This window comes from Drosophila persimilis, unplaced genomic scaffold, assembly GCF_003286085.1.
Source record: "Drosophila persimilis strain 14011-0111.01,24,50 unplaced genomic scaffold, DperRS2 tig00000002-arrow-pilon, whole genome shotgun sequence".
Taxonomy (NCBI): Eukaryota; Metazoa; Arthropoda; class Insecta; order Diptera; family Drosophilidae; genus Drosophila; species Drosophila persimilis.
This window is the reverse complement of record NW_020825289.1, coordinates 5,279,824-5,333,530: the sequence shown is the minus strand read 5'-3', so window position 1 is coordinate 5,333,530 and position 53,707 is coordinate 5,279,824. Positions and strand designations below refer to the sequence as shown.

General features: G+C 46.3%; 3 protein-coding genes across 3 annotated transcripts; 2 read left to right on the top strand and 1 right to left on the bottom strand.

Moving 5' to 3' along the window:
- Window positions 1-6,244: 6,244 nt before the first annotated feature.
- Window positions 6,245-8,520, top strand: LOC6590188 (Krueppel-like factor luna). Its single transcript, XM_002015709.2, has 3 exons — window positions 6,245-6,278; window positions 6,894-7,751; window positions 7,829-8,520. The coding sequence occupies exons 1-3, from the start codon at window positions 6,245-6,247 to the stop codon at window positions 7,999-8,001; spliced, it is 1,065 nt and encodes a 354-aa protein (XP_002015745.2). The 3' UTR covers window positions 8,002-8,520.
- Window positions 8,521-18,725: 10,205 nt separating this feature from the next.
- On the bottom strand, window positions 18,726-20,895 carry LOC6590187 (F-box only protein 39). Its single transcript, XM_026985737.1, has 6 exons — window positions 20,584-20,895; window positions 20,390-20,520; window positions 20,085-20,333; window positions 19,687-20,031; window positions 19,190-19,624; window positions 18,726-19,134 (listed from the first exon to the last, which is right to left on the bottom strand). Exons 1-6 carry the CDS (start codon window positions 20,672-20,674, stop codon window positions 18,856-18,858), a joined length of 1,530 nt encoding a protein of 509 aa, XP_026841538.1. The 5' UTR covers window positions 20,675-20,895; the 3' UTR covers window positions 18,726-18,855.
- Window positions 20,896-33,918: 13,023 nt separating this feature from the next.
- LOC6590186 (gram-negative bacteria-binding protein 3) lies at window positions 33,919-34,319 on the top strand. Its single transcript, XM_002015707.2, has one exon. It carries the CDS (start codon window positions 33,919-33,921, stop codon window positions 34,222-34,224), a length of 306 nt encoding a protein of 101 aa, XP_002015743.1. The 3' UTR covers window positions 34,225-34,319.
- Window positions 34,320-53,707: the final 19,388 nt, after the last annotated feature.

The window sequence follows — 53,707 nt, the reverse complement described above, 5'->3', positions numbered from 1 at the left end:
GATATATGTATTCTCTTCAGAGCTGTGTATTTTCCAGCTCTCATCATTTTCCACATTTATACGAGCATAGAGATATATACATAAATACATATGTATATATTGTGTTAAGTGAAACCGGCATTAAGTCCTCTCCTGCCAGCCCCAATCGATTACATATGCGCATCAATAAATCAATGAAATGTTGCATAAAACGATCATTTAATGCCTTCTGCCCCAGCTATGGCAGCACCGTGCCCCCAATCCCCGCCCAATCAGAATTCTTCGACCGTAGCATTTATATGGCAGAGCTATAGGATAGGTGGTGACCATAGAGGAAACCACTTAAACTGCTTTGCCGCTGTTTATCTCGGAAGACGACCGGGCAGACAAAGAAATGCATAAATTATTTCTCACAGGCATTTTAAAGCGCCTGTTAGGCGAGTTGGCCGACTGCCGATGGCCGATTCCCGATGCAGCGGCAGCAGCAGCAGCCGCCTCTGCCTACTTACTGGCCATTTAGAAAGCCTTCGACTGCGACTGTGACTGCGACTGCGACTTCGCCTTCGCAGAGGCCGTGTCCACGCTTTTGTCCATATTTGTACACAATTAGCAATGACACAAAAAAACGACCAAGAGAGAAAGAATCGCAGCAGCAGCAGCAGAGTAGGCACAAAAAATGCAAAAGTAAAGGAAACAAACTTCACACACCATAAATCGATTATCAATGCACACAGATATACGAGTACGAGTACAAACACACACATGGGCATTAAATCAAATTGCGCATTTTACGCCTCGTCGGGCTTGTGCATAAATTTATTTATCGGCTTGTCCATCGACAGTGGCTGCCGTCGCCTTATCGCACACGCATCCACGCCATCGACATATCCCCATCCTTAAGTCCGATCATCATCATCACCATCATCATAGTGAGCGTGATCGTCATCGACATGGACATCGACAACGACAGCGACACGGACATTGCGTATACGCCGTGTGCCCGTACTCGTGCCTGTGCTTGGGCCCGCGCTCTGCTTCTGTCTGCGTCTGTGTCTGTATGTGCATGCATAAAATGTATAACAAAATTGTCATTAGCGTAAAGCATTTGTTAAGCACTCACAGATCAAGCGATAAGTCAGAGTAGGGGCGGGGGACGACGACTCCAGAGCAGGCCAGAGCTTCCCTCTTCCTCGCTGGGACAGGCCCCAGTGCTGACCATCCATCCATCCATCCATCCATCCATCAACGCCATCGTCTTTGGCTGGGAGAGAACACGCGCTGACAATCAATGGCGACAAGCGAAGCTGCCTGAAACGAGTCCGGTTGGGCGATGAGGTGTGGATGAGGTGCGATGCGAAGAGGTGCGGCGTTGTGAGGCATGGTTTGGTCCGGGTCCAACTATTTCACACCTTCGCCTTCGCATTCGCTTGGCTCTTGGTGTTGCCTGGCTCTGAATGGGGATCTGGCTCGCTAGCTCACTGGATCTCTGGCTTTTTTGGATTAGACGACGACGGCGGCGGCATCCGAGACCAAGGCATGGTGTAAAATGCCTGCATGATTGGCATTGCTTTTGTATCTTCGCTCTCTGTGTCTCTGTGTCCATGTCCGTACCTCGTCGTCAGCTTATTGACAATGCGTCAGGCGTTTGCTCCGCTGGCGGTGGTCAGCTTTGATGACTCCAGATACAGCCAGAGCTGGAGCTGGAGCTGAAGCTGGAACTGAAGCTGAGGCTGAGGCTGAAGCCTGGTCTACAGCTGCACTGGTCTAAAAACTAGTTGCGTTGACATACCAATTAACTTGACAAATACATAATTGGTAGTAAAAACAATTAAATGTTGGTCGCTTTTTTGCTCTCTTGATCTGGCTACCGCCTTTTGATCAAGAACTCCATCCGAGGCATGCCCCCAAACACACGACACACGACTCTGATCGACCATTTCGCTGTCAGCTTATGAGTCTCAGAAATTCATTTAAATTTATCTAGTTGTCAGCGTTTTTCTGCCGGCTCTAAGATATTTGCACAATTTGCTCATAAAAAACAAATCAACAAAAAAATAAACACACTCACAGATACAGTGGGTGCGAAGGAGGGACAGCTACACTGAGGGACAGAGACAGGGAGAGGGACCAACGGCAGCCACTAACGAAGCGCCGCCAACGTCTTGGCGATGCTGTTTGCTGATTTTGTTGTGGGCAGCCCTCGCTGAAAATTTATAATACGCTAAAGGAGTGTAAGGCATTACAGAATTCAGAGATTGTTGGGGATAACAAAGAGCGAAGAAATTTTTAGGTTGTCAATAGGAAATTAGGATATTTCCATATTAAGGAAAGTTAATAAACGATAAGTGATTCGATCGATTTTATGGAGGAAATCTATTTCTCCTTTGCTATAGAACAGCTTTAATTGTGGAATGACATAGAATAGTATTATTAATTTAGGGCAATTTTTGACTGATCAGATAACGAAAGGGCATTTCATCTTCGTCATTCCTGACTTCATTTTATTTCTCCTAGTGCCTCCTTTTATTTGGCTCTGTGGCTCTCTTTGGCAGGTGCAGTTTGCATTTGCCGCTGCGGCTGCGGCTTCGGCTGCTGTTGTTGCTCATTAGCTTTTTTCCCTGCTGCCACAAAGTCTACGTCTGTTACCATTTTGGGCTCTCTGGGAAACAGGCGCTGGATTAGCCAGGCACTAGGCAAACAGGCAGGCTGCGGGCAGCAGGCAGAAGGCAGGTATAAGGTAAGGTAAAGTACGCTAAGGCATGGCATGGCAGCCGCCAAAAGGAAAATCGAAATGCCTTGCCGTGGTGTTCGGTGTTCAGTGTGCAGTGTGGGAAAACTTTTATTTCAAGGTTCAAAAGACGCCCGCAGAGTGTGAAAAATGGCTAAAACAAAAAGCTGTGGCCACAGCAATTGCAGAGGGTATATAAAGGGGGATTTTAGCCTGCGGCTGCCCCACGGCGTATGCGCAATGCCATAAATTCAATGCGACTCGCGGTGGCCCATCCGATCCGATCCGATGCGGTCAGCCTCGAAGTTGGTCAAACGATGTGGTGGCCCAGAAAGCCAGCAACGCAACGTTTCATTTTCATGTGTGAAAATTGCAGAATCCCATCCCATCCCATTGGCGGCTGCGAATCCGAGGCCAAAATGCGAGTGCGAAAGCGAAATACGGATACGCCGTACAGCCAGTATTGCCAGTGCTCATGCGCCATGTTGTTTCATAATTATAACTTAAATACGACAGTTTTATATAAAAATCAAAAATCAAATAGTAAATCAAAGTAAGCGAGTGCGCGCGCGCCTGGCAATTAAGTGGCTGCAAACGTAACACACGATGGTGCTGTGTGGTGCTTTGGTGCTTTGGTGGTGCGCTTGGCCAAGCACGTCGCCATCGACAGCGAGAGCGAGAGCTCGGACTGAGACTCAGACCCGGGACCGGGGACCGGAGACCGGAGACCCGGCTAGGCCCGAGTCAAGCTTCAGCCAAGCGAACTGTCAATTATAACCAATCGCACACCAAGTGCACATTAAACCCTATCAACTGTTTCTGTAATTTATTGTTCGGGTGGGTATTTTCTCTTCTCTTCCCTTCTCTCCCTGTCTCTTCTACCTTCTATCCTCACTCGCCCTGTGTTCGGTTTTTCTTGCTTCCACAGTTGCAAGTCTTGCAGTCGCATTTGGTGCGAGATCCGCATTGCATTGCACACACCGCACACACGCTGTTGGACGGTGCAGCACAGTGGGACAAGGGAGGACGGGATTGAAGTTCTAATGAGCTCTCCAGCAATGGCGGCCAGAAGCAGGGGTTCTTAATTAACTATTGTTGTCGTGGGGTCCTATAACATCTGTCCTACCCTTAGGAAAATGGAAGCTCAGAAATCATAGGCAAGCTTCCATTTGTTCTACTCTCTCTTGGAAACCCAGATCGATAAACGAAATCCTTGAAAAGAGGTTCCACTGTGTACCCCCCGCTTGAGCAATGACTTTTCTTGGTCTTGGTACGATCTCGTCTCATCATAATTATCGCTGCGACGGCGAGTGCGAATGCTTGTGGGGCGGCACGTCCCAGTACGCAGCGAGGGTCGGAGGGGTGGAGATCTAGCTATCTGGAGAGGGTTGGAGAGGAGATCCAATCTAGCTAGATATAGAGAGGCAGTCTGGGAGGTAGCCAGCGTAAATCTGGCAGAGTCAAATGAGCAGTTTATGGCCAGATACGATACGAGGCGACGCAACGCGACGACCATTTGAAGACGCGCCAAAGGATCCCGAGATGGAGGAGCCTGTCTATATAGCATCGCCACTCGGGGGCAACATTCACTTTTTTTATTGCACCACTTTGGCAATAGGCACAAGTGTGATTTCGAATCTCTGGGTCGCCTGGTGGTGCACCGCCTGATGGTTGCACCGTTGCCCCACTCCATCGTTTCACAGTTGCCCCACCGATGTTGCTGCTAAATTGGCAGAAATATGAAGTCAGCGTGTGCATTTTGGTAAAAGCGGTGATTACACACACTGAGACATAGGGAAACATTCACTGGGATATATTCGCTGGAGAATGGCCGTTTGAGAGACGAGAAATATATGACAGACAGAGTTGCCACATAATGCGCATTAGCATACAGCATGCAGCATACAGAGCGAGCTGGTGCTAAAGCTGGGCCCATAAGCCACTGTTGCGGCAGCTACCCATCCAGCCTTCCAGCCTACCAGCTACCCTTCCCTTCCCTACCATTTCCAGGGAGGCAGGCGCAATTGCAAATGGGGCACAGCAACAGAAACAGCAACAGAAACAGAAAGACTCAACCTCAACTCCAAAGCACTGCACTGTGGGCTGACGTTGATGGCCAGTTCAATTAAATGCCATCAATTTTAATAACGCGCTCGGACCTGGGCCCGGGCTCGGACTCGGACCTGGTCTGGGCCAAGTTAACGGATCTCAACCTCAAGCCCCTCTTTGGGTCTGTTGCTACCTTGGGCGACCTGAAGCTTGGCTGCTTGGGTGCTGGGTACTGGGTGCTGGGGAAACAAAACGCTCTCTGGCATGGAAATTACAAATGCATCAACAGAGACCTGGTACACATGTGTAGACAGTCGCAACGCACTCGAAGCACTTGAGGCTAAGAAACAAGCGGCGGACCATCGGACCATCGGACCAACGGACCAGTCCCAACCCCAGAAACAGCACTCACTTCACAGCAAGCCAGGGACCCAGAGAGAGGGAGAGATCTCCGGTCAGTTCCGACTGGGTCTTGTGGCCCTCGGTCATATATAGTTGCAGGCTTGACAAAGCACTTAAGCCTGGGTCACTTGTACAGTTCGCTTTTTCCTCGTTTTTCTTTCTTTCGCTGCTTTGTCTTAGCCCCACTGACAAACGAGATCCACACGGGAAAGAAACGTCAAGAAGCGGGCAAAAAGCAAGTGAAAATTGAATGTGCTAACCAGGAAAGCCCGAGAACCCGAGGGGGTATGAGGGGGGGGTTTATAAGAATAAATTATAAATACCTCTCAACTGTAGATTGTGGCTTATAATTTGCAAGATTTCGCACACTTTTAGACACACTGTTACGCACAGTACACACGATGGTCGAGAAGAGCAACTGAATATGAGAGAAAATTGATCATAAATCATAGAAGAATCGTTTTGGGTTGAGGAATATGCACAATGTATCGTTTCTTGTTGTTTTCATGGGAGGATTATCAAATTAACAGAATAGATGAGCAGAAGAGAGCGCAACAATAGAGAGAGCGTCACAAAAAGAAGGAAGGAGCAGCCACGGGTTGAAGGTTAAAGAAAATCAGTTCTAAATGAAGTTCACACAATATTTATTTGCTTAGTCGCAAGGTTAGGCACATTTATAATGATCATGCGTGACTCAAGCCAGCGCACTCAACCATCAATGGGCGTGCCCCACATCGAAATAATCGAAGATGAAGGGGCAAAGAAAATCACATGCAAACTTGGCAACTACGTAAATATTCTGACTAGCAATTTGATCTTCGTAAACCTTCGGGGTAATGAGCGATACAGCTCTGCTGCGACTGTCAATTATCGATTACTTAAGGCCTAGTAAAACAAGCGCTGAGAATCACTTGTGGTTTTCAACAAAAAGTAAGAGAAAAAGTGAAGAAAAATAAGCAAAGGCGGCCCTGCCTCTACCCCCTACCCCCCTGCTGGCCCGGTTGTGCGGCGACCCAAGACAAGTGGCCAAGTGGCCAAGTGGAGCAGCAGCAGTAGCCCAGAAGCGAGAATTGAGCAAACTTTTATATGACTCTAGTGGCCGGGGCACCCTTCGAGGAAGGTACATACATAGCGGACTACTGTCGGTAGCAAGAGTGGTAAAGGTAGGGGTAGAGGAAGGAACGAACGGCTGGCAGTCAGCAGCAGCAGCTGCCGCCGCAATTGATGTTGATGTCGCGGGCGCCAAAATCGACACACTTGTCCCGAGTCTTGGGGCCCGGGTGCCACTGCAACTGGCAGCCGCAACTGGCAGTCGTCGTCTGGTTGAAGTACAGGTTAAATGGATCACGACTGCACGGATTCGCTGTCCGTCGCAGTCTTGGCTGTCTGTCGGCCATAAAATACGCGACATGCAAACGTTTTTGATGCAATGAGGCGGCCAAACGAAATTAGGAAATTGTGTAAAAACTCCTAACTGACAAGGCAAAGTGTTCCACACGGAGAGTCTCTGGGATGCTGTGGCTGTTGCAGTTGCCTGATCCTCTGTGGCTGGCAGTAGGTTGTACGAGTACTCTGCCTATATAGACGGGGCAGCCAGTCAGTCAGTGGTTCATTTACGAGTCTCATTAGGCATTCGCGGCCATAAAGTCGCTCTCCCGCCAGTCGACGACCATTTTGGCCATTTTGTTAACCGAATCTCAATTGGTTTTCTTCCCCCCATTCCATTCCATTGCAGCCAGCACTTCGCATGGGAGCAGCAGCAGCGGCAGTGGCAGCCGCAGCGGCAGCGGCAGCTGTAAATCCTCATCGACCACCAAAGCAGTCCATAGCAGCATCAACTACAGCAATGGAAAGCAGTCTGGATCATCCTCAACCTCCAGCAGCTATGCGGCCGGTGCTTCGGCCGGTGCCTCGTCGTTGGGGGCCTTTGGCCGTCAGCATCAGCAGCCCACTCAGCAACAACTTTATGCCTCCGGTGTGTCCAAGTTGCCATTCTCGCCATTCTTTGCCGCGTCGCCATTCTTCTTCACCTACCGCCGGATTAGCGGCGGTGGTGGCGCCGGCTCCGGAAGCGGCAAGCAGGAGGACAACAACAACAGCTGCAGCTACAACAATGGCAGCAGCGGCGGCAGCAGCAGCAACTCCTCCTCGCTCATGCAGGACTACGACCGCAAGTTCAGCCTGCTGAGCCTCTTCAAGAATCCCTACAAGTTCAGTGACGGCCAAACGGCGAGGAAGACCTCCCCGCCGGGCGGCAGCTCCAGCAAGTCGGCGGTGGCCCCTGCCTGCTCCTCCTCATCCTCCGCCAGCTGGAAGAGCTACGCTGGCTCGGGGTCGCCACACGCTGCCCTTAATCCGGCCTTCGGCGGCATGGCTCTGGGCGCCACGCGCAAGGACAACAGCAGCTTCAGCGGCATCAACTTTGGCGGCGGAGCCTCCTCCTTTGCGCGATCCACTTCCGCCGACGCGACGGCCAACGGCGGCTACAATGATCTCTCCAAGAACCGCAAGGTACACAAATGCGACACCGAAGGCTGCGACAAGGTCTACACCAAAAGCTCGCACCTCAAGGCGCACAAGCGAACGCATACGGGTGAGTAGATGGGGATGCTTTGGGGTGTGCCGAGAGAGAGAGAGTGTCTATTGCTGACGCTGTGAAACATTTTTCAGGTGAGAAGCCGTATGTGTGCACCTGGGAGGGCTGCATCTGGCGCTTCGCCCGCTCCGACGAGCTGACCCGCCACTACCGCAAGCACACGGGCGTGAAGCCCTTCCGGTGTCAGCTCTGCACGAGGAGCTTCAGCCGCTCCGATCATCTGTCGCTGCACATGCGCCGCCACTGAGCAGAAGGGCAGAAGGGCAGAAGGGAATGAGGATTGTGACTGCCGATCTGGCCATACATATATACATATAGTGCATACAAAACATATCTATATAGACGCCGAGAATACTCATCGAAGGTGCTGCTCGCTCTTGACTATTTATATTCACACACGAATCGCTTTCCATTGTTCATTAACTGAGACCAGATTTTACACATTTTCCATATTGCCTAAGTAGCTCAATTTAGTGGTAAGCGGGCTCAAAGCCCAATCTATTTATAGGGTATCCATAGTTCTAGAGCTGAAGAATTTGTAAAATTCATTCACGTATTCACAACCCAGAGACAATTGCCTTCAGAAGCCAAGTTACGAATGGATTTGTAAACCTACTACTCGTACACACATATGAATACTCGTAGAACATATCCATATAATCGTAGTTTCGTACGATCATACAGATTATATATACAGATAGTTTTGGATTGGTGCTAGCAACTTGCGTGTATATATATACATACATATGTAGATCTAGATATACTTGGTAAGGCGAATTTTAACTAATTTTAGATGAAATTTTTTATTGGTTATTAAGTAGAAAATTTTATACTCGTATACCACACAAAACAAAAGAGAAACAAATACAAACAAAAAACAAGCGACACAAAAGAGGCACAAAAACCAGAAGAAGCCAAGCAAAGCAATATATTTATATAAATAGAAATTCTCTCATATATAGGATATACCTACTAAACACATTTTGTACTATACACTATACGCATATGATATGAGAGTTAATGGAGAACAAGGGTGGATAGCTAATGGTGGATTGGTGGGGCAATTCCAGAGAAGGGAGTTCAATTTTTTGTATTTTTGTATGCCTAGCGTTTCAAAGCTATGAGAAATAAGTGTTAGATTCACTTTGATGGGTAAAACGGACTACATTCCTTCAAAGACTATTTTATCAACCACTTTATTTGATGTTTCTTCAACTTTTGTATAATTGTATAATTTCCCCATTTTCCCTCTTTTCCCCTTTGAAGATATACCCTTTCTTTGAATCAAATCCTTTCTATAACATATGCATTTCTTTAAGTACCCGTCTTCGCGAGACTTATGAAACGCACTGTATTCCTTGCTTCCTTCCTAATCCCAACAGCATTCTGCCGCGTCCCAACTGTCATCGTAGATTTAGCTCCACGCACACTCCCAGAAACACACACACACAGACACACACAAAAAGCAAAACAAATTGTATTATTTTTTTAAATAAAAGAAAAGCAAATACGTTTTTTTCGTACCATATGCAGACGTACGGCGGACACTGTGCTCATTACGGGGTCCGTGGCCAAATCCGTTGTGGATTTTCATTTGAATGAAAAATCAATTGAGCTCACAATGGGGCAATGGCTAACCAAGTGGTTAGGCTCCCTCCTCGTCCTCCTCCTCCTCCTCCTCCATCTCCATCTCCTTCACTGATCCGGTGGCGGCTCCCCAAAGATGTGTGGCAAGTTGTCAGCAACTGCTTTGCTGCTGCGGCCTTTGTGTGCGGCGTGGCACGCACTCCCCGGCAATTGTCCAGGGGAGCATTGTCGATGTCGTCGTCGTCGTCGTCGTCGTTTGTCGTTTGTCGTCGACTGTGCAACGTTGCCGCAGAGCATTGCGCGCGTTGTTTGCAATAATAAAGATGACAAATTTCTCGTCATTTGTAATTTCAATGCGAAACGGGCAGGGCAGGGTTGTGCAGCTGAGCTGTAGCTACTGACGGGGTGGAGTGTAGCTGAGGCCAAGACTGGAAGTATGGCTAAAGCTGAAGCTGGCTAATACGCATAACTGGTTGCTCCGGCGACAGCAGGGAGTGAGAGCAATGGAGCTCCAGCTAAGATCGGGATTGGATGACACCTGCAGCGGAAATCAGTGCATGAATAACGCTTTCGGTCATTAAGGCACAATTGTGAAATATTACGTATACGCCATGGCAATTTATAGGTAAATTAATAACCAAATACATATGTATGTACATCCCAACGGACAGTAGCCAAACGGCTGCCGTTCCAAACACTGGCAGTCGGCTGGGGTCTGCGTCTGGGTCTGCCGTCACCGCATTTAGCATAAAGGTTAGACAAATATAACCGACCGGTTTTTTGGGTTAATTAATATGCCTTGGGTCAGGTCAATATTGCGTCGAGGCTGCCACTGCCACTGCCACTGGCACTTTGAGGGGAGGGAGGAGCAGATACTATGATCCGAGAATGGTCCGAGATAATGGTCGATAGCTGTTAGGTTGGGGAGAGGTCAGGTTTAATGACCCAAACGGGATGCAAATGAGTAAAAGTAAATAAAGTGAGAAGTTGCGTTAATTAAGACTGATCGACGCGATGAATGCCCTGCAGGTGCCAGCACCTAAATCTTTTCTTCGTCGAAACGGCGCTTACCTCGATAAAGGCAGAGAAATTGAAACGCAAATGGATTAATGAAAATTCAAGTGAACGCCGACACTCCCTTCGAAGGGGGATCTGCAGAGCTCCAATCAAAGCATCCATTCCATCGATAGGGAGGTATCCACACACATACCACGTATCTACAAAATACATTTGGATAAGCATTCAAAATCACAGCGCAGATCATTAAAAACCAATAAAGTCGCGATCCAATGCTTTGCACCGGACAAAGCTCTGTCCATCAATGAGTCGGATAGATCGGGAGGGGATCTGTGTCCCGCATGGACACACTGGAGAATGGAGGAGCCTTGGGAGGGAACGATGTGTGGCTGCTGCTGTCGGCAGCTGTCCATCACACAGAAGAGTGCTCCCATAACCAAATCGACCAGAGCCCGAGACCGAATCCGAATCTGAGTCCAAATCCGATTCCAAGCTGAAATTGAAGGAGTTCCAAGTCTGAGGATTGCAGTTTTTAGAGTCTGCGGCAAGAGGCACAGCACAGCACACATGGAGTCCGAGTCCACAGCCACAGCCACATCCACATCCACATCGGCATCGACATCCATTTTTAATTTATTGTTATGCCTTTCTGCTGCCTTTTGGCTGCCGCTGCATCTTGCCGCTGTTACTGTTGCTGTTGCAGTTGCAGTTGCAGGCTGCTGCTGGTCGTCAGGTCATGTGCAATTTATGAAACGGCTTTGCATTGGCCGCGGCCTGATTTTTGAGACACATTTGGATGACTGTCGCAACGGAGGCAGCAGAGGCAACTGCGCTGCGGCAACTGCGGGTCTGCCTCTGCGGCCAACTCTGCCTCTGTGGCTTCTGTCCATTTGATTTGTGATCGATTGTGTGTCGTTAGTTTGCGACATGGGGCATGAAATCTTTGACACCTAACGGTAAACAGACGGCACTGTGCCTCAGAGAGAGAGAGGGACCTCGGATCACAGCAGTGGGTGCCCCATCCACAGCCCCTTCATCCTTGTCCTCTGCATCAAATTGGAACGATGGAAGGAGCCGCTCCGCATCGCCTCTCGTCTCGTCGCACTGCAAGTTGTCAGCGGACCAAAGTGTTTGGCAGTTTTGCCATTTATTTTACAGGTGAGTGAGCATAATGGACAGCGGCCCGTCTGTTGCAAGTTGGTCCGTTGCAAGCAGATAGATGGCCTGGCTGCTGCTGCTGCTGCTGCTGCCACTGCTGCCGCGGTACATGCTGTGCGCTCTGGCTCAATTAAAAATGGAATCGTCTATAGAGGAGGTCGCTCGATCGCCCGGTCGCCTCATTTGACAATTGCCGGATCCCAAATAGAGCCAAATAGCCATACGAGAGCCAAATACCCTCCTCTCGATAGCATCCAGCATCCAGCATCTACCATCTCCCGTCCATCTCTAGCATCCATATACCTATAGCATCTCCTATGTGGCTGTCGCTCATGGTAGTCGTACCATGTTTAATTTTGTTAAGCAAAAATGCTGGAAATTAAAATTCCCATCACACCATAAAACCCATAAATCATCTTTTATCTAAGCGAGTCTATCGGCGCATGCGAGCGCGCGCCAACTTCGGTTCGGGGTTCGGGTTCGTTCAGGAAAAACCGCAGAAAAAACTGTGCAGAGAAGCCTCCTCTGTGTGAGTGTGGAAAATGATGCTGCTGCCGGGACACATTGGGGGAACCTGCTTGGTCCTCTCCTGCCTTAATGAGAATTTAATATTTTTCAATAAAAATTTGTAAAAGGCGCGCTAGCTGCTTGTCCTGGACTCCCCTTACCGCTCAGGGGCAGGATGGGGTGGGTTGGGGTGGGAGGAGAGGCGGTGTTTTGGCCATGTGTGTCTTGGCTATTAACGCACTTTGTCTGTGGCCATTGGCCATGGCCTGCATGGCCAAGACTGGGGCCAAGACCCGGCCAGAGACCAGGCCTGATTGTTGCTGCAGAGGCGTCGCATCGGTAAGTTGCCTCCAGAAGGGTTTGAGCCTGGCTTGTGCAGGCCTTTTCTGCCCCCTTCCTATGGATGCGGGCCCCGTCTATGGCCCATCGTGGGGCCGTTCTCTGTTTGTTTTCTTTATTGCCTCCAGTTGTTATTGTCTTCTCTGGGGTCTTTTGCCTTTTCTTTGGCCTAGACTTTTACGCAGCTCTGCTTCCAATTCATATCACAAATCGTAGTCTTGTTTCTTCGATCCCTGCTCCGTTCCGAGCTCTCCTGTGTGCTCCGATCCTTTCATTGCCATCTTCTGTGCGTTCCGTTTGGAGTCTCCCGTCTGTACCTTAGTCCCTGCTCTAACCTTCGCTCGAAACCCTTCGTCTGTCACAATTTTCTTTAGGTTTAAGGCACACATTGCATACAAAATTGCTAGCTGAAGTTCAACTTGAAATTGTGTCCGTAAAAACCAGCAGCAAAGGAGGGAGAGAGGCAGGGAAGCTCAGGGCCGGGACTCGGCCAAAAGTGTCAATTGTCAGTGGCTGTCGCCGTTTAGCCGGGCTGGCTGGGTCGAGTCGAGTCGAGTCGAGGCCTTCTGGGTCTTGGTCTGCGACTGGGACTGCAAGTGGGACTGCAAGCGGGACTGGGCCTAAACCCAGCCCATCGTTGGCGGCGCGTGCAGACGGTGAGCCTGTTTTAATATGCCAACAATGACAATCAACTGTCACCTCTGGTGCGCCACATGTCTAGACTCCAGACGGAGACTACCACTGCCACTGCCACTGCCGCTGCCACTGCAACATCGACTGCGAGTGCGGCCAAAAGAAATTGCATGCAACCTGAGCAGCGGGTTGAACGCTGATTGCAGCTACAACAAATAAATATGTCATTTGGCTCATTATAAAGATAGCAAAAGACTCTCTCTGTCTCTGGCCAGAACAGAGCTTGCAACTTGCAACGCGCAACGCGCAACGTGCAGCGAACAACGAGCAGCATGCTGCATATGCGCCCCCAGAGCTGCTGCTGCTGCTGCGTCACATTTAAACGTTTAATGATAATTTATGAATGTTGTTGTTTTTTATTGCAACAACAATGCCGTAAACCAATAAATCTTAAGGATCACATAAATCTTGGCGCTAACTGAGACGGCGGCAGCGGTGGCAGCAGCAAGCAGAGCAACTTCTACTTGCAACTTGCCACAAGCCGAGGCAAACCGTTGACCAATTGGCCAAAGCCTTTATACCCTAATAACCGAATGCCGCAATTAAAAGGATCTGCAGGAAGCAGGGAACTGCCTTCGAAACTCCCTTCCCTACGTCGGACAATGAGGGGAGATCCGGCGGATATAAAACTATATTTGAGAATAGATTTTGAAGATTGATAGAAGAATGTATCTGGTGGATTGAATGCACAGTTTTTAAAAGCATAAAAGAGGGGCCACTTTACCCTGTATCTGTATCTTTAATAACTTTAAAGATACTTTCAAGTATTCTTCAAGTATTCCCACACCTAGGAACCAATAAACTGGGCTTTTCTTCATCTGGAACCTGGAATCGGGGTTACCCCATCGCGCTAAAGGATATAGACAATAATTTGGTTCACTTGATCAAACGGCGGGAGTTGCATTATTGACAGCTGCAAAACCTTGACGTGGCCGGGGCGCTCTGGTGGCGAGGTGCGTGATCTGATGTGTGCAGCATGGTGCAGCGGTGGTGCTTGCTTCCCCGTGGTGCCACCGGGTTTTGTGGCCTCTTCTAATGTGTTAATAGGAGCAGGGGACTGCCGTAGAGATAGAGATTGCTCAATTGTTTTTGCTTTTTAGAAAGGAAAGGCCTCGCCGCGGTGTAGGCTAATTTTTTGTGGTGGTTCCTGTTGCGGCTGCCACCGCCACCGCCACCGCCACCGTCGCTGCTGCTACTGCTATTGGATTTAATTTAATTTTTGTGCTTTTCATGCTTCGTTAACATATTTTGCTTATAAGGATTTCCCGCGAGCAGCAAAAAGAAATCACAACTGATCAGTGAACATGCCGCCGGTGCGGTGCGGTGCGGTGCGGCAGTGCTTGTGGCAGCGGCTTCATTGTTGCTGCAGGTGCATGTTGCCTCAACAATGCCATAAATTGTGACATTGCTTTTTGCTCACCCTCTCTCTCTCTCGCTCTCTCTCTTGGTAGCCACCCTCCTTCTGCACTGAGAGAGAGATAGAGAGACTATGGCAAAAACTTCAACCTGGCTAATTCTTTTTTTTGTAGTCCAGACATCGGGCCAACAGCAGGGGCAGAAAAAAAGCTTAGAACGAGTTTTGGCATTTACGACTCACTCTGGGATGTCGCTCCCTCTCCCTCTGCATCTCTCCCCCATCTCTCTGGTGCTCTGCCTCTGCCTGTGGCTGCCACAAGAGCAGTAGCAGTAGCCACCGCCACCGCCACTGCTGTCGATTTGTTGTTGTTGTTGTGGTTGTTGTTTGTTCTCCTCCTTGGATCGGATCTTGTCGCTTGCCGCTTGCCGCATTATGTTGCTGCTTAATTGGTTATAAATTAATTAAACGTCGATTAATAATCCGGCTTCTTGTCAGTTAAAACCGCCGTCCAAGTCGGCGTTCGGTCGGTAGTAGGTTCTGGGCTTGGGAACAAGAACACATTGCTGCTGCAACAATAAGCCAACAATAAGCGTCTTGCCCACAGCTCTGCCTCTGCGTCGCACACAGATGCAGATACACCTTCTTAGCCACGGATACACACACACACACACACACACACAGCCACGTGATGAGATGGCAATAATGAACTTGTTGTTGTCGCTAACATTTGCTGCCATGGCCTGAACTTTGTGTAGAAGCCAGAACAGCAGCAGCTCCCCAACAAGAACTCATTAATGGTACTAGACACAGAGCTGGAGCTGGAGCTGGAGCTGGAGCTGGACCAAACGCAAGACCCCGACAGAGAGGTAGACCCCAAGCTAGACGTGGGCCCCGGGTATCAATGACCATTTGGGCGTTCGGCTCGGCTCCACTGCTGTCAGCCGCTTGTCAACGCCAGAGAGACGCTGCCGAGGAGGAGGATGGAGGACCAGAGGAAAAGGTTATGGGTTAAGGTCAAAAGCTAGCAGCGAAATGTGAGAATATCCCATTCGGTAATTGGAAAAATCAATGATTCCACAACTAAAGTGTCGGCAAATGTGTGGACGGAAAGAGCTAAAATATTTATCATAAATTAATTATTCAGTGAAAAACGTAATTATTCAGCAAGAAAATCTAAACACGAACAGGGGTAACTTTTATGGTAGCTGCACTACAAAACGAATGGCAAATGAATCATTTACGAGCAAGGCATCACATCTAAACATATGAATAATGAACTTATTCATTCAGACAATTTGTAGAAAATCTTGTTTAATGAAATGGGGGAAAAAGGTAACAAAAATGGGAAAATTGCTGACTATCAGAACAGATGATGGTTTATGAGGTATTCCCCTCTTTTTTGCGATATCTTCCTTTCCCTTTCGATTCGGCAAAGATTGATTGCTAACTATCCATCATCAAAGATCTGAAAAGGGCTTAGTCGTGGTTCTGGTTTCGGTTTACAACGACATTATTCCCCATTCTTCCATTTCGTCTCCCCCAATTTATGTTATTCTATTCTGCTCTATGCGTTTGGTTTTTTTTTCGATTTGATCGCCGTTTTTGCTACTTGTGTCAATCGCCTGGCCTCCCACTATCGCCAATGGCTCCACCAATTCCCCTTACATTTCCCCACTTATCTCTCTCTCTCTCTCTCTCTCTCTCTCTCCCTCTCTCACTTTTTCCCTCTTCAGCGTCATCCAAATTCCCTTCTGTTCTGTGCCCCTGCAGGCTATATAGGCCCTCTATGCAGGCCCTCTATAATCTGACAGATATTTGATTTGATTTCCTATAAACAGTGTGACAGACGGAGAGAGACTACACTAGAGGGAGAGAGCATGCAAATATTTACACCACATATTTCTTGTTGTTGTTGTTGTTGTTGTAGTTTCAACACTTCTCTTCTCTCCAACAACTAACATCCAACATCCACATCCACTTAAAGCGACATCCAAGTGATGCCTTTTGTTGATCGAGTGCTTGCTACGCACTTCACTCCCTCCCGCCGCGCTCCCTGTGGCTCCAACTGCGTCCTACCATCTCTTTCACTCTTCATGGGTGTATCTCTTTTCCACTCACGGCTGGCAAGGCAGAAAACAGTGAACTGCTACAGATACGAGACACTCGTATTCCAATGCTACTTTAACGCTCACGAAAATCATTTGTGGGTCTTCTTTTTTCGGGTATTGTTGGATATTTGTTGGGCAGTGGCGAGGCGATTAAATCACGGTCCAGCCCCAAAAACTGAAAGAAGGCCACCGTAGATCTCGGCGTATCTCTGGGTTCGTCTTTTGTGTAGGCATCTCTCGAGTGGCGAATGCCTGAATGCCTCTTCAGGTGATTGTTGGCCCCATAGACGGGGTCGCATAATGATCCAGAAATCGTTACGTTCTCACGTTTAGCGCCCCGTCCAGTCCCCGTTTCGGACCAGGCCAACAAGTGCTGCTGGCCGCCACACACACACGCCACACCATCGCGGGACTGCTGTAAAACGTCAAAATATACGAGCACAGAGCGATTTAAACTGTCAACGCGGCCGTAAACATTGTCAGTGGAGAGTCGGAGCGGAGTCTGGAGTCTTGCCAAAACTGGAACTATTCAGAGCTGAGGCTGAGTGGCCAACAGGCTACTTGCTGCCTCAAATTTGCTTATGAGCAAAGGCCGAAACAGGCCCGAACTCCACTCGAAGCTAGAGTCCAAGTCGAAGTCTTAGCCTCCGTTTCAGCCTGGTCTAATGTGGCTCGTAAATCCTGGGCCAACAGAGGTTCGGGCCCCGTTTTGGCCTGATGAATGTTGTGATGCGGCCGAGGCGGCACTTGGCCAGATTTACGCCCCGCAATTAACGTTCTAATCGCCGCAATTTGTTAGGAGCCAAAGCGAACCTCTCGAAGCAGATAGATAATCAGCATCAACAACCTACAAGTCAATTCCGAGTGTCAACCGTCTGATATCGCTAATGATGATACGGATGATGGGGAGATCGGATGATCTTTGAAGTATCTTTATCTTTCTATTGTTTATCCGAAGATAGTGAATGAATCACAGGATATGGAAGAAGTAGTTCGGATGATCTTTCATTAGTCAATGGTTATGGTTGTTCGGCTAAGCGCTTGCCCATTGCAGCACAAAAAGCATTACAGAGAACAGATCGGCAAACAGTTCGATACCGGGGAGAGGCGCGAGGGAGGCTCGTCTGCATGGCATCGCCGCAAGCACATCGTCTGGCCCAGTGGCATTGCAAATCGAAATAAAACAAATTACTTTATCGGAAATCTTTTTGTTGTTGTGATTAGTGAAATGAATCGAGTTACGCCTCCGAAGAAGCTCAGTGGCAAAACAATGATGTTAATTTCAGCATCCGCTATGAGTTTTGTGAAATTTCTGATTTATTAGTGTCGAGCAGCCGGCTTTTATAATATGGAAATGAATGGTGAGGCTGCAAGGAAGCAAGGAAGCTGGGCGTTGGGCGGAGTGTGCCATGTGAGATATCAGCAGATCTATGCAAAATTATAGGCCTCCCACGAAATTCACCGAGAATTCTGATTCTGATAAGATAACAGTGGCGCCTCCAGCCAGTGTATATCTATCTACATTTTACATGTGCACACTGGTGCCCCCGAACGGACAGCAGCACAAGGTAAGGCTAGTCTATAGTTACTTGTTTGTTACAGTTCCCCACTGGCGCCCCCCGTCTGATGGTTTTTTCTTCTTAATTTTTTGTTCTTTATTTATGTATATTATTTCTTTAATAAATTGTACGTAGCACTGCCTTTGAGTATGCAATGGATATAACCAACTAAACGATAAGCTTAGTCACAGACATTGAATGTTTCGGGCCCGCGTTGATTTGGCTTACTGCAGCTATGCGGTTAATCATAGTCTCGTGGTCCCACGACGTTCTCCCTCGTTTCATTTGGCTTTATTGGACACAACGTTTAGTTTTATTTTCGAATAATATTGCTGGCATTTGAATATTGCTGCACCTTTCGTTTTATCCCACATTTCATGCAATGTTAAAAACTATTTCGACTTCCCTTCTGCTGCAATTAAAATCTTTTGCACATACTTCTATTTTCAATTTCATTTTATTTACCTAAAATGTGTAAATATTTGAATATTTTCCAATGCATAAATCCCTAACGCACGGATTGGATAGTGCGGTGCGGGCGGTCGCGGCAGTCCCATGGGCTGGGGCACAACTACCACATGAGGTGCAGGCTCCAACTAGACTCGAAAAGAGCACAATAAAAGGGATCACAGATTCCAGTTACCCCTTCTAATATTCAAAATATTTACTTTATTTTGCATGGCAAATTATGGACAATTAAGTAAAGCTTTACACCGTGTTTATCACAAGAGTCCTGGGGGGAGGATGAGGCGGGGGGACGACAGACAATCTGCTCTTTAGGCACCCGACTTGGCATTCACTGTGAGCTGCTTGAAGTCGCGGTCGCTCAACAGCTGCCATTTGTAGCCCAAGATCAGGGAGATCTCCCGCTCCACAGCCTCGTAGGAGCGCGAGTTGCGCCGGAGCCAGGCGTGGAACTCGTTGCTCCATTCCGGATGCCGGGGCCAGTCGCAGCGCAGAATCACCGCGAAGCGTCTCACATTTAAGTGTCGGAAATTCTTGGCCGTTCGAGCAATCAGCAGCAGCGTCGCAGTGGACACCTTCTCCCGTACGGTCTATGGAGAAACAAGGTGTTAGCTGAGAGGGAGCGGCGGAGTGATGAGCACTCACCAGAGTGTCCAAGTTGAAGCATTGGCGGCATATCAGCACCAGCAAGCTGTCGATGCGGCTGTTGAACGGCTTGGGGCTGGAGAAGCGCGGCAACAGCTCATGACCGTAGACAGCCAGAGTATTCTTGTAGTGGTCTATCATGCGGACGAGCAGGTCAGCCCTCACACGAGTCTGTGGCGTCCAGTAGGTGATGCTGTGGACTGGGGCCTCTGGTTGCAGCACTACCTCGCCGTCGACGAGGTTCTCCAGCCTCAGATGAACCCGCATGCGCGGATTCGTCTTCTTTAGGCTGCGCCAGGCCTTGACTCCGCAGGCGCTAATGGTCAGGTGGTTGGGAGTATAGCAGTTTTGCAGTAAATACAGATGCCGCAGCTTTGTGTCCGCCAGCAGAGACAACACATCGTCGTCTATGTTTTGGGGAGAAATGGTGAGCACCTGCCAATGGAGGATGTCACCATTTAGTAAGAGCAAAGTGTGTAGAAAGATGCTCCCGTCACCTGCAGATTGAGGAACAGTCCCACATGCATGATGGGACAGTGCGTAGTGGTCACATTCACCAGATTGAGCACTCGCATCTTGGTGCAGCAGCTGCAGACGACTTCATCCAGCAAATGATTCGCCTCGAAGCGCTCCAGCACAAAGTCCACCAGCTTCAGAGTGTGCAGTTCTGTCAATCGCAGCAGCAGCTCCTTCAGGCCCCTCAGGAGCTGTCCTCCAGTGCCGAAGAGCTTGATGCCTTCCGGATCGTTGGGCTGCGACATGTTGCAGGGGAAATGATAGACCAGAGAACGTATCCGGCTACCCATGCCAACGAGCTGCGGCTCGGCGTTCAGTTCTTTTCCCTGAAAGGCATCAGGAGGTTACAAAGGGGAAATACAATTTGTCATTCCCTCACTTTGTCCATGCTCCAGGTGAGCATTGTCATAAACTGGAAGATGTTGTTGAAGCTGTGCCACGGCCGGAACTCGATGCCTCGCAGGTGACGCCCGATTCTCGACAGGCAGTTCTGTGTGCGCATGTGATCGAGACAGTACTGCCAGCCCGAGTAGTAGTTGTATTTTGGTCTCGTCAGCGTACGATCGTCGACCACAAAGTTGTTCCAAACAGTTGGCAGATAGAAGGCCCGATGCCACTGGCGGCAGACCTTGAAAGACACCAGAAGATGGAGGGGGAGTACGAGCAGGAGTACACTCTTCTCACCAGGCCAGCATAGTAGCGCTCCTTGGGGCTGAGGTAGGTGAAGATTTCCTCGAGTATCAGGTCCGGAAGAATGCACCACTTGGATTCTTCAGTGGTCCCATCGTTGTCCTCATCGACGTCTATGTAGCAGGCTGGCGAAAGGTGGGAATACTATATATTATGCTGACGACATGGCGGAGAAATCAGTGGGTTACCTTTTTCGTTCTCGTCGATCTTCCAGCCAGCCTTTTGCATAACGTCCAGCTGGGCGCTGCCTTTGCGGGCTGCCACACTCATTTCAGACATCTTCTCTCACCAAAATGATTATTGTTATTAATCTTTCCTCTGCTGCTGTAATTTATTTACAACACAAACAGCAGTCACATCACTATATACTCTACTCTAATTTTGAATCAATTTTGGCACAGCCTGCCCGCTCTGCTTTCTCTTATTTTCGGTTTATTTTTATATAGTTTAAAGATCGGCCGCGACCGTCCGCTGCATTCGCAGTTGCGTTTGTCGCGCCTTCCCAGCGACTGTCTCCCGACTCTTTCAGAATATTCAAATCCCTCTGCTGCTGGGGCTATTTTCGAAGATCGAAACTGAAGAACTGAAAAACTGTTTTCATCTCTAGCTTTCGAAATTAAATTGCCAAAGATTCGTGTGTCTTTTCACTGTCTCGTTTACATTTCGCTCCCATTTATTTTGGTTAATATTTTTTGTTGATTCTCGGACGGTGCGTTCGGGGATATGGCAACTGTTGTGATTCCGATTCCGATTTCGATTCAGATTCAGATTCGGTTTTGTTTTCATTCTTCCTCTTTGTACATATGTGTTTTAAAATTAGACGCCGGCATTTTGGGCAAGGTCTTAGGGCCTCCGTTGGCTGCTGTGTGGCACGGAACTGGGGCAACTTGTTGATGTTGCCACTGCCGCCGCCGATGCTTGGGCTCTTGAGGTGTGAATTTATAAATAAACGCTTCTGTTGTTTGGATTTGTTGTGATTACTTGCATGTGGGGCCATTCCTTGGCTCATGGATTGCTTTATAGATCCCTCCACCAAAGCAGAGAAACAAAGCCACAGATTAAAACGTTATTAAGCTACTTACCAATCTTGATATGTTCGTTGAATGGGAATCCGTAGTGCTTCCATGGGAAGCTGCTGACCATGGCCCTTTCGTCGCTATGACGACACCAGCCCGGCTGATAGCCAGCTGTCCGGTTTTGCATTCCATGCTCATAGGGAGATTGTTTTTGTTTTTCGTACTCTGCACTATGGCCCAGAAGTCGTTTTTTTTTTGCATAAAGTCTAGTTTTTAAGCTAGAGCCTTGAAACTTTGCACAATTATTTGGAGTATTTTTATAAAATTTCGGTTTTTTTTTAGGTATTTCGACTTTCTGTCAAAAAACCAAGTCTGGACCATAGTGCTCTAGCTGACTTTCAGGGACTTGTACAAAGAGCACAAACAAACAGCTGTTTGTGCTAACTGGCATTGCATACTTTAAGGAAAATTAAGAAATATGAGTGCGCAATACCACCAGTGACGGCAGCTGCGGGGTCCAACACTCTAGATACCCAATCAGCTAGATTGATTGCTGTTAGAAAAACTTAGAGAGAGACTTTTCCTGTTTTTTCGATAATATTCCATTAATCAATTCCGCTTTTCAAGTAGAGGAGCAGGCAACCCATTCCCAGCGGTTTAACATTTAAAGAATTCGGTGAAACGCGGGGAATACTCGTATTACAAATCCAACTAAATCCAAAACCCGAGGCAAAGACAAATGAAAAATAGCATAAAAAGGGCAGATCGCAGATGGGAATTAGCGGAAATGTGTGTAAATTAAATTAAAGCGTATCATACATATTGATAGATACATATTTATTAATCTTTTCTTCTCCTGTAGTACACTTTAGTTCTTCAGTGATAAGAATGCAAAGAGCGTGCCAGAAGTAGCTCAGAAAATAGAGAGAGGAATCAACACAAGGTTAGGCACTCCGAGTCTTGAAGATGTGACTCTCCATCCTTTAGTGAGGGTAGCCACACTCGAGCAATATATGACAGTATCATGTATGAGTACTAGGAGTTTTTTTGTGTTTTTGTGTTTATGTCTTTTGTATCCTCCTATCTCTCTTCAGCTTTTTGCTTTTAAACCTCTCTCTCTCTCTTTATCTATGGATTTTTTTTATGTTTCCATCATCTGTCGTTGAACGTGCCAAACGTTGAACGTCAGAAAAATGAGGATGAATGAATGGTTGGGATGATGCCCCGATGTTCATATACAATTGTTGGACAGACATACTCGTTAATTGCATGAGCTTGAAAAAATACTATTTAAGAGTATCTGCCTGTATCATTGTATCATTGCCACTCAACCCTAAACCTCTTCCAAACACACCCACACAACACATCCGATAGGCTCAATATCAGCTCCTCCTGATGACATATTTTCATTCAATTTTCATTCCCCCGTATATTTGCTTTTTTAATTGAAATGTGAGCCAAGGGGCCAGAACCAGGGCGAAGTGCGGAGAATACGATGACTACTGCCCGACTGCCGACTATGATCTGAGATGGCTTGTTGCGATGCCTTTTGGCCTTTGGCTTATTTCTTGAATAAAACTCGAATCAAATCAAGCGTAAACTCAATGAAACTGCCGTAAAATCTCGAATTTAGTTGTTCCCAAGGCGGAACAGGTTTTGCAGGTGGATGGAGGAGATACTCAGGTTTATTACAAAAGACGCGAGACAATTTATGCGAAAGCGATTAAAGGCGCGTTAAGTTCTATTCCTGATGGACAGCGTTCCGGCTGCTCCTCCTAATAAAACAGCGTTGTGCCTAAAAGCATACTGTGAACACTTCGAATCGACTTTAGACGCTATCCCGGCGTGTGCATGTGTATTTTGTGCGCTTAAAGGATTTCGAGCTAATGCTTACGGCCTGTTTTATGCCGCTAATGTGCCATTTTCCAATGGCCATAAAAACGCCGTTAATGCCGACGCAAAACACTCACAGCGTGTCGAATGGAAATCACAGCCCAATCTTTAAACGAATCGATTTCATAGACTCCCAAGCTTCTGATTAGTTCAGGAATTTCAGGGTAACTTAAATGGAAAATGGAAAGTGATTCCTTGCAGTCCCCACTAATAAACGATTTAGATACCAATTAAAATAAATTTTTAAATTCAATTAGCACACGAAATAGTATTGTTTGACTTCTTTTTGCGGTTCTTTCTTCTTTAATGGGAAGCGATTAAGCTGCAAGTGGTTTTTCCTTCCTCATAACTGAATTTCAATACCCCTAAGATGAAAAAACAAATGCTTTGGCTTGAAACTTTCCTTAAACTCCCATTAAAACTGGCAGGATTATAAAAACGAATAGAATTAAAGTCTTTTTCGCAACGCGAACAACGAAAAAGTTATCTGAAAAATACATTCTAGTAATATATAGCGCCACATATTTCCGGGCACACGCTCCAAGCGACACTGGAATGGACTGCTGGCCAGCGCATGAAATTGGTAGCCAGAAAATTACAAATCAAGCCAATGGGACGCCAAGAGCAATTGCCCGCTAGACCGTTCTGCTCACAGAATTGGCTAGGAGTGGGGTGGAAAGCTGTGGGGATGGTCAAGTGATGGTGGAGGGGAAATGGAGTGGCTTCGCACTGCCTTGGGGAGGCCGTAAGTCTGAGATGGTTGAATTGTCGTAACGGTGATTGTGAAGTACAAATCTGTTGTGTTTCATTTATTACTTTTAGTGGATTTTACAGCAGGGAGTAGAGTAGCTCCCTAAACCCAAAATCATTCATAAAGTCTTTACTGCAAAGAAAAACATTAAGTATCCGATTTTCCGAGGAGCATAAGCCCACATTTGAAACTTTTCCGTGACTTAGGCTCACATCTCACATCCCAACGAATGTTTCCATTTGTAGGGGGAAAATATTTTGACAGTATTGCATGTGTTGTGCAATATGTTGAGGGAAACGAGAGCAGAGCACAGGGAGCACAGAGTTCTCCCCCGTCCCCGGCGAGCAGAAGTTTTTGTTTGGGGCACTTTGATAGTGCAGTCACGCCACACTACCCTTGCGGCAGCTACCAAAACAAGGAACGAAACAGAGAACTACAGGAACTTGGGCAAAGTAAATGGAATAATTAGTCAGGGAAACGATAAACCGAACTCCAGGCAGTCGCAAAAGTTGTGAATGAACAAAGAAACCTGCAGCGAACAGGTGCAGCAGCCTGAATCTTTATACTATTTCGTTCTATAGAATTTATCTGTTTGTAGTTTCCCACTTATCACACTTTAAAGAATATATGTACCAATCCGCAAGGAATGACCAGCAGGCAAAGGATAGAAACAGATTCTGTTTTGTGTAAAAATAAAGCAAAGGACGAGGGCGTTGGGCGTTGGGCGTTGGGCTGATTGGGTGCGTGGGTGTGCGTGGGTGTTGGCCGTGGACTGACGGACTGGCCATCCATTGATTTTCGCTCAATTGACGGCGTTGTCTATCGCCGAAAACAGCTGGCGTGATGAGGCGAAAAAAAGAATATTACATTGGATGAGCGCGTGTTTCATTTCGGCCTTTTTTGTTGGCCATAATTCATTTGGCGGATGGCGAGGGCATTCCTTCAACTGCCGCCTGATCAGCAGTGTCCGGTGCGGCGTGGGCGTTGTTTCCTATTATTATGTTATTTACATTTATTGTTGATTCATAACAAATTGCTAAACATTGACTAACGAGCGCATATTGTGGCCGAAAGGTCAAAGTCCCGTATCCAATCGCAGGCACACCTTCGCAGGCGGAAAAGTGCACATAATTATGAGAAAGCTTCCTGCAGCCGGAAAACTCCTAAAGGCAATATAAGAGGAGAAGTACATTGGTGCTCGTCGGACTTGGTTAAGTCGATAATTTCCTTTAAAACTAAGGATGATCCCACGTTGCACCCCAAATACTCGGAGTCTCAGAGTAGAGTCATACTCGTCTGGGAAAATGCAGGGTTTCCTTGACCGATGGACGAGTAAGAGCATTCGGGTGTCGCCCTCCTGGCCTCCTTTTTTCGCTGACGCACAGATTTATGAGCTTCGTATAAAGATATAAATCATGCTTGGGTAACGTTCATTATGCCCTCTCCTGGAAGGAGCCTGGTTAGCACCTCCTGGGATGAAATACAGAATGTTGTACGTTTTATGGTCCAGCCATAGGGCTTTCCGTAATAAATGGCACCGGCACCAGAAGCCATACAAATTGCTAATTATCGCACCTTCGCCTGAAAGGCGCCCGCCCGAGATCGCCCGCCACTTGAGGTGTTCTTTGGTCGGGCTCTCACTTGAGCTGCAGTGACAAGGTATTTTGCAATTTCATTATCACTTGTAATTTATGTTGTCTATTAGACTTCCGGGATAATCGAGGCAGAAGCAAAGCCAAAGAGATGCATGCATACTTTTCTTTTTTGCAGTGGGCCACTCGAGTGGAATAAATGAGTGAATAAAAATAGCAGTGACACAAAAACGTTGGCGATTGAATATGCTCTTGGCTTCTGGTTTTATTGCCAACTCGAATGGGGCGGAGGAACACGAGTAATGTGTCTGTAGTTCACTCATCATCGTCGCCGCCTTCGTCCCCGTCCCCGTCTCCGTCCCATTCCCCGTCAGCAAACGAAATTACGCTTTCAATTTCGATTGTAGTAGCTGCTGCCTGGAATTGTTTATTGCTCTGCCATTTTCGGTGGCGAGTTTCCAACCGGCAATTGATTGTGAGTGTGGACACAATCAATTTTTCCAAATCGTTTGGCAGACGACACGCATTAAGCTGTCAGATGGACACAGTACTACAGCCATGGCTACAATCATTCATCATTCCGTTGCCGATTCCAATTCAGAGTCTAATCAAATCAATTCTGGAATCAGAGAAAATCCAATGCGAATTACTATTGCCCGACTACAACTATTGGCCGATTCTTCGGCTTGTTTACTGTCAAAATCGCCCCCAACAAATCCCTGCAAGTAACAAATCCCTTTGCATTGCAAATCGCATTGATTTGATTAATGTTCTGATTGGCTGGCACTTAGCCGTGCTAGACGCCACATGGCGTACGTTCACTTTGTTCAAGTTTCCCCAGTGGAAGCGGCAGCATCAACGGGTTGTCATTCTTGCAGTACGTGCTCTGCCCCGGCCGTCGCCTTCTGGGGCACGGCTGCTCTGTAATTTGCGAGACTGGCAGGCGCCACTACTGTCTCAACACCTCGCTGCATGCCATCGACGCCTCAGAGGCTGGCTTTTGTCAACCCATCGGCACTTGGCCTTCTTCTAATCGAGTGCACTCAAACTAAAGCAGTAGACAGTCGTACGACTACTCGAGCAGGCACTCATTGTGGCATTTCCCTGCTGCAAATGCATCTCGATTCGTCGGCTGGTAATCGCGTATGGAAATATGTATGTGTGCAGCATGCCTAGGAGCTGGAAATGGAAGCGTGCATGGAAAATTCTTCCATCTGCGGTGCTACACATTCACATATTCATTGCATGCCCAGAAGGAAAAAAATGTGAATTGAATATGCATACAGATATCCCCCGTATGAATGTATAACCAAATTATAGGAAAATCTCCATTTCCCATAGCCTCAGGCAGAAATTTAAACTTGGTTTTGTACCATTATTAATTATCTTCAATAATTGGTAAGTGGAATGCACTTCAGATGTTGTCTCAAGTCAACTGTCAGTGTGCTTCTTGTTTATTTAGAGTCGAAGTTGAGTGGCATTAACCTTTTGACGCTTAACCTGATCCTGACCTGTGTGTCCGCCCTCCAAGCCAAATTAAGTTGTCATTCCACTCCTCGTGTGTGGTGTGTCGTGTGTACGTCTCTCTCTGCAATTATCGTGTATATATGTGCCCCAAAAAGTTATCTCTGTGCGTCATTTGGCATTGACTTCTATATGCCATTCGAGTTTTGGGTTAACATGTTCATTGACACTGACATTCGGGCTTTCGGGGCATTCGGGGGATTCTGTGCGTCGCTTTGTCCCTAATAATAACTAAATTATCTCGAATTATGGTCGAGAATGCTGAACTGTTGGCCAAGTCGTTGACACTGCGCGTAGCGTAGCCTCATTCAATTGGCACACTTTAAGCAGCTCAAGACAATGGTCAATGGTCGGCTTCATAGCCAGATGTCTATTGCCTTTGCCCTGGAAATTTGTGTGAGTTTCTTGAGGCTCCGCTTCTGCTAAAGTCATTTGCTGCAATGACAAACGGAGTTGGCAACAATTGTAAAATACACATGACATAGGGTCGTATGCGTTATATTTTGTGATGAGGTAGGCAGCGGGGGAGGGGGCACACATTTCCTTCTGGCAATGTCTTCATGTTTGTGAGTTATACGTGCAACTTAATTTGCTGCTGTCGCACCTGTGGCTTCCATGTGGAGGAGGCAGGGGGCAGGAGGCAGGAGGCAGCCTTGGCCCTCGTCGACATGAATTTATGTGGGGTTCACCCTTGCAAATGGCTGAAGCACCATAAAAATGGTTAGCAGATTTTATAAAATATAACATATCCCTAAAACCCCAGTAAACGCTCCCCTTAACATTTAAGAGAGTGGTCAGAGACGAAGAGCCGGCCCAATTCTGTTAAGGGCTTCGATAACAGTGCACGTGTTGCTTGACTTTCGCTTTCATCTGCACAGCATCTCTGCTGACATTAGCAGAGCCGAAGAGCACAGCAGAGCCGGCTAACATTTAAGAGAGTTTCCAGGAGAAAGGATTTTTGCTTGCCTGCTGGCCAGCTTCTTAGCCTTTTGGTGGCGGTGTCCTGGCGGCATTAGTGTGCGAGTCCCAACCGCTGCCATACGACGTGCCCTCTCGTCTCAATTCAAGCCGAACTTTTTTCCGGAAAATCTGCGTAAACATTCTACCCAAATCCGCTTTTCGAACGGAATTTATAGGAGAGTTTTCTCTGGTGCCCGAGGACGGGGAATGTATCGAACGGAAGTGAAAACGGTGCGATTAAATAATACAACAGTGACTACAAAGCACCGTTTAAAAATTGAAATTTGTAACCAATTCGTTGACACTAAAAGTGAAACTAATACCATGAAATGGAATCCTCAATTTCCGGCCAACTTCTAAGCGGGAAAAGCTTAGTCGGATTTTAGTTTTCCCAACAAAGTTTAGAAAAAAATTATTGTTATTAAACGAATGTAAGTAAATCTGATGGATAACTTTTATTTTTGTTTGGCAGAAACTTGCATCCTGTCGTTTTCACTCCACACACGAACATCCTCCTGTTCTGTGGCTTTCGGCTTGGATTCGGCTCAAAGTTCCGCTTACAAACATTTCAACAGTCAACGGCTCCCCTGTCTCCCCTCTCTTTCCTGGCTCTCGGCCAACAATTAAATAGGAGTAAAAATAAAACACTGAAAATCAATTTTCCCTTCGGCGTTTGGAGCGCCCCCTACAAGCCCCTTTCTGTTAGACCACTTAATAAAGCGTCAGAAAAAGCCGAACGCTGCTAGATTTATGCCCAACACGTGTGTTTGTGTGTGTGTGTGGAAGTGTGTGTTAGCTGATAATTTGGCCATGAAAAAAGGCATATAAAATGGCACATACAATATATTGTTTCAAGCTTTCGGGGCAATGAAATTTATGTGCCACAGCCAGTCAGAATTATTGCTATTGATTTAGTAGCAAGTTGGCAGTCCCCGCCGAGGTTATTGCCACAGGGAGGCCACCACCGATCGTCCGTCCATAAATGCCGGGGGCCATAAAACATGATGGGAGAGAACACGTTACTCCAATGGTCATTGGCTGAATAAATGAACAAAATGTTGGATAGGACATTCAGGACTTCAGCGATAATTGCAGCTGGTTAATGCCCTAAAGTGCACCAGATTACCAGATTTGAGAAATTATTCTAGGCTTTGGGACTGGCGCCTCGTTCTCTATTGCGTTTTATGCCATTTAATTTTCACTGATTTGCATGCCTATTAGCGTCCATTTGGACAGAATTCCGCATGCTATGGAGATGGGAAAGCAGCCGTCCATCCATGCATCCATGCATCCACCCATCGATCCATAATGAGAATGTGCTGTCGGAAAATAATGAGCATTGAATTAAATTGATGGCCAAACAAAGGATGAAAAAGGATGTAAATTTCCACCTGCAACAAAACAATGCAAGGGAACAGGGTGTTGTTGGGCAGCAGCTGGATACCCTAGCTTTTACCACAGCACCTTATCCGTTCCCCGATCGCCGATCAATAAGTCTTATGCGATATTCACCTATCGACAAGAAGAGCGAACAGAGACGAACAGAGAAATTAAAGAAAAGCATAAAAAAACCAAAAACTGCGATACAGAATGCTTCATGCACACAATATTCAGTGGATGCCGTTTTGGTTGCTCATAAATACAGTCCGGAAATGGATAAATATGCCGGAAAACTCAGTGGGGTGCGCCTTGGCCAATTGTTAAGTTTTCGGCAGAACGGAAACTTTTGTCTCAGTTTCACTACCAAAGTCCCAAAGTACAGCTACCAAGAACAGCGCCAGTGCAGGTCCTTCCCCCAAAGCTTTTCATATAAAATTCATATTAGTGCATACTCATAACGAATGCGATGCTGCTGGAAACTTTGCCTTGCCCCGGCCAGGGCCGTGCAGCTGGTGGTCGGGTCTGGCTTTCTGCTTTCTTTCCATCCGTTCAATGCGCTGTGCAAACAAAGTGCACCCCCCTAACGGCACTCAGTTTTCCGGTGGCCCTGCAACAACTTTGGCCACCATTTTTATCGAGTGCAGAAGGGAGCTACCATGCAGCTGCTGCCATGAAATTTACAAAATGATCTGACAAAAACTTTGCCGCCCACACCGCTACCTTTCCCTGGCCCCCGATCTCTAGCCTGTCCGCCAAAAGATACTGAAAGCCCGCCCGCACATAATTGTCAGCCAATGAGTCCGTGAGCCCAATACAAACTATGCGGCGCGGCTCCTTCTCCTTCAGAGCAGGCCGCTACAAGGGCCCCGCTCCGACGGCTGCTGCTTAAATTTGCATAAGGAAGGGTAAGGGAAGGAAGGGTATAAAGTGAAGCATAAAGTGGCTTAGAGGAGGCCCTGTATTTGCAAGGGTATCCACATGTCGACCCACCGAAAAATCTGCAACTCTCCGCTCTTCTCGAATTTTTAATGAATTTCAAATGATGTGCAAATTTTGTATTTCTAAACGTTGCTAATTTTGAAGTCCTGCTTTTGGCATTACGGATCATTGGATGGAAGGCAGGGGATGGTGGGGGGGGGATTTTCGATACAAATTTTATAAGCTCCCGAGATGTGCAGGCGGTGCCGCGGTGCCGCGGTGACGTGCACACCTCCCATCCCCAATTATGCCAGGGGAAAAGGCGGCATGGGGGCTGCCGTCTACCGCAAGTGTCTTTTTGGCGTTGGCAAGGACTTTTGTTTGTCGACGTGGGTGCCCTTGCAGTGGTAAACATTTCATTGTGAAAGCGAAGGCCTGGCTCTTGTGCCATCTTCATTTAAAATTCAATGGCGTACGAGAACTGCGTGATTTTCGGCGTGCCGCATTCCGCGGCACTGCTCCTTGTTCCACACACTCGCCGTGTCCCCCGCCAACACGGCAGTGATACACGTAACATATTTGCATTTGCCGAGCAGAAGAGCAGAAAGGCAGAGAGCAGAAGGGCAGAAGAGCAGAAGAGCAGAAGGGAAGTGTGGTCGCTCGTGTGTCACGTAAAATTCAAAGAGGGAAATCTGTCCTGCCTCTCACAGCAGGTCTTACAATTAGTGCACCTTCTCCTGGTTGTGCGTGGGACTTTCCTTCCCTGCCCCCCATTTCACGCCGTTGAATTTTTCATCGCTGCGTGACGGCTGCAAGCAGATTGGAAAAGTTAATATTCGCACAAGGATGTCAGCAGTTGACATAGATACGACGACGGACATGTCGCATTTTCCGTGTAGTTTTAATCAAGAAATTCGTGTTACCTAGCCCTGCAGCATGCTCCTTTTGATTCCGCCCAACAGCCGGAAAGGAGCCGTCTGGCGGTTCGGAAAATGCGCTCTCAGCCTCCACCGTAGGCAAAACTCTTATACTTTACGCCTCGATTGGCAGACACTTGAATATAAACTGTTGGCTGTTAGTGTTGCCTGTAGTGTTGCTGGTGTTGCCTTGCCGCTCACCTGAAGGTTGAGCCTGCCGCACGGCCCTACCGTTGCAGTTGCCTCGTCATTGTTGCGGCTGCCTTCAGACCCAAGGCCACCTGCCTGAGCTTCAAGTGACGCTCCTCCTTGACCCTCGTCGATGCTGTCTGGCCTCTTTCAACTGTTGCACATTGTGGCAGCAGAATAAATTGAGTTTGATGGCGGCTGCCGTCGACGCCGACACGACAGCTTCTGGGAGCTGGTGGGTGCACACCCAATTTTCGATTGAATGAAAGTTGAAAGGCTTGTTCCCTTGGACGTGTTTGGTGTTTAATTCCTGGAAAATAGTGGAAAAATTAGTGTTTTTTCCCCCAAGGAATTCCCAAAATGGAAATGAATTTATTTTCGGCTCTGTTAGGCGATTTTAATGATTTCAACTCCACCATAAAAGTTACGCCTTTTGTTATTCAACTTTAAGCTGCTCGAAAGCCAATCAAAAACATGTAAAAATTCAAAGGAACACACACACACACGCGCACAAACACACAGTCGAGAACTGTTAAAGCGATTTGCACGCACAAAATGCAATAAATTTGGTAACATTTTACGATTGCTCATCGATTTGCAGTAGCGTTTTGCGCTGCGATGGCGTTGTGGGGCGCGGTGGGGCGCGGTGGGGCGGGGCCAGACGATGGTAGGGGGAGCGGTGGGTGGTATAAACCGCAGGTACCATTTTCAGTTGAGTTGCGTTAAGAGAAGGTAAAGAAAAGGCTTACAGAAACCAAGAAACCACGCGCCGAAACGAGCAGAAAAAAACTTTAATTTTATTGCCACAGGGTGGGCTGGGGCTGGGGGAGATGGCGAGTGAAAGGAGCAGCAAACAGACACAGAGACAGACACAGTGCCGATGCTTTGCTTGCTCAGCTTTCGCCACTCCAATGTCTCGGAAGGGAAAGTCGAAGTTTGCCCAGGAAAAGCGCTCACTCGGAGGGCGTTAAATGTGGCACATAATAAGGTTCTGGCAGACAGGCAGCAGTGTACATCTAGTCGTATGGACATGGGGCTAAGGGTTTCGGTTTCGGTTTCGGTTTCTGCTTTGTTTTCATTTGTGCTCCGATTCGAGTTTCGTTTCCCTTTTAGCGCAATGCAATAAAACAGCATACAAATGTTGAGCATGTGGCCCCTTATTTATAGTGTTATGTGATCAAGGGGAGGGGAGGTGGGGTGTAGTTTTGCAGGGGCGTAGACGCAACTGCGAGAAGTAGAATCATGGATTATCCTCCTATGGCGTCTGGAGCTCTGCAAACATTTTTTGTATCCATTTTCTCCTTGTTTTCTTTATATATATATTTTTGTTCTTTTTTTTTGCCATGCGCCGCACTTGGAACATACGCAACATTTAAGTGGCGCCAGAGCCAGAGCCGAAGCCAAAGCCTAACCTCCGCAGCAGCAACAACGGCATTGTGGGGGATATCAATAGAAACAACAACAACCATTAAGACCATAATGAAGACTATCAGATGGCTATAACCAGGACACAGAATGCAGAGACGCTGCGAGAACAATTGTGCTTTTGTTCCATTTGTTAGACTTTGAGTCGAGGGAGGACGAGGAGGAGGAGGAGAAGGAATGAAGGGCATCTGTCACTTTCTTTAGAATACTTTAAAGCCAAATGAAGTCGGCATTCAGCGGCGGCAAGTCGTGACAGAGTGCGCCCTACACACGCACTGAGCTAAATTAATTAGCAGATCCTGATGCTTCTTGACCCAAATCGACTGGCCGCTGCTTGGCTGCTTGCTTGATTTGCTTTTACTTAATTAATCAGCAGTCAAGTGTGGCGAGAAAGACTTCCTTGGAGTCGGGATTGGGAGTGGGATCGGGAATGGGAGTGGGAGTAGGAGCCGGGCCTGAGAGTTGCTGCGGCGGCAGCATGACAATATTTTCCAATTAGGCGGCTGGGTGTAGGTCTTACTTGTGCAATCAGGCGTGAAATTATCTTCTCATGCAACAAACAGCAGGCCAATGGAAACAAAGTCAAGAGAAGAGACAGGCACTACCCTAACGTATCGTCTCGTGGGATATATATATATGTATAATGTGTGTACATTGTACACTCTCCCTCTCTCATTCGATCTTGTCTGCATTTCCCAATTACTTCCAGCAATATTTTCCCATCTTTATTCAATCGTTCTCTCAGCCCCACTCTATCCCGCTCACTCTCTCTCACTAATTGCCCAGTGATGTCACCCGACTGGTCACTCCATTTAGCACGAATTTCTCAGAATATTGCATTTATCTAAAGTGCGCTTATCTTATCTGATTGGCTATCGGTCGTTCTCTGAACGAATCCCCACTCGAGCTGATGCATAAAACAAGCAGACTTGCAGTTCTTCGGTCATTTTGAATCATCATGTCGAGCTATCAAGTGCCAGTGGCCAAAGTAGAGCTACTTTCCAGCCGTGGCTTTTCCGTTTCGATACCCGATGAGAGGGGCATATCGCTGTTCGCCTTCCATGGAAAGCTCAACGAGCCGATCACGGATCTGAGCGATCAGCACTGGGCAGCGGACATCGTGAACACGGACGCGAACGGGCGCTGGACCTACACCAATCGGAATGTGGAGCTGTACAAGGGAGACGTCATCTACTACTGGACGACGGTGCGATTCCATGGCGTTGACTACCAGAGAATGCACCAAGAGGCGGAAGTTCCCTAGAAATGGGACCCGTTACGTTGATTAAATAAAGCCATACCCAGTAGTCGGTTGCCAGATAATTCAGTTGCATGCTCGGCTGCCTGTCATACAAACGAGAACATATTTATTTGCATGGCAAATATGATGATGTGCTGCGCTCTCAGCACTGTTCTGTTAGTAATATTTGCATATGAAAATGGCAAGCCACCTACAGACGACAGATTTATTTCCCCGCTGCAGAAGGACAAAAAAGAAAGGTGGGCGAAAAAGTGAAAATTCTATAAACAAACAGTTGTACACTTGAGGGGAAAAATGAGGTGGGGGGGAGAACACAGAGTAGCGGCATAAGAAAAGTTATATTTGTACGGTAAATAACTTTTTGCCAGAGCAACAAAAAACGTGAAAACATAAAACAAAAGCAATGGCAGAACAGAAGCATCAAAAGGAACAAAAAAATTGCGCATACGTCGTGTGGGAATGCAGTCGTGGGACGGCGAAAAGGATTCGCAGGGAGAGCACTGCTGACTGCCGAGAGCACTGCCGAGCCTTATTTAAATGACTTATTTAAATTTATGCAAATCAAGCCACGAGCCACATTTTTTGTCCCTAATTGAAGCACTCTCTTCGCGCAAAAAAATTAGCATATTGTACAATGTAGAGGCGAAAGGCGAGTTAATATTTCTCCCTCCAACATCGCTGTCCATCTTGCAGCGAGGAGACTTGTTTATGGCCATCGAATATACTCGTAATTTCCAAATTGAATAACTCCTGATGGAATAAACACGCGTAAGTAAGCTGATTACACGCATATTTACATTTATACGAGTAGGGTCTCACCTCCACGGAAATTTATTCAAATTTGTATCTTTATCATATTTTAGTTCAAGTTCCGCCCCTTCTCTCCACCACTTTGGGGCCCTGGCTAGTGATTGCTTTTTTCTCAAATTTATTTTTGATTCGAGCTTCACGGAGAGAGTGCGAAGATGAAATATTCGCCGCAGGTGTAATATTTCTTCATTGTATGATTTAAATTGTGCTCCTTGGAAGGGCAGAAGGGCAGAAGGGCAGGTGATCTGGGCTCCGATTTAATAGGATTTCATTGTGTTTTTCCGGACCGGCTCCTCTGGGTATTTTGCATGTGACAAGAGCATGTCAGCGTGTGGCCTTTAAGATGTGTATCTGCAAATTGGGAATGAGTGTGCCTCCTGGAGAAATATGTCATAATTGTGGGCTACTTTTGTGGCCCACTCCTGAATCGGAGGAAATCGCAGCTTAGATCTGAGATTACTTCAATCACGTTGAAAGTCCCCTTGCTTAAACTCTTGGCTAAAGAGCTCGAACATTTGCATAATTTGTACTTGTGTATTCCTTTGGTTGGTGGAAGAAGCGGACAATGACTTGAGCTGATTACCATTTATTTAGACCGAAGACATTGTAAAAACCAATTCGATTTTCGGAGAGCAGGAATCCGAATGCAGGGAGTGCCATTAAAGCCAGAGCTACCTCCCACACACACACAACTGAAGGGCAAGGCCAAGAAACTATGTCTAGCAGACAAACAAGGCCCAAAAGTTAAGCGAGAATCCCAAAAGCACAGACACAGAAACAGACACAGCCACAGACATACGGAGAGGGAAAGTATAGAAGATGGAGCCAAAAGTCGTGTTTGGCATGCACAAAAAACTTGTACGTTGGAAGCGCAGACAAAAAAGACATTTTCATGCGGAGGAGGGACGAGCGCGCAGTCGAGAGCCGTGGAGCATGTAAATTTCCTTTAAGCTGGATTTTATTAAATTGTTTGTGTCGTTTTTGGCATTACGAAAATTGTATTTGCATGATCTCTCGCTGGAATGTGCCGCCGCTGCGACTCCGTGTCTAAAAAGTATTCCAGCAGCTCTTTCATCACGAGATTCGTCGCCAATTGCCGCCGTGGAAAATGCCACACATTTTGGTTCGAGCCAGAACTATATTGCATTGCGCCAGCTGTGTCTGTGGACACGTTTTCCACTCGCCGAAATACACAGACTTTCGAGTGGAAAGTGGCATTTGCGAAGTGCCACGTTTGAGGCAAGTACGTGTTGAGCCCTGCTGCCTCTCCCAACCTGACACCCTTTCGTAACATCCAGCCAGTACGGCCATAAATCTCAGCAGGAGCTGCAGTGGGGTCCGGGGTGCATGGCGCTTTTTTGGTCAACGGGACATGGCCCGATGATGGATCTGAGAGCGGGGTTTGGTTCATTACAAAAGCAGAGGGCTGCGACCTTTGTCATGTGTCAACCGGAAGCAGTTTGCTTGCGGAACACTAGTTGCGGTGGAGGCTGGGGGGACTGACAATAGCCACCGCAAGTCCTTTCAAGTTTCGTGCCAGGGACCACAGACTGCCTGGTCTTCGCAAAGCCTTTCAAAGGGTTACAGCAACATGAAACGAAAAGCGTTTGGGGACCCGCTCGACAGTGCGTCTATCTCTACTGGAGTGTCTTTGTGTTTGCTGAGCAAATGGAAGATGTTGATGTTTGGCTTTGCTCTCGCCATGGCCTTTGAGGCGATTTTCAGCTTAAAGATGGCAATGCGGCGTAACGATAAATTAAATGCATAACCCAAAGAAGCCCAGAGACCAGGACCAGCAGATGCAAACAAATTAGATGATTATTTGCCAAAAATTACATTAGCCGCAAAATAAACAATTTATGGGCGAGGAGAGCAGCCGTTCGCCCACATCGTCTGTCTCAGTGTGTGCATAAATTACGTAGATTTCCTGCAACTTAATTTATGTTTGGATTTGCCGCCAGAGCCGAGAGACATCTAACAGGCAGGCAGCAGGCGGCAGGAAACAGGCGGCCAAACATTTACTTAGGCACTCACATGGGCCATCGGCCGCACAAGCCTACTTATCAGCCGCATAAATTGCCAATGCTGACACATTAATGGTTGCATTTGCCACCTCTGTCTCCCGGCGTTGTCTCAAGCAATTAGGCCCAGTGGTAAATGACAAACTTCAGCTTCCTACTGGCTCCTACTTGCCGCTGGGGATCATTAACCAGGGAAAAAGGTGCTACGAGACCCCAAATATGGCAGATGTGTATGTAGGTCTCCCCTTTGGTCTGTAAGGAAATGGCGCAAAAGCCACAGAGCACCATCCTATATGGATAGATCCACGAAGCTTCGAATTACGGGTACATATTGTTCAAAGTGACCGCCACGATAATTAGATATTGATCTGTAACAACACTGCGCATGTGCCCTGCTGCATATCGATGTTCTCATATCGATATTCTGTATATCGATGTTCCCCTTTTCGGTGTCTCTCTCTTGCGTATGTTACTCGGAAGCACATATAATTCTGTATACTGATATTCTGCTGTCTTACAAATAAAATAACTTTAACAGGTTATGGGCCCAGACACCAATTCACCCAGAAACAGTATAAAACAGAAACAGTGAGAAACAATAAACATTGTTTGGTGCTTAGTGAAAAGCAGTGCTAAAAAATGGCATAGACTCATTGGGGTTATGTGTGTACATAGAAAGGCAAAAGAACAAGTTGAACAAATTCAACGGAGATTCGCATTGTGTTTTTTGATTAGAATTTTGCAGCGAATCGGACCGTTGCCGTGGTTTAAAGTCCAAAATAAAGCAGTCCCAACGGATCAAGAAACACAAAAGCGAACGGAGACTCAAGTGTGTATACCAAAAAGTGCGTATGCCAAGCCGCACAAAACGGCGAGTGTGTATACCCAAAAGTGTGTATACCAAGGCATAGAAAATCGCGAGTGTGTGTGTGTGTAAATAGCAACTCGGAGGGATACTTAAAAGAAAACGAAAAAAAAACAAAAGAAAGACACGGACAACAGTATTGTCGTCGTAGTTGCTTTGTGCATGAGACGATCGACAGTTACAAATTTTGCACTGTGGGACAATAAGTATAAAAAATGAGTGGAAATATGAATTTCAATATTGAGAAACTGGACGAAAACAATTATAGCACATGGGAAGTTTTGATGAGAAGTGTTCTCATACAAAATGATTTGTGGCCAATCGTCAGTGGTAAAATTGAGCTTAGTGAAAGTGCAACAAGTGAGCAACGTGCAGCTTTTGAACTAAAGGATCAAAAGGCGTTGGCGTCAATTTTACTTTGTGTTAAATCGACCCAACTAAACAATATTAAAAATTGTGTATCGTCGTCACAGGCATGGCAAAAGCTAAATAAAATTCACAGGCCAAGCGGACCAGCAAGGGTAGTGTTTTTAATTAAACAATTGTTGACGTTAAAAATGTCGGATGGTATAAGTGCACAGGAATATTTGCGGAAATTCCAGGTGGTACACGAGGCTTTAGCAGAGGTCAACATAAAGGTTGATGAAAAGATCTTATCAGTTGTGTTGCTAAATGGTTTGCCTAAATCGTATGAAAGTTTTGTTGTTGCGATTGAGACGCGAGATGATTTGCCGAGCTTGAGCATGCTAAAAATAAAAATTTCTGAAGAAGCGAATAGGCAGGAAGATAGCATTAGCAAGGAAATTACAAGTAGCGCGGAACTACACGTCAGTTATGACAACAACAATTTTAAGAAAAACTTTAAGAAGGGCAAAAAGTGTTTTAAGTGCGGAAAGGAAGGCCATTTTAAATCGGAATGCCGTGCTAAAAGCAAGCAGGAAGGAGCAAACAACAAGGGCGCAAACAGTAAAAGCGGGGAAAGATTGGGTACAATGCTTTGCGTAACCGAATATGACAAAGTGGAACCAGAAAAATATGTACCAATCCTAAGTTTAGCTAAGCCGAATGACCAGATGTTAAATGCATGGTGCATAGACAGTGGCGCAACGGCGCATCTATGTTGTGACAAGGAACGCTTTGTGTCGTTCACGGAAGATAATCAAAAAGTATTTTTAGCCGGCGGTAAATCACTTATTGCTGAAGGGCATGGAACTGTTCAAGTAAAGTTCGGTGATAGATCCGTTACGATGGAAAATGTTATCTTGGTACCAGATTTGCAGTACAATTTTATATCGGTCACAAAACTATTAAAACATGAAAAAAAGTTGTGTTTGAGAAAAATCAAGCGATGATTTTTGAAAACGGAAAAATAGTTATAAAGGCACATCTGGAAAATGGATTGTTTATGGTTCAGGACAATCAGGAAAAGTGTATGAACATTGTAAATGTTGAGGCAGATGCATTCAAATGGCACAATAGGTTCGGACATGTACATTTTGACGCATTAAAGGAAATGGTTAACAAGGAGATGGTAATAGGTCTCAAGGGCATATACAAGCCAAAACAAGTGTGTGCAACATGCGCAAAAAGTAAAATTTGCGTGCAACCATTTCAATCGAGCACAAACAGGTCAAAGGGCGTTCTAGACTTAATACATACTGATGTATGCGGTCCAATGCAAAAGCAGTCAATGGGAGGCAATCGATATTTCGCCACATTTATTGATGATTGTTCAAGATATGTATCAGTAAGTTTCCTAAAAACCAAAGATCAGGTTTTCGAGGCTTTTAAAGAATTTAAGAGTCAAGTTGAGTGCCAAACTGGGAGAAAAGTCAAGGTTTTACAAAGCGACAATGGCCGAGAATACATATCAAGCGTTTTTGACAATTACCTAAACCAAAATGGAATAAAGCGAAACTTAACAGTGCCATATACACCTCAACAAAACGGAGTTGCAGAAAGGGCCAACAGAACATTGGTAGAAATGGCAAGAAGTATGCTGCTGCATGCTGGGTTGAGTGAATGCTATTGGGCAGAAGCGATTCGAACTGCCACGTATTTGCGAAATAGAGTGGCAAGCAGCTGCTTGAGCGGGGTGACACCTTTTGAAATATGGACAGGTCGAAAGCCAGTGGTATCGCATTTAAGAGTTTTTGGCTCAGTAGCGATAGCTCTAGATAAAACAAAGAAATCAAAGTTCGCACAGAAAGGCTTAGAGTATATAATGGTGGGCTACTCGGATACGGCCAAAGCATACCGTTTGGTCAGTAAAGAAACCAGGAAACTCGTAGAGAGTAGGGATGTCATTTTTGTAGAACCTGAAGGGGGCAAACTAGATGCATCATGTTCCAATGACATATCATCAATTGAGGTTCAACAAAACCAGAACGCTGAACCCGAAATGGATAGCGAGCAATTTAAAGATCCAGAAAATGAGCCAGAAAATCAGGAGGAGATTAGGTCTAGTAATGACATTCTTGTAATTCCAGAACCAATAAGAGGACCAGGACGCCCAACCATAGTACGGACGGGCAAACCAGGACGACCAAGGAAGCAGTATCATATGCTCAATGCGATACTGGCAGCAGACGTACAAGTTCCACAAAACTACGCACAAGCTGAACGGTCTACTGAAGGCGAGATATGGAAAGCATCAATGAAGGACGAGTACGAATCTCTCGTGAAGAACGGCACGTGGTCGCTTACTAAATTGCCTAGCGGGAAAAAGTCCATTGGATGCAAATGGGTTTACGCAGTTAAGTCCAATCCGGATGGAAGCGTGAACAGGCTCAAATCACGTCTGGTGGCGAAAGGTTGTAGCCAACGCTACGGGATCGACTACAAGGAAACATTTGCACCAGTTGTACGCCACGCAACTATCAGGTTGATAATTGCACTTGCAGTCGAACATGGTCTCCACCTACATCAAATGGATGTTGTCACGGCGTATCTCAACGGCGAATTGGAAGATGAGGTTTTTATGAGACAACCTGAGGGCTTCATCAGCGAAGTTCACCCAAATCACGTTTTGAGGCTTCACAAAAGTATATATGGCCTAAAACAATCAGGAAGAGTGTGGAACTCTACGTTGGATGCAACGCTGAGACGCATTGGTTTTATACCGACTGTCAACGAACCCTGTCTGTATCGTAAGCCAGGTAAAAATATGTGTCTAATAGCTGTCTACGTAGATGACATTATTTTGGCGTGTAAGGACCTAGATGATATATCTGATATCAAGATAAAGATCGCAGCAGAATTTGATGTGGTTGACATCGGGCCTATGCAATACTTTTTAGGTATTGAGGTGAAACGTGAAGGCAGTACGGGTGCGATTTCAATCAGCCAACGGAAATATATTAGAGAGTTGCTCGAACAGTACAATTTGAAAGATTGTCGACAGACGTCCACGCCTCTTGAAGCTGGTTACCAGGTGGCATGCAACAAAGAGGATTGCCGCAGGGTCGACATCACATCGTTCCAAAAGCTAATTGGAGAGTTATCTTATCTTGCTGAACAAATTAGCACAACGTAACAAGGATCCTCATTCCGAGCATGAAGCGGCAGCCAAGCACATCCTTCGATATTTGGCAAAAACTATCGACTGGGAGATATGCTACACAAAGCAAGGAAAGTCAATTGAGTGTTTTGTTGATGCAGATTGGGCAAGTGATATGACGAACCGAAAGTCATTCACTGGCTATGTATGCATGTTGGCAGGAGGAGCGGTTTCTTGGGAGTCAAGAAAGCAATCGACGGTTGCCCTCAGTTCCACGGAGGCAGAGTACATAGCCTTATCATCTGCAGCAAAAGAGGCGATATACTTTCGCAGCCTACTGATTGACTTAAAGCTGATATCCAAGGAGTCAGCTATTCAGATGTACGGCGACAACATTGGAGCACAGCAGCTTGCTAGAAACCCCATGTTTCATGCACGTACAAAGCACATCGACGTCAAGATACATCATATTCGAGAGGTTCTCAAGAGAGGTGAAGTCAACATTGCATATCTGCCAACCGATGAGATGATAGCAGATGTCCTCACAAAGAACTTAGCCAAGGTTAAGCACCATAAATTTGTATTCGCATTTGGTTTAAAAGATCGTTTATAAGTGCTTGACATGTTATTGAATATTAGTTAAGTATATTTAAAGTTTGTAAACATGCGTTGTGTTGAGGAGGAGTGTTCAAAGTGACCGCCACGATAATTAGATATTGATCTGTAACAACACTGCGCATGTGCCCTGCTGCATATCGATGTTCTCATATCGATATTCTGTATATCGATGTTCCCCTTTTCGGTGTCTCTCTCTTGCGTATGTTACTCGGAAGCACATATAATTCTGTATACTGATATTCTGCTGTCTTACAAATAAAATAACTTTAACACATATAGTGGGGATTTATCTTTAAACTGATAAAGAATATAATTATACTAGGGGGCAGGCCCCCAGCACAGGAGGTTCGCTCGCTCGTTAATAAAGGTGATGATCCCTGTGTTATTTTCTGCCTCGATCTGCCATCTCTGCTGATATCTGTTCTCTGCAAGAGTACGATAGAGTACCACAATTATAGATACAAATATATTTCTAGCTTATGTTATTTGAAGACCCTCCAAATTGTGTAAGTATCCCAATGATGGCTCTTTCGATTTAGTGGTATTTTTGATTACTCCCCGGAAACAAATATCCTATTCGGGTATGGGTTTTAATATACGATGGCTTAGACCTTAGTCTGTGGCAGCTGTGGACAATTCTGCCACATTAACCAATTCGTGGCGTGGAATTTCAAATTTGCATTATTTAATTGAAAAATGTCGAACAATTTTCGAAAATGGGTAAATATTTCGCGAATATAACAATGGTAATGAATTTTTTCACCTGCAAGCGGGAGGACTTACAAGGATATGTGCATACAAAGGTATTTGCCTGCTGCAAGAGTATTTCGTTACACCAAAAATACTTTTATGGGGCAAAAATGCAGAGAAAAGATGGAAAATGTCCGGTAAGGAATGCAAAGAATTTTGTCTTCTACCGATACGAAAAATAGCAGAGGCCTGGACTTCTTTCAGAAATCATACGAGAGTACTTTCCACCTTTAATTGTCATTTGTCTCTTTCCAGAGCTTAAGATATCTTCGGTCAAATGAACTGGTAATGGGATGAATTTATACGATTTTTCATCTTGCTTTTATTGCTGTCCCAAAAAAATCCCATTACAATAAACGCCCACTGCGTTTCACTGTGTTAATTAATTCACTTTACTGCCGGCTTTCCTTTTACCTTGGAGATTAATGTTACTCGATGCCTTGTGGCTTCTGCTTTCCGTATTCCTTACACTTTTACACTGTACAGTGTACACCATTAATAGGTGTACAATTCATTGCGTTGCGTTGCCTTTCGAGGCCCCTTTTCCGCGTACTTGTATAATTTTTGAGCCCATCGGCAAAACAGCGCCTTGCAGGAGGCAATGGCTTTTTAATACGAGCCGCGTCTTCTTTGCGCCGTTTGCTGTACACACTCAGTGCTACGAGTGCGGCTGCCACTGGAGCTCCTCCATGAATTTATTATTACGGTCCACCATTCCACCAGCTTCTCCCCGATTAAGGGACTTTCTCGACTTTAATTAGTTTGTCAGAGCTGCGGGGGGCCTGGCCATGATTCAAAAGCAATTAAATTGTCGCCTGGCCCATTAGCCGCATGGCCACTGTCAAGGTGGTCCTACCTTCTGCTGGCCTCACTGCGTATGCTTGATTTGTTATACATAGCCCTGTGGTATGTTGTGGTCATGCAGTGATGGTTTATTCTTTATGGATTTAAGGCGGCAATGGAGTTCTCCCTTAAGTGCTCTGCCACTCCCACCCGTATTGCTAGTCGTGCGGCATTGTTGTCAGGCTTCTGTTTCTGTTGGCATATTGCTCGCATGACATGGCTGAAAAAACAACAGAGCAACATCTTCCGGCAATATGTTGACACATATTCCTCCTCACGCCGCTGCACCGCGCCACGCAGCACGCAGGGTGGCATGTGCGGATTGTGGATGTGTGGATATTGCTGGCATGTTGTTAGTGGCATCGTGCTGTGCGGCGTATGCAGTCTACTCTGCCAATGCGACTTTGTCCCCCGAATTGCAAACCGTATTTGAGCTTCTCTCTCCCTGACTTATGCAAATATTTTCCTTTGGCCTCTCTCTGCTTTTGCTCTTTGGTCTCGCTTCGCTGGGCCTTGGTTCCGTTGGATGCTCCTCCTCTGACCGCGCGCCATTCCCTTTGTTATTTTTCTGTGCTTACTCGTCTGATGCTTCTATTGGTTGCAGATTGTTTCATTTAAATCAGAGCATCGGCTCATCAGAGCATATGAGCTCCACGGCCCCACGGCCATGCGACTTATAAAGACTCTTTAAGCCAGGAAACTGTGTGTTGCACTTACCCCTGCGGGCTTTCATTTTATGGATTGCCATAAATCGCTGGCTCATTGCCCGCGTTCTTTCCCACGGCCCCCACTTTGACTGCCAGACAAATGGAATGCTCCATCGCTTGTTCCCACCCTTTTCTTTAGATCACCCCTCGTTGTGGCTCAGCACGATAATAAACAGGATGGCATAGAAAAAGAAATTACATAGAAAATATAAATATATATGTTTGCCAGAAGTGCGCTTATTCAATTGCCCATTTATCATGATTGGGCTTAAAAATCTGTGGGCCATCAATTTTATCGTTGCTAATTCATCGGTCCATCTTCTGTGGGGATTTTGCTCATTGATTGATTTGGATCTGAAGCAGGCACCGGCCAATTACCCTCCAAAAGCACCACTCTGCTTAAACAATTTTAAATCGTGGCGCAAAACTATGTTTTTTTTGCTATTTTTGAAACCTTTTTCAACTCGAGGTCCCATTGTCCCACAACGTAGAAGTGACTGCAGTTTTCCCCAGCAATCCAACAGCCATGCATTGCTCAAAAAGACAGCAGACAATTGGCACAATTGCTCGTAGGCAGGCGGCATGCCAACAATTTCACAGCTCGATGGTTGCAGGTGCCCGTGCCCCGTAGAGGGCACGTAGAGGGCCTCTGTCCATAGGGTCCACCATGCGGAGCTCTTTGATTTCTAGGCTAATTAAGGTTTCGTACGAGTAGTTGCATATTTTGTCCACAGCTATTCGTTGTGCCTATTTTCTAAGGGGCGAGAGGGTGGCCTCTCTTAAAGGCTTAAGCTCGCTTCTCTTTTTGCTTTTCGGTTTCAGAATACTTTAATTTGGCATTCTGAGCTCCAATTACCATTTCAAGCATCGCTTCCCGTTTATCGTAGTATCAGAAAATGGAAAATTTGAGTTTCCGCTCAGAGTTTCGCGATGCACCAATACATCACTTTGTGTCTCCCTTTTTGCGATTCGATGGAGCATTCCCCCCATTTTGTATGGCTGCCACAAACTACTTGCAGTCTTGTCTTGGGAATAAAACACGAATACCCGCACTCGTAGAGACATTCTTCTGCGCCACGTTCTGCCATGTAGTGTCGTGACAAAGCGTTTGGGCAGCAGCTCAAAAGTCAAGCGATTATTTTCGCTTTTTACAGCTCTGAACAGCTCTGAACAGCTCAGCAATTTGTCAGGCTAACGCGTCGCCAATTGACGCCATTTTTTTATGACACCCCGTTTATGCTGGCTTTGCCCCATTTTTTGTGGCAAGGGAGCCGCAGTTGGTCGGGGAAATGGCAGTGCCAGCCAGGCAGAATATAATCAGACAATGGCAGAATGCCAACATTGCCAACGACGGGAAAAGGAGTACGGGTGTAGTTTTCAATGGAGGGAAGCCGAACAGCTCTCTGGTCGCGAGAGTCCGTCAACAGCTGCAGCGACAAAAGCACTGGATTATCGTCAAGCTTGGCCCGGCCTCCTATTTGCCTATTAACCTGACGTCTATTGAGGGGCAGGCGACCATGATAATAGTCGTAAGCATATCAAGGGACATGCGATATGGCGGCATACCCTCATGGCGGCATAGCCTCATGGCGGCATGGCGGCAGTACCATAAAAGTCAAAACATGTTGATACGAGTATACTCTATTCGCACACACGATTCGATCTCAGCTGGAAATTCTATTCCCATTCTTCCGCTTCCGCTTTTTGTGCGGTGGGGGGGTATCCGGTGGGGAAGTGTAAAAATGCTGCACACAATAGTTTTCCACATGAGCGAATGAATTTGGCTGTTTGGGAATTGTTGGGCTCCCTTCCCAGTGAATGGGTCTGGGACTGCAGTCGACAGTTGGCCTTTATTTCGTGTTGTTATTCGAGTTATCCGAATGTTCGATGCTCGTTATTTATGCCAGTTTATGTTCTGTTGCCAAGCAACTAGCGGCAACAGCAACAGCAGCAGCATCAGCACTTATGCGTCTATAATGTGTAGATTTTCCAGCCCATTCAGATGTATAGTATATGGATTGCCCTGGGATATGATGAGAGTGTTTTAAGCGGGTATTTCTATACTAATTGAAGGACTCTGAGAACCTCTCCAATCGCATTCCAAATGTGTGTAAAAAGCGAGTTTAAATATGGCCTGCCCATGGATATTTCTTTGCGCCTTCTGCTCTCGTGTTGCGCTTAATTTAATTAGATGCTTGCAGCTGGCAATGCAATTAATTTTATGTACATTTGTGCAGCAGCTGGCAGTGGGGCACTTATGCTGTGCCCCCAAAAGCAATGTAATTGAAAAAGGAAAGCCAAGCGCATTGAAAATGAGTCCAACGAGTGCTTTACGACCTCTTACAGCCCATAAATTATAGATCACACACATGTCTCCTCCTCTGAATATTTGATAAGGAGCACATACTCGTCAACTGTCAAAGATGGGGCTGGATGGGAAGGAATCATCAGGGCCCCGCACTTATGGCTAATCCATTTCCTGATGAACATTTTACATAGAATCAAAGCTTCATGATTTCCATGCCTCAATCGCAAAGACCATAAAGGAGGCAGTAGGAAAGTAGGGGTTTTACATTGCTGGTGTCACATTGCAACGCCACTCACAAATAAAGATGATTACTTGCCGAAAAAGCAATTATTTCTTCAGTTATCGCCCACAAGGGCCGGATCCCCTTGACATTTGAGAAGAGGACATGGAGAGCTCCATTGATTGCATTCCATCCCCAAACTAATAAGCAGCTGACTTTGTTTATTCTTGTCTTTCGAATATTTGTCCAATTATATGGAATTACATTCCAGGGAAAACAAAACTTAATCAAGAAAACCAATTATCATCTTTCGTTTTTTCACAAAAAGGGACTCATTGGCTGAAAGTATTTTAAAAACCAAGCAGAACAACATGAAATCTGAATTAAAATTTGCAAAGCAGAAGAAAACTATTGTAAAATTCCGAAGGTTTTGGCAATACCTCCCGTGAATGATGAAAGATGTGCTTCAAAGGGAAGGCCGCACACGGGAATAGCACACGGAAAACAAATTGCTTGTCTGCGCCCAGGAGAAAGGTTTTCTGTTCCACGAGTAATGCTGCTTGGATTCTTTGACATTTTTTACACGAACCGAAAGCCATCAACTGAAAGCCAACCCTTTCATCCGTTTCGCCTGTCGATTTGTGGCCTGGCCTGTCTGTCAGCACGGGGGAGCACAAAAACAAAAGGATTCTCACTCTGGGACCCACTATTCCATGGTCGTATATGCTGGCAAGCCCTCGATTGGTTATTGTTGCCTCAACTTATTGCTTTTGCTTGTCGCTTTTCCCGTTTCATTTGCAAATTAATATCACTTAAAAAACCATTTATTGATCAATTACTTTTGCAATAACTGAAAAACTTTTCAAATTGAATGGAAATTTAATTTAAAAAAAGAACAAAATCACAAGGCATACTTGTTTTAATTAAATAATAGTTGATGCAAAAACCGGATTTGTGTTTGGTATTTGTTGGTGGCACATTTATGAAATTATTTGCGTACTAATGGCTGTTTTTGAGTTCGAACATTCGCCTGTTTTTGGACAACGAAAAGGCGAAAGGGAAATGGCAATCACATTTCGTTTAATTACACGATACGTGATGTTTATTAATGAGGGTGTCTGTGGGTGTTTTGCATCTGTTTGATTTTAAGGCATAGAATATCCACACTGTCCCCTAGATGTAGGATAATTTCAGGGACTTGCGAACGAATTCTAAAGATTTTAACAGTGCCCGGTTGTGCCCCCCCCCCCCTTTTGTTGTGTCTTTGCCGGTCCGATTAAGCGAATAATCCAATGCTCGAGAGCACTGAAATGGACATGGAATATGCAGAATACTGTGGACTCTGGCCGGATTGGGCGAAATGGATCCACTTTCATTCTCCCAGAGCTAAAGTCGCCCTGGCAACCGGTAAAGTGCAGCGTGCAAGGGAATTCCAGTTGTGAGTTATTGAACTGACATCTGAGTGGCGGAGGGGTGACAATGTAAGGCGGGCGAGACCATGTGGCAGGAGTCGTGTACGTGTTGCACGAAATTCTGTCACGGGCGAGTGCTTTATGAGTGTCTATGCGTGGGTGTTGCTGTGTGTGAGCCGGGCGGACACTATCTGCGACTAAGTGCTTGTCGCTTAAAACTAAACGGACAGCAGGGCGGTCCCAGCCTGATTAATGTCCGCCTCCTCCTCGCTGTGAATGGGTGTGAGTGTGTGTGTGGCACAGCAACAACTGTTGCTTTAAGACACCAAAAACTAAATTGAGTTCATGTTGTGGTCCTGGTCCGGGTCCGGGTCCGGGTCCGGGTCCTGTTCTCGATATGATTGCAAAAAGCCAATCTAATGGAAAATTCCATTTTCTTTCCTGCAGCAGCTCTTCGCCATGGTGTCCCTGTGTCCTATGTGTTGGTCTGCGGTGCACAGAGCACGTTACCCACAGGCAACGTTTTTCCCCAGAGTTTAAGCTGGAAACTGCACACAAGAATTGAGACAGTGTAGAAAATATGCTGTAAATTGGGTCAAAAGACGCATTAAATAAGCAAAACAGTGATACGCAAGCCGCATGTAAGAACATTTGAATACCGGCCAAGACCTAATCACTCCAGTACCTTCTTAGATGCTCCCCTTCATATTCCGGGTCCGGGCATCGCACTGCGCATATTAAGTAGACGCCACCGCGACGCATACAATATATTTTATACAGGACCATGAAATCTGTGGATCCAGAAGTGGTCCTATCCCCCTTCTCCCTTTCTCTGCGGCAGCTTATGCAAACAAACATTACTGAATGCCAAATGAGTGAGTGCCACATGCGATTGCAACCGAGAGTCAGGGAGACAGGGACCTCATTAGATATGCTTTCAGATGCGACAGAGAGACACGAGGCTGCTGTCCTGGCATTGTTGGTGTTTCCGCGTCTACCGCAGGGAGATCGTCCTTCACCAGGCTTTCTCCTACTTTTCTGCATACTTTCTTAGTCTTTATTTTTATTTATTTTGCAATCTTCCAAGTACGTATACATTCCAAGTGTAATATGTGACATTGTTTTTGCTGCGGTGAAAACTTTTGCCATCTCCGGTCGGAAATCATAAACTAATTGAAGTTTGTTGTGTGGTGCAACAAGGGAAAGCTTTGCACTCGTCATCTGCCAACGGCAGAGGGGTCTGATTGTCAGTGGAAAAGAGTACATAATTAAAACAATGCACCGGGATTACATTACAATTTGATTACACAAAAGCACATCAAGATCTATTCTCGAGAGCACTCCTTTGAAGCCTGAAACTCCTGGAAAACAAGCTTTTCTCTCATTTTCTCTGCCCGCGAATCCGCTTGTAGTGACTTGCAGACAGAAACATTTCACTAATTAACGGAGTGAGAAACCGCTTTCGCTGTCGTTGTCAGGTCCCCGATGACAGGACTACACACAAGGAGGGGTTTTCGTCGGAGCAACATGAAATTACCACGTTCTTAGCACTTTCATGAGTTAATTAGAAGAGAGGGCTGCGGATGTTCTTTGTGGGAGCTTTCCGCAGAGAATTCGCTGCATCTCAAGCACCGCAACAGCCATTTCTGATGACTTTTTAGCCACGGAATCGAGAGTTTGGAGTGGCAGGCGACAGGCGACAGGCGATCATCAATCATTGTTCATGACCTTTTTCATGGCACCATCCATGGCGACTATTCATCGGACGGAACGTAGGTGTAGGTGTAGGTGTAGGTGTACAGGGCCTCAATTGAATATTTAAAGGGTTCTCACGCTCTCTCTACGGCCAAGGAAAAACTATACGAGTTTTATGGCCGTCCGTGAAATATGGCTTTGAGCTCCGTCAATAAACGTGGGGGCAGGGATCGGGGTCCGGCGGCAAAGTTAAAGTTGATTAAATTAGACATTTTATGGCCTCGAAGCAAAATGTCAAACTTTTTACTACTGCTGCAGTGGACAACCTTGAAAGTTGATAAATTGTGGCAAGAAAGTAGTAGCCGTGGCAGAGGGCCATAAAACAAAATCTTTAATCATTCGAGTGACACAGACAGACTAAGGAACCCCAGCCCGAAACCCAACCCGAACGCGAACCCGAACCCAAGAGGACAGGACACGCTCTGGCTGTGGATAATGTTGAAACTTTCATCGGCTGGCTGCTGGCTGCCCCATAAACAGTCGACAGTAGATTCGAGTCGAGTAGAAATTCATTAGGAGCTTTGCTATCTGCCCGCCACAGGATCCTCCTTGTGGCGCCTTGTGGGTGGAAATGTAAACCCGGAAAACTTTCCCGCGCGGCGCAAACGCAAAAGCAATTATCCCAAATTAATTTACATCCAACTTTTGGGTAATGCGGTCGGTAAATAGGCCAAATTAAATTGTTTCCGGCCGAATGTCAAGTTATTGTTTCCAAAGACAAAGCCTTGTGAGATAAACTTGAATAATTCAACAGTCGAGAGTCGGCTCAGAGTGCAAGTCAAATAGATTAAAGTTTTTCCTCACAGAAACTAGGCATTTATTCGAGAAAGAGAATATCCAAGGCACCAAGAAACCATTCACAGAAGTTGTGCATTTGAAATCGTATGCTGTTGTGGTTTAATTTGTAAGAAAAACAATCTAAGCAAAAATCTTGAATCTTCAACACCAAAGGAGATTTCTGGAACAATTAAGGACACAAAGCCGTAACAGGAAGCGAAGCCAACTCGGCTATGCCCTGCCCCATTCTATAATCTGAGGTGACCCATCGCAGATTTGGGGGGTTTTGGGGCGACCTTTATGACATCTTTATGACAAGCGTAGAGCTCTGGACCCATGTCTTGTGTCCGTGTCCGTGTCCGTGCTCTTCGCCTTTCGCAGCCGATGGGCAGCATGTGTTCTGTGATTTGGGTAACTCCGTGTTTCCGTTTAAACTGCTTCTTTTGTGGGTCACGGAACTGTACGATTTCCCGTTGTATGCAAATGACAAGCCGCTGCCAGCAGATCTGGTTTGAGGCTCGGGCTTAAAGTTTCACTGCAAAAATACCTGTTTCCCCCGGAATGGAAGCTGGAAAAACAAATTGGAACGATGTCGAGCAAATGAATTCTCCGCCGATTTGTGTGCAAATTCAGTACACGTTTGCGTGCACGCGGGAGAGCGAAAAAGTGCAGTAAATGCTTCCCGCAGACAGAGAAAGAAAGAGGAACTATTGTAGGGCGACTCCCACAGTGATTTGATGCAATTTCATTTCATTTGTGCGAACTGAATATTTAACAGAACATTCGCTACATTCCTGCCGAGGGAGTGGAAGCACGCGCTCCCCCTTTGATACGGATTTTACATTTTGATTGCATGTGCAAGGGCTCTCCTCAGTGCAGATCGAAGGTCCTTGGAGCCTGCTGGGAAACTAACCTCTCTTAAAGTCGGTGAATGTCAGGCTTTAAGCCCGCACTCTTACCTGTAGCTCCAGCGCCCTGACAGTTGCCACCTGACATTGACATTCAGCTTGGAGAGAATCCTTTGACAATGTTTCAAGCTGGTTGAAAAGGCATTTTCCTTTGTGCTGGGAGTTGCATGCGCTCTCTAATTGGCCGTAATGTGGCTGCCACACGCACACACGGAGGCAGCGAGTGGAGGAGCGACTTTCAAGAGCTGGAGCGGTACCAACATAGCAATGCATTTCATTGCAAAAACATTTTCAGATGCGAAAACTTGCTTACTCAGTTATTTGTTGTTGCCACAACACAATTACAGTAGTGTGATGGTCGTAGTGAAGGGGGGTGTGGCATCATTACCATTATTGCGAGACGGCTGCCAGGCCCATGACTCCGACTATTATTATCAAGGCGGAGCAGCGGCCATCGGTTGCCTTACGGACAAACTTTCTCCCCACTTGGCAAAACAAAAGTTTTCGAATTGTTCGTTCGGTATTCGTGTTTTTGAATGCGTATGCGTGTGCGTGTGCGTGTGCGTGCTGTGCCTCGGGCAGTTTTTCTTGTCAGGAAATGCTTTCCATACATCCCCGATATGGCATATGCAGTGCAGCTATTTTCCTGTCGTCTAACATTATTGGGTTTGGGGTTTCGTTGTGGGCTTGTGGGTGTTAGGTACAAGTGGAGTACAAGTATTTGGTGTCTGATCTCCTTGCAATCCAGTGCTGGCTCCCAGAGTAGCTCTGTTCATGGCGATAATCTATTGGCAGGAGCTAAAGCTTGCACTTTATTTATAGCATGCCCCATTGTGCGGTGCTCTACTCTCCATTATGGCCTTTAACCACAAGAGAACACCTGCTGCCGCAAACAGAGGCACACAAAGCAGAGGGAGAGTCCTGCTACTGTCTCCCCCTCCCGGGGTCTCCGGGGTCACTTAATGGTGGCGCCGACCGATCCATGTCCGTGTCCATGTGCATTGCAGTGTCTGCCTGTGTGTCAGTGTGTCAGTGGCTGTGGCTGTGGCTGTGGCTGTGTGTTTGCTTAGAGTCTAGAGTCGTCTCCCCCGGCCCCGCCGAACGTCTGTCATCAACGTAATTATGCTGTCAACAAAAAAAAAAGAGAAAAAGCACAGCGTGAAAACAAACGGATGGACATCGTCATGGACATGGACAGGATGCGGACGGATGGGAATCATTATCAGCTGCTTGTCGTGTCTTGGGATTCCGATTCTCGCTCGGTTCTAACGATGTGCGAAGGTATTAAATGTTCAGCACGTTCCACTGCCCCTAACTCCCCCGCTCCTTCCCTCCCTTGTGCCTAGCCCGGGCCTCAAGCTGTTTTGGATTGTCTGCCTGTCTATCTGTCTATCTGTCTGCGTAAATATTTATTTAATGTTTATTGGCACGCACTTTCCACGTCGTCTTCTGGTTGACTGCCCAATTGTGCCGTTAAGCATTTCATAGTTTTTTGTATTCAATTTGCAGCTGCTAACAGCCAAAGAGAGCGTACAAAGGGGTTGGCTAATGAATAGATTAGAGGGGGAGCAAAGGCCGTTCTGCTGTACTGCTGCACTTTGCTGCTGCCAATGGCAATAGGAGCGTGCCGGGCCTCTCCCTTGGAACTACTTATAACTTGAGATTACCCCCACAGCAGTAGCGGCGGTAATTGCTGTTTTGGGAACAAAAGAATCTCCATCTCACGAATTTACATGCAAAGTGAAAGAGTGGAAAATGGTTTTAAATGTGTCTCTGGGCCACTGTACTGCCATTCCGAGATACACAATGGATATTACAAGGATTCTGTGCGACTCAGTGACTGTCTGCCTCCTGGCTTCATCGTAATCAGCCTCGAGGTTTATTATACAGTATGACATACTGTACTGTGCGAACACACATGTTTGTTTGTTCATGCTGCTGCTGTGTGTCAAGTGTTGCAGTAAACACAGTGATGTATGGCAGGGAGGGGAAA

Bases quoted from the DNA above. Each gene is read 5' to 3' on its own strand.
- LOC6590186 (XM_002015707.2), top strand. From the start codon at position 33,919: ATGTCGAGCTATCAAGTGCCAGTGGCCAAAGTAGAGCTACTTTCCAGC.
- LOC6590187 (XM_026985737.1), bottom strand. From the start codon at position 20,674: ATGTCTGAAATGAGTGTGGCAGCCCGCAAAGGCAGCGCCCAGCTGGAC. The intron at 20,521-20,583 runs GTAACCCACTGA...ACCTTTCGCCAG, and splicing joins GATCGACGAGAACGAAAAAG to CCTGCTACATAGACGTCGAT. The intron at 19,135-19,189 runs GTGAGTGCTCAT...GTTTCTCCATAG, and splicing joins GCTTCAACTTGGACACTCTG to ACCGTACGGGAGAAGGTGTC.
- LOC6590188 (XM_002015709.2), top strand. From the start codon at position 6,245: ATGACTCTAGTGGCCGGGGCACCCTTCGAGGAAG. The intron at 6,279-6,893 runs GTACATACATAG...ATTCCATTGCAG, and splicing joins CGGGGCACCCTTCGAGGAAG to CCAGCACTTCGCATGGGAGC. The intron at 7,752-7,828 runs GTGAGTAGATGG...AACATTTTTCAG, and splicing joins GCACAAGCGAACGCATACGG to GTGAGAAGCCGTATGTGTGC.